Raw genomic sequence first — 72,089 nt, forward strand, 5'->3', positions numbered from 1 at the left:
AATGCTTGGAGTTAGCTTAGGTTGTATTCTTGTTTGACATTAATATATTTCTCACTTGGTTAGCAAAAAAATAAATTATTGGCAGATAATATATTTTCAAATTACATGGTACCTGTAGATTCCATCTAATATCCAAATTGGCTCAATGGTATAATAATAATCCATCAACTCTATAATATGTATAAAAAATCTCAAAACCGACCAATGTACAACTTCTTGTTCTCCAAAGCAATAAATAAAACTACTGTGAATTAAAATTCTCAAAAACTTGATTACACGTTGACAATACTTTACATCCTGCAACATGCGTCAGTTCTTCTTGCAGAGTTTAAAGAGACTGCATGCATGACTACTCTTATACTAGATTGCATTTGGACAGACTGACTAATTAACAAAGGCAGAATCGAAACCAGATTGACTGTATTCTCAATACCAGCTTTGGCAGCTTCAAAAGATTCCTTTCAACCCTGAAGTCTTAAACTCTCAATACCAACTTTATAGATTCCTTTCAACCCTGAAGTCAGCATAATTCAATCATCAAAATGAAGTGTAGAGAATGAGCAAATAAGATTTTTTCTGAGGTTAATAGGGAGGTTTCTCTTATATTCAATATGGATTGGTGCAGTTGGATCCAACTCTGATTCCCTGTTAAACAAACCTTGGAAACATTTGCAAACAGCAAAGCGAGATACTAAAGAAGACCAGCAACAACCAACATCAACCCAACATCTAGAAGTAACCGTTTCTCTATAATCAATCATAAATTGTTAAGCCATAAATTAAATTTGAAGTTGTAGATATCATATGCAGGTGCAAACGAAAATAAGACAATATTGCCTAATCAAAAGCATATCCTTGACCAGAATTACCAGTACCCAGACTAGATTAGCTGCAAGAACCATATTCGACTTTGACGCCAAGAACTAGTTGATTTCTACGAGCACTCTGAGCATCTTCTCCTGCTACTGGCACTAAATCTATACACGATCACTCCATCAGGAACCCATTTTTTTAGCACCCAACAAGTCACTATTGTTATTCTTCATCAATTAAATAATATCTAAACGCTGTCAGGAAAATTCTAATGAAACAGATGTATTTAAGACTTTGCAAATAAGAGCTCATGGCGACATCACTACTAAAATCGTTGACCTTGCACCCCTTCCAATCATGAAAAGATGAAATCATATTATGCTCCTCATAAAACAATTACAAGCACAAACCTGGTGGTTCAAATATCCATTAACCTAAGATCATGGCCTCAATCTCAAGGTAATTTTCTCGTGGGAAGAAAAAACTAGGGTTTGTAACCTAGGCTCATGATACCTTGATAAATTAGGGCTCACTCTCTGTCATTCTCATTAATTCTCTACGTATATATATTACATAGGAAGGCTAATTAGGTACGTAACTCCGTATATCTAGAATATTATAATATCACTACAAAAATTTGTATCTTTTATGGCAACCTAATAACGACAGGTGAAAATCCCGTCGCAAAAGGGCTTTTGCCACTACAAGAATTTGTATCTTTAACGACAACCTAATTACGACGGGTCAAAAATCCCGTCGCAAAAGCCTTTTGCGACGGGGCTAACAACCAAACAATGACGGGAATAACCGTCGTAAATGTCTTTTACGACGGGTTTACGACGAATTTACGACGGGATTTCTATTAACGACTGCCCCTTTTATGACGGGTTTGCGACAGGAAATCCCGTCGTTAATCAACGATTATTGGCCTTTTGCGACGGGATTTCCCGTCGTTAATAGTACAATTTCTTGTAGTGTGCGACGGGGATAACAACCCAACAAAGACGGGAACAACCGTCGCAAATGTCTTTTACGACGGGTTAATGACGGGATTTCCCGTCGTTAATAGTACAATTTCTTGTAGTGTGCGACGGGGATAACAACCCAACAAAGACGGGAACAACCGTCGCAAATGTCTTTTACGACGGGTTAATGACGGGATTTTCGTTTAACGACGGCCCCCTTTTATGACGGGTTCACGACGGAAAATCCCGTCGTTAATCAACAATTATTGGCCTTTAGCGACGGGATTTCCGATCGTTAATAGTACAATTTCTTGTAGTATATTAACATACTCCCTAATATACTCCGTATATTTCGTATATACTATCGTAACAAATGATTAAATGGTTATCTTTATACGGTAATAATTTTGAGAGAAACTTTTTATTAAAAAGATTTTTTTTAATATAAAATTGTTATAAGGTCATAATTCTTACAACCGATAGTATCTGATAAATTTTCGTAAATTAGACAACTTGTTATAAAAAATCTTCACCTAACACATACCCACAATTGTACTATTATACTTCGTATACAATTTTGAGAGCAAACTATTCTAATTTAATTATATTTATCCTTTTCTAAAAGGGTACAATTATAGGCAAAACCTCAAATATTGTGCCTGTGATGCATATGACAAACAAGCAATTCAACCTATTATGAACCCATGCATTCTTAATTTGGCATGCAAAATCATCACATAGTGGGGTAACCCTTATATTTCTCCTTACCATCCCTTTAGACTTTGAGTTTTACCAGAAACACCAATATTTCTCTCTTCAACCAAAACAACCAGCAAATGAACAACTTGGCTAAACTACATTATTAGCCCTTATTTTTCATATATATTAGGTACACAAAAACACACAGCAATTTTTTTTTAAAACAATCACACCAAATCAAACATCTATCGAATCAAATGGATCGCGTTTTCTTGATGTTATTGCCTCTTATGCTTGGTGTAATCCTACAGCAAAATGTAGCCATGGGGTACATCCATATCAGAGGTGGCGTTCCGATCAAAATGCAGGTTAACAACAAGTTCGAACCAAATAATCCCCTAATCGAAAAGGCGTGTGCAAACGCAAAACACAAAGAGTCATGTATCCTAACCCTAAAGTCATTCCCAGAGAGTAAAACTGCTGACATGAAGAAATTGGCATTTTTGTTTCTAAACACGACTAAGTCTCTAGGGCTTGAAATTGCTACATGGGTTGGTGATAAGCTAGAGGACCAAGAGTCAATGGGTCCTGGTATCGACCAAGCCTTAACCGACTGCAACGACCAATACACCGATGCAATGGCTCAACTCGAAGACTCGTTGGTTGCCTTCTTCTCTAATTCTTATAAAGATGTTAACACTTGGATGACGACCGCGATTAAGAATGCTGAATCTTGTGAAGAAAGCCTTAAAAAGGGAAATGCAGTTGATGTTATGGGTAACAGAAATAAGATGTTTGTGCAACATTGTTCTAATGCTTTGGCTGTTGTCAATGTCTTGGCTCAGACCAAACCCTAAAAAATAACTTAAATCAGTATTCTATATTTATTTAATTAGGTTATTTTTCTTCTTCATTTTCAGCTGTGTGCAATGATGTGTATGTGTTGATAATGTCTAATGACTAATGAGGTAAATATTGTTTACACCCAAAAAAAGAACTAATTAATGAGGTAATATTGTTCTATTTTTATTTACATTACATACTCTTTCCGTTCCAAAATAATTATCGCTTTAACCTTTGTACACTTTTGTGGTGGGAGGAACATGAGATATTTAATTTGTTTTTTAACCAAAATTATTAATTAAAGAGATGGATTTTAAGTAAATTATAAGCAAATATCTCATGCTACGCATTATCACTTTTTCCTATGCATATATATTTTTATAATTCACACACAGTTTCGTAATATATAATGGCCAATATTTTTGTTCAACTTAATGTGGAAATCTATCTATACCTAGTACTCCCTCCGTTTCAAAATGTTTGTTACGTATTCCTTTAATAGTGTTTCAAAATGTTTGTTACATAAAGAATCTTTCTATTTATAAACTTGTTACTATTATGATTTTTTGAGCCAACTTTTATTTCTAATTGGTCCAACTTTTCACACTACAAGAAATTGTACTATTAACGATGGGAAATCCCGTCGCGAAAGGCCAATAATCATTGATTAACGACGGGATTTCCTATCGCGAACCCGTTATAAAAGGGGGCCGTCGTAAATAGAAATCCCGTCGTAAATCCGTCGTAAACCCGTCGTAAAAGACATTTGCGACGGTTATTCCCGTCATTATTTGGTTGTTAGCCCCGTCGCAAAAGGCTTTTGCGACGGGATTTTCGACCCGTCGTAATTAGGTTGTCGTTAAAGATACAAATTCTTGTAGTGTCAACTCAATAAATCTCATGCAACCAAAAGTCACATTATGACAAGTTAGCAATCTATGTGATTTTTAATTATTGGTTCATTTTGATAATAAACCAATCTTATTGGTTGTTGTGAGGGGGTCGAAAAAGCATGAGGCTAATGCGTGACCTCGTCCCTCGTGGGTGTGACGCTTCTTTTCTGTCAAATCAAGTGTAATTGGATTTCCTGTGAGTTTACACCCAATTGACTAGTAATATAGGAGTCGCCATTCAGTTTTTAACGACAATGAGAAAAACTGACAAAACCCGTTTATCGTGACATAAAGGGAGTGCAATTATGCTTCACCACGACGGCCGTAGGTTCCCTTGTGATCCCTGGTGGAGGGGATCGCTCAACGTACATCCGCAGGGTAGAGATTGAGGGTTCGGGGGACTGTAACTACCGAGAGGAGTACTCGCTCTTCGATAACTCCAGAGGCAGGATATCCTTACTAGCTCAGCATAAATAATTGAAGGGACATGCGTTAACTATTAAACTAATCTGAGTTGATTTTATCAATATGCAACATATAGTACTAGATCGAACGCGATTATCTGATTTAGATTGTTTTAAGGGACCTAGCATGATAATCCAATTTCCCAAAAATATCATATTTATTAAGCGTGATCGAACAATCAGATTTTAGTTAGTTTAACAGTTCATAAAAGGGCGAGGAAAGCAATTAAACCATGGAAAAGGGACACATTACGACGCACCCTTGAGAGGTGCGTCACGGTTCTCAGAAAACTAACCACTTTGACTTTGCTATTTCTCCTTTTATTTAACGAATCTCAAATTATGGGACGGGATACGTTCTGTTCGATTTATGGATCGATTGCGACAGAACGCGTGATCAGTTTTGCAGCGTGAGGCTTAGGCTTAGGGGTTTAGAGTCAATACTCAGAATATAATTGTGTGTTGTCCTTTTCACGTCGAACTTAAGGCCCTATTTATAGAAAAGAGTTCGTGGAAAGATAGAATTGCAGAACTCTAATCCACGAGGAATTAGGAAAAAACACGTACCAGGTATTTTCAGCGCCCAGGCCTGGGCGCCGAAGATTTCGGCGCCCAAAGCCAGGCGTTGAAAATAGGGTCTGGGCTGTTTTTCTTAGTCAGATTCGGATTCCTAGAATCCGGAGTTCATTAAGAGACTTAATCCGAGTTATTTGGTGCGTATCAATTTACGAAGATGTGACACCTGGCACGTATTGCGCCCCCTAAGCAGAAATCATGCAAAGTCTACTCCGGGGCATGAGTATTAATCTAGGTATCTACGATGTATGTATTTAAGTATGTATAAATGTACGTATAAAACCTATACCTGGAAAAGGGCTTAATTAGTATGTATCCCAAGTGAATTACTAAGCACAATAGGCCCAAATAGCCCACTATTGCTACAAGGGATCAGAGAATTGTAAGGAGAAAGGACACGTGTCCTTCTCCCATTCCCCAGCCAATCATGTAAGGGGAATATTAGGTCATTCCCACAAAAACCTAGTACTATAAATATTCCCACTTCCCTAGAAAAAGGGGTCACAATCAATACATTCTAGAGCAATTGCTGCTCTGCCTTCTCTCTACTTTCTCTCTCTATAAAAATACAATCTTGTTTAATCTTTAAAAGTTACCAAGAAACCTCCAAGGTATCTCACCGGAAAAACCCCACAACATTTGGCGCCGTCTGTGGGGAGGTACGGTAACATGGAAGATCAACGACAGGACAACGATGCTGGGCGGCCTACGCGCGTAGAGCGGCCACCCCTCGAAAGAGAAATGCCGACTGAACATCATACGCCGGCCACAAGAATCACTGAAGATGTCGCGCGTACATTTGCGGCCGGGCACACCCCTCGTCACACTGCCGAGGTAGAGGTGCTCAGCGAGGAGGACGACCAGGCCAATCGCACCCCTCCTGGAGGACACCTGGATCCTCGGGTGGATACGGTAATAGAGGAGAACCCTGATATGCCTGTCTCTGTGGGTGCTCTTCGGGCTATTTTGGCTGAGTTCCAAGCTGATGTGGGGAAGACAGTTAATGCTGAGGTATAGAAGAGTATGCTGATTTACACCACTGCTGTGGCTGCAAATCATGAGAGGCCGGCAAGCAATAGGCCAACACTTTCTTTGCGCCCCCCAAATGTCTGGACCAGGCTGACAGGCGAGGACCTAAGGAGACAGCCGCCAACAAGTCAGCCCAATCAGGCAATGTCTTACCTACCACGCCGAATGCCACGGCGGCTGATCGGAGAAACGTCCCGAGGACGTGAGCAGCCACGCGCAGAGCAGTTGCCCGACTCTGAGTCTGAACTTTCTGACACTGGGTCAACCCCCGTCATGCCGGATAGACCTCTCCCTCATCCAACTTATACGCATCTGAGCCAGGCACGTCCAGGGGCCACCCGTCCAACCCGTCAAACTCGCGGACGCGAGTCCTCCCAGCGGCTACCCTACTCCAGGCGTCAAGACCCTGTATATCACATTCAGGAGGGGGTGTCCAACATGGCCCTAGGGCACACCACCCCTTTTGCAGACTCCATCATGAGAGCCCCGAGGGAACCCAAAGTCAAGCCGCCCAACATTGATGCTTACGATGGTACCACAGATCCGGACATGCACCTCTTGGTTTACCGGCATCACATGTATGTCCAAGGAACAACTGACTCAACCTGGTGTAAGTATTTTCCGGGCACACTCAAAGGAGTAGCCTCTAAGTGGTTCGAGAGACTTCCAGCCGGAACTATTCGCTCTTTTTCGGAGCTCGAGCTATTATTCTCTACTCGGTTCATGGCTCACATGGAAGAGAAGAAGACGAGCATGCATCTGAGTAGGATTCAGCAAGGGAAGGACGAGTCCCTGAGGAGTTATGTGAAGAGATTCAATCTAGAGGCAGGGCAAATTCCGGATTTGCCAGATGGTGTTGCATTCGATAACTTCATTCGAGGGCTTAAAAAGGGCTCTTTCAAGTTTGATCTGGTAAAGAAAAGCGTCCGAACAATGGCAGAAGTGCTGGATGAGGCGGAGGCCTTCATTCATGCAACAGAGATTTGCAGCGTCCCGAAAGACCCCAGAGGAAGTGATACCGCCGAGCTAGCGGCAAAAAAGGAGAAATTTGAAAAGAAGAACCGGCCTAACGGGACGTGGGCTATTGCAAAAGAATCAGACAGGGCTCCCGGAGCGGCAGGTCAGAAACGGCCCAGAACTTATGATCGGGAGCGATTCGAGTATAACACAGACATGTACGCAATCCTGATGGACGTCGGGTCCAAATATGACATTGATCGTCCATTTCCCATGAAGTCACCACCAGAAAGTAGGGACCCCAAACTGTACTGTCACTTTCACAGTGACATTGGGCATGACACCAATGAATGTAAGAGCTTGAAAAGGGCATTGGACGGCCTAGCCACCAAGGGGTTCTTAAAAAGTTATATCATCAGGAACACGGGAGGTTCTGGCAAACCCTTCTACAAGAAAAACAAATCCCCTCCCTCGGAGGAAGATGGGAATCGTACCGACCCAGAGTGCGTGGCAGTCATCTCAGGAGGATTGGCCGCCGGCGGGCCGACCATGAGGGGCCAGAAGGATTATGCCAAGCGATTGGGGCAAGTGATGTTGTCCGGCAAGGCCACTGTTGACCCGTTTCCAAAAGTTGAAATCGGCGAGGCCGACCGTGGGAAAATCTCCACCCCGCAAGATGATCCTTTGGTAATTGAGTTAAAAGTTGCTAACCTAAGGGTTAGGCGTATTTTGGTTGATACAGGAAGTTCGTCGGACATAATTAGTCTAGAGTGCTTGAATCGGCTGCAACATGATCCCTCAAAAATTGAGAAAATCCACTATCCCATTATAGGCTTCGGAGGTAGTGTCATCCACCCAGTCGGCATAATTACCCTTCCTCTGAGGATGGGAAATAAAAAGGAATCTCGGCAAATGGATGTCCGTTTTCTCATAGTGAAAGATCTGACGGCATATAACATCATCTTGGGGCGTCCCACGTTGAACAGGGCAAAGGCTGTCATTGTGACTCATCTGATGCTTCTTAAGTTCATTTGTGACGATGGGAGCGTCAGCACTATACATGGTGACCAGCAACAAGCTAGAGATTGCTACCTAACCACCTTGAGTCCAGAAGCATGGGGGACGGGTGAAGAGAAAGGGACGTCGAGCAACAAACGAAAATGTGGCGACACGCAACCCAAGGTCGTCAAAGAAACATTAACTATCTCAGCAGGGCACATGGAAGAGAGACGCCCAGAGCCTGTTGGGGCCCATTTCAATGTGGTTTTAAACACAGACAAACCTGACAGAGTAGTGCCCATCGGGATTTCTCCTGACGACCCGCTGGCGGCAGAGTTGGTCCACCTTTTGAGAGAATTTGAAGATATCTTTGCTTTCACGGTGGACGAAATGCCGGGTATTGACCCTGCTGTGGCCGTCCATAAGCTGAATGTGGACCCAAACTTTAAACCGGTTCGTCAGAAGAAAAGGAACCATGGGGAAGATAGAAATCAGGCGGCAGCCGCGGAAATACAGAAGTTGATGGAGGCTGGGTTCGTCAGGCCTAGTCAGTACCCCGACTGGGTTGCTAACGTGGTTCTCGTCAAAAAACCTAATGGTACCTGGAGAATGTGTGTTGATTACACCAACCTCAATAAGGCATGTCCAAAGGACAGTTTCCCATTGCCCAAGATTGACCGGCTCGTCGACTCTACAGCGGGGCATGCCATGATGAGCTTTATGGATGCCTACTCAGGGTTTCACCAGATTCCGTTGTGGCCTGACGACCAGGAAAAAACGTCATTTGTTACTGAACAAGGCCTTTACTGCTACAAGGTGATGCCGTTTGGGTTAAAAAATGCACCGGCCACCTTTCAGCGTCTTATTAACACTGTGTTCATTAAGTAGCTCGGCAGGAATATTGAAGCTTACATTGACGATATGATCGTAAAAAGTAAGCTGAGGGCGGCGCACATAACTGATCTCAGGGAGACATTTGAGACTATTCGAGCTTACAACATGAGGTTGAATCCTAAGAAGTGTGTGTTCGGGGTGACGGCAGGCAAATTCTTAGGTTTCTTGATTGATGAAAGAGGAATTGAAGCCAACCCAGACAAAATCCAGGCAGTAATTGATATGAGCTCACCAAAGACAGTGAAGGAGGTCCAGCGGCTCACAGGTTGCTTGGCCGCCCTGGGCAGATTCCTTTCCAGGGCTGGAGACAAGTGCCACTACTTTTTTAGGTCTGTCAGAAAGAAGGCCAAGTTTGAATGGTCGGACGAGGCCGAGGCGGCATTGGTCAGATTAAAGGAGCACTTACACACCTTGCCTCGTCTTGTTAGTCCCTTGCTAGGAGAGACTTTGTACATGTATCTCGCCGTGTCCGAGCACTCGTTGAGTGCCGTTCTACTGACAGAGAGGGAGGGAATACAGATGCCGGTATACTTTGTCAGTCATGTTCTTCAAAATGCTGAAGTTAGATATCCTACAGTGGAAAAGTTTGGCTTAGCTCTGTTCATGGCCAGCAAAAAGCTCCGTCCTTATTTCTTAGCTCACAAAATAGTGATCTACACCGATCAGCCGCTCAAACTGCCCTTCACAAAGCTGGAGGCGTCAGGACGAATGCTGAATTGGGCAATAGAGCTGAACGCCTTTGATATCACCTATGAGCCGAGGAAAGCTGTCAAGGGACAGGCATGTGCCGACTTCATTGTTGAAATGACGAGGCCAGACTTTGCCAAGAATACAAGCAAAGTGTGGACAGTGTATGTAGACGGCTCATCCACACAGAATGGATGTGGAGCAGGGATAATCTGTCACTCCCCAGAAGGAGATACTTTTGAATATGCTATGCGATTTAACTTCCAGGCGTCAAATAATGAAGCCGAATATGAAGCCTTGCTTTGTGGCATTAAAATGTGTAAGGCGGCAGGCGCCGAGGAGATTGTAGCACTATCTGACTCCCAACTGATTGTGAGCCAAGTTAATGGGACCTACGAAGCTAGGGATCCGACTATGGTCAAATACATGCAGGCCGTCCATCAGGAAGTAGAGCCACTGAAAAGTTTTGAAGTAAAGCAAGTCCCTCGCTCGGAAAATAACCAAGCTGATGCCCTGTCAAAGTTGGCAAGTTCCGCGTCTTGTGATACCCCTCGGCACGTGTTTTGGGAGGTAAAAGAGCACAAAAGTGTTGAGCAAATGGAGGTGGAAACTCTTGACAGAACGTCCACATGGATGGATGACATAGTAAACTTCAAAATGAATGGAGTCTTGCCCGAAGACTCAAGGGAAGCGGAAAAACTTCAAAAGAAATGTTCTTGGTTTGAAATGTGGAACGGCACCCTCTACAAAAAGGCCTACTCCCGTCCTTTGTTAAGATGTGTAACACCTGAGAAGGGGCAGGAAATTCTAGAAGACCTTCATCAGGGGTTGTGCAGCTCGCATATCGGTGGAAGGGCTTTGGCTGAAAAGGCACTTCGAACCGGCTATTACTGGCCGACCCTTAAGGAGGACGCAATCTCACTGGTCAAGAAGTGTGACAAATGTCAGCGCTTTTCTCACCTAATACATCAACCGGCACGAGTTCTGACGCCCATTACAAGCCCAATTCCATTTGCTAAATGGGGGATGGATCTCCTAGGCCCATTCACGACCGCACCAGGAGGAAGGCGTTATGTCATCGTTGCTGTAGATTACTTCACCAAATGGGTGGAGGCAGAAGCGCTCAAAAACATAAAAACTGCTGATGTGAGAGCATTCATTTGGAAGAACATCATGACTCGCTTTGGGATTCCACAGGCTATCGTCTTCGATAATGGGCCCCAGTTTGAGACGCCTAAGCTGAAAGAGTGGCTGGCAGATCACGGTATACACACCTGTTTTGCATCAGTCGGACGACCCCAAGCCAATGGTCAGGTTGAGGCGTTCAACAAAATTATCTCTGAAGGAATGAAAAAGAAGCTTGACGAAGCCAAAGGTCTATGGGCTGATGAGCTGCCAAATGTCTTATGGTCCATCCGCACCACGGCTAAGAATTCAACCGGTGAAACACCCTTCTTGCTAGCCTATGGCGCCGAGGCTGTCCTACCCATAGAAATGTGTGAGCCAACGTTGAGAGTCATGCTGTATGACGAAAATGCTAATTGGGAGACAATGAAAGCAGCCTTGGACTTTCTGCCCGAGGTTAGAGGAAATGCAGCGCTCAGACAACAGCTGTACAAGATAAGGATGGCAAGAGAATACAACAAGAGAGTCTCTAATAGAGTGCTCAAAGTGGGAGATTTTGTCCTCAGAAAAATGGAGTCCACAGGACGAGCAAATGAACAAGGTAAGCTGACGCCCACTTGGGAGGGACCTTACGAGATCTATGATGAAGTTAGAGAGGGAACCTACCGCATTCAAGACATGCAAGGCCGCCCTATTTCGCGCACTTGGAATGCCGACAATCTCAAGAAATATTTCTTCTAGATATGTGCTAAGCCTTGTCTTACTTACCACGATCCATTGCCCAAGGGGCGGCCTCTAATGGTCATAGTAGGGTAGTAATTACTTTTGTAACCGGCTAAATTCGCCTTGCAAAGTTATAAATAATACTACTCTATTTGTCTCGTAATATTTATTGCTCGCACAATGAATATAAAAATATACACTCCAATGCATAACCAAAGCCTAATTGTATGTCGGCCTGAGAAGTGGCCCAGATTAGCAAAAACTCAGCAAGACTAATTGTTTGAAGCCTAAGAAGTGGCCCAGATTAGCACCAAGTTGTAGGCTGATCACCTATCCAACTCCCCTCCCAATATAAGCAAGCCGCTGGCCGACCAGTACAGCATAATAAGTGCCAGCGGCACAAATAAACTTAAATCGTAAGTTATTTGTTCAAAAGCCCAGCGGCATGAACAACTTTGAAACATAGGTTGTTCGCTCAAAAGCCCAGCGGCATGAACAACTTTGAAACATAGGTTGTTTGCTCAAAAGTGCGGCGGCACGAAAATATGGCCGTCCAGCCCATTTGACGAGCATGTCTAGCGGCAATCATACCTATTGATTGACTTACGTCAATCAATATCGTTATAGACACGCTCGCCAAAGAAAGCGACTACCACAGTGGGGCCTAGCACATGCTCAGTTGCCAGCGGCACCAACCACTTGGAAACATAGGTTGTTCGCTCAAAAGCCCAGCGGCATGAACAACTTTGAAACATAGGTTGTTTGCTCAAAAGTGCGGCGGCACGAAAATATGGCCGTCCAGCCCATTTGACGAGCATGTCTAGCGGCAATCATACCTATTGATTGACTTACGTCAATCAATATCGTTATAGACACGCTCGCCAAAGAAAGCGACTATCACAGTAGTGCCTAGCGGATGCTCAGTTGCCTGCGGCACCAATATCAAAGAGACGAAGGTTGTTTGCTAAAAAGCGCGGCGGCACGTATATTTGGCCGGCCAGTCTATTTGACGAGCATGTCTAGCGGCAATCATACCTATTGATTGACTTGCGCCAATCAATATCGTTATAGACATGCTCGCCAAAGAAGGCGACGACCACAGTGGGGCCTAGCACATGCTCAGTTGCCAGCGGCACCAACCACTTGGAAACAAAGGTTGTCCGCTCAAAAGTTCAGCGGCGCGATTAACTTCGAAACAAAGGTTGTTTGCTCAAAGTTAGGCGGCACGAACGTTTGGCCGTACAGTCCATTTGACGAGCATGTCTAGCGGCAATCATATCTATTGATTGACTTGCGTCAATCAATATCGTTATAGACACGCTCGCCAAAGAAAGTGACGACCAAAGTAGGGCCTAGCGCATACTCAGTTGTCTGCGGCATCAACGTGCTTAGTGTACACTCGGTTGCACCTTGGCAATCATACCTATTGATTAATCCTATTGATTAAGGAATAATCAAATTATGAAGAGCAAGTAAATGCGAGATAAGGGAAGCATCAAAAAAACCTATTTACTTATAAAACAACGCCCGTAGAAAGGCGTGTAAAAGTAGCTCAGAATTCTTGACCAGAAAAAAGAAAGAAAATTGTTGTGTGCTCAGCAGGCACAATGATACAGACGCCATCAGCGCCAAAACTTTACAACATAATTGTTTTTGCCCTTAGGCACGGGAACGCTTGAATAAAATTTTAAAAAAGCAGGAAAGGAAGCGAATCAGGGAGCGGCCGCATCGTCCTCGTCATCAGATGATACAAACTCAGGGGGCGGCTGACCAAGACGTTCAGCAGCCAACACAGCGGCACTGTGCTCCATTCGCCGCTGGAACCACCCAAGATCATACTCTGACATGTGGCTCTCCCAGGCGTGCTTAACAGCGTCCTTGGTCGCTTGTTCCCCCTGATCATAGGATTCCAGAAGACGCTCACGCAAGGTGCGAACTTGCGATCTGGCCGTCTCCAGCTCCCCACGAAGATGCTCGGCTTCCTCAGCCGCCTCTTTGACCTGAGGGTACTGAAGGAAATAATGCCCTTGGTCCAAGTATGCATTCTATGTTAAGTCTAATAAATGCGGTTCAGTATTAATTAACAAGTTAATAATTCAGTGAGATCAAGTGAGCTGAATGCCTAGCTAGAGGCCGCTTCAGTTCAAGTGGAATTAATGATATTAATCCACAGCTTACTCTTGACTGAACCCGTAGGGTCACACAAATAGTACGTAAACGGATCAAGTATTTAATGGCATTAAATACTCCATCACCGACGGATCTTGGTTTCAGTGGGAGCTAAGATCGTCACAGGCAAGAAATGAATACTCCGGAAACGATGATATTGCCGGAAACGGAAATATGGATCGTATCGGAAATATGAATATTATCCAAGTCGTAGATGTTGCCGGAAACGGAAACATGGTACGTATCGGAAAATATTATTGGAAATGGAAATATTACCAGAATCGGAAATATTACCGGAAACGGAAATATTGTCAGAATCGGAAATATTGCCGGAATCGGAAAATAATTCCGGAAACGGAAATATTAAATATTTGTTCGAAACGGAAATTAATTCCGGAATCGGAAATATTAAATATTGTTCGTATCGGAAATAGATTCCGGAAATGGAAATTTAATCGGAAGCGTATCGTACGAATTAGCATCGGACGAGGCTTGCCGGACGAAGGCCCAGCACGAAGCCGGGGCCAATCGCCCAGCAAGCATGCGCGCCACAAGCCCAGCCAAGGCAGCGCCCAGGCCTACCGCAAGGCAGGCCCAGCGCGCGCCAAGGGCCACGGCTGCGTGGGCCGTGCTGCGCGGGCTGCTGCTCGCACGCGCATAGGCAGCCCTTGTGGCTGCCGTGTGTGTGTGAGTTTGTGCTCATGCGTGATTCCTGAATCTACAAGAGTCAGTGTATGATTGAATTTCTATTCCTAATTGGATAAATTAATTAAATAGAATTCATGTAGGATTCTAATTCCAATTAATTCGCATCCTACTAGGATTACGATTCCTTTTCCATAACTCTATAAATAAAGGCCTAGGGGTCATAATTTATACATAAGTTTCAAAGTATTCAAAAGTGAGTTTTTTGAGAGAAAATTAAAACACACATCTTGCTCAAAAGTGCCGAAATTTTCTAGTACCTTAAGGGCGATTCTAGTTGGTCAATCTTAAGGCGGATCCGGACGTGCTGTGGACTATCTACGGAGGGACGACACTTGGAGTCCTAAAAGACTTGTTCTTGTTCGGTTCGGGCGCAGCTAGGGAGGGCACGCAACAAAGAGTATGCATCTAAATTATGCTATATGATTATGTGTAAATAATATGTTGTCCTGGGTTAATGGTTGTTTCCGCATGATCTATGTAATGTCATATGTATCATAACCTAACAGTGGTATCACGAGCTCCTTATTATTTTCATAATCTAAATTGCATGAACATGGTTAAATATTACAAATTTGTAAGAATTAAAAGGGGTGATTAATTTTCGTAATTGTTAATTAATTGCAAATTGCGTTTATTTAATTATATGTACGCAGTTTTTCGGCAGTTTCTTCATTACTCATCCGAATTGAGTGATTTTTGTGTCAATTCCGCATGTAAAAGGCATTCTAAAATTTAGACAAAAAGAGTATTTTTCTGCCGAACCCAGAATTCTCAAATTCGAAGCCTAACTATGACTTTTCGAAGGTTTTAGTTTTTCGAATGCAAAATTTCGTAAATTTAAGATGTTAAATTAAATATTTGCGATTCTTGTTGATAAATCTTGAATTTTGATTGACCTACTGCATATGTTTAACAAGTTTGAATGCCTAGTCTTGTTAATTATGCAATCTAATTTGTAATTATGATTAATTTGTTGAAAATTAGAATAATTTAGAATTAATTTGATTTTCATAATTAATTGTAATTTAATTAGAAACCTATGATTAAAAACCACCATAAAAATTGTAAATTTACGATAAATTTTAAATTTTTATGACCTAGACTTGAATCCATATCAATCGGAAATCAATTGGATAATAAATTTTCGATTTTTTCGCCCTAAAATTATGAAATTAATAATATTTATTAATTTGTCATTAATTTTAAATATAAATTTTAAATTTTTATGCGATTCGTTCAAATAACTTGCACGCACGAAGCAATGGACGCTTCGTGTTACCCTTAAGGGGTGTTGTATAATGCGGGCATGCGACGACGAGCAAGGGAGCTCGTCGCCCGTGCGGCACGAATGCAATGAGCAAGGGCGTAGTGCACGAGCACAAGGCAGCAGCCCTGCCTTGTGTCGTGTGCCACGAGCAATGAACGAATGGGCATTGGCGAAGGGCGAGCCAAGGCAGTCGCGTGTGGGCAGCAAGCGAGCTGCGCCACAACGCGCGCTGCCTCGCACAAGTGCGCGCAGCCTCGCGCGCAGCGAGCGCAAGCTCGCGTGCCACGAGCGCTGCGCCCAGCACTGCTCGCGCGCGCAGCGCGCAGCGCGCGATGTCGCTCGCCCAGCGAGCGATGTCGCGCCCCAGCGAGCGATGGCTCGCGCGCGCAGCGCGCGATGTCGCTCGCCCAGCGAGCGATGTCGCGCCCCAGCGAGCGATGGCTCGCGCGCTCAGCGAGCGAGCCAGCGCGCCCAGCGAGCGATCTCGCGCGCGCGCACTGCGAGCGATAGCTCGCGTGCGATGGGGCGCTGTGCGGAGGCTTGCGATAGGACAGCAGCAGCTATGCGACGAGCGCATGGGCTGCGCGCACATGGCCAGCAATGGCTGTGTGCGTAAGGCCCATGGTCGTGCAACGCGTAGGGTGTTTGCGTTACGATTAGATCGTTTTGAATGTTTAATTTGAAAATTTCAGTTCACGTAATTTTAATTAATTTTAAAATTAATAATTTGAATTAATTTCTTGGATTTTAATTTTGAATATTATAATTATAATAAATGGAATTTATTCTAATTATTTTACTAAAATTAAAATCATGAATTAATTTAAATACGACTGAAATTAAATTAAATTTTGGATTCAATTATAAATTGATATGAGCTTTAAATTTTAATTAAATTTGTATGTTTCCGGTTGGACTAGAAATACATTTTTATGTTTAAAATTGGTAAAGCATATGAATTTATTGGTTTAAGTGGGAGCGCTTTTTAGTCATAAACTCTTGATTAGGTCTACAAATCCTTAAGGTTAAAACAACTCGATTAGAATTAATAAGGACTGAATAATTGGTAGATTATTGGTGCCCTTGATTAATTGCTGCAAATGTTTACGTGATGCATAATGTGTTTTACTAACCAGCTATGTGGGCCATTCATGATAATGAATGGATGAATGGTATATATTGTATATGTACTGTTTTGCAGGTTATGAAGTGACTAGTATGGCCCAAATAGGATAGAAAATATGGTCTGCGTACCATTAATTTGAATGTAATTGGTCTAAAGCACCAAAGTTATTTTTCAATTCAAATATGGTCTGCGTACCATCAAATAGTTGTAATTAGTTATAGCTTATCCTATTTGAAGAAAATGGTGCCTCCCACAGAGATTTTCAAGACGGACTTTGAAGTCAAAGCTTCAAGATGAAGTCGGGCCATACTAGATCACAAATATCTTATGCATGTTTTAAGTTATTTATTGTTTTAAATATGTCTTAAAATGCATGAGATCATAAGCTTGATTATGTTGCATGATTAAGGATTTTAGTTCACTTAAAATCTAACCAACATAGTAAGAGCCTTAAGTTCCAAACTTAAAAATTGAGTTATAAGGTGCCATGCCAAAATATACACTTGCTTGGATATCCTTTACATCAATCTAGTAATAGTTTTCGCTCAGCGAGGTGTTACTTATTGGTCCTAAAGGGGCAAGGTACACAAATAATTGTGAGTACATGTTAGTTTTGGTGAAACTCAACGATATAAGTAAGGAGTCCTTTTATGTCGTGGCAAATTCGATAGGTTTACCTAATAAGTTCTTAGACGTACCTATCAACCAAGAATAGTTTCTAGACTATTAGCAAAAGGCTTTTGCTTACCTAAGATGTTCTAGGATTAAGTCGACAAACTGTGCTTAGTTCTTCAATGATTTTAGGATCTTGGAATCATTTTATTCACACCTGCCGGAACACATAACTTGAATAAAATGCTTAATAAACATTGAATTATGCATGTATGCTAGAATTTAAGTTTATTAAGAGAAACTGTGAATGGTTATTTATTTGTTTATTCTTTTCAATTGTAGTTTTTAATATGGCAAACAACAATTCATTCAACATTCGATCAATTCTCGAAAAGGAGAAGTTGAACGGGAAAAACTTCCTTGACTGGCAAAGGAACTTGCAAATAGTTCTTATGCAGGAAGAAAAGGAGTATGTCCTAGATGAGGCGATGCCCGAAGCTCCTGGCGACGGGGTCACTCAGGCTGCCCTCAATCGTTGGATTGATGCCAACAAGGATGTGAAATGTCTAATGCTCGCCACCATGAGTGCGGATCTGCAGAAAACGTTCATCAACTCAGATGCTTTCACAATCATCAGTGAGTTGAAGAACATGTTCCAAGATCTGGCTCGAGTCGAAAGATTCGAGACTCATAGGCAAATTCTTGAGACCAAGCTTAAGAAAGGCGAGCCCGTAAGTCCACATGTTCTCAAAATGATTGGACTCATTGAGAATATGAGTCGGCTGGATCAGCAATTTTCTCAGGAAATGGCTATAGACACCATCCTCCATTCTCTTCATAGCGGGTATGATCAGTTCAAACTGAACTACAGTATGAATAGTCTGGACAAAACGCTCACTGAGCTTCACGGTATGCTGAAGACCGCTGAAAAGACGCTCAAAAGTGATAAGCAGGATGTGCTTATGGTGCGTGGGGGCAAGTTCAAGAAATCTGGAAAGAAGAGGAATGCTAAGAAAGGTGGCAACAAGGCCAGCCCAACTAAGCAAACTGGCGCCAAATCTGCAAAGAGGAAGGTCAGTCAACCCACTTCTGAATCCGAATGCTTCTACTGCAAGAAGAAGGGGCATTGGAAGAGAGATTGCTTGAAGCTAAAGGAAGATCAGAAGAACGGAACAGTCGTTCCATCTTCAGGTATTTTCGTTATAGACTGTATACTTGCTAATTCAACTTCTTGGGTATTAGATACAGGTTGTGGCTCACACTTATGTTCCAATCCACAGGGACTAAGAAGAAGTAGAAAGTTAAGCAAGGGTGAAGTCGACCTACGAGTGGGAAATGGAGCACGGATTGCTGCATTAGCCGTAGGAACTTACTATTTGTCGTTGCCCTCCGGGCTAGTTTTGGAACTGGAAGAATGTTTCCATGTTCCAAGTCTTACTAAAAACATCATTTCAGTTTCTTGCTTAGATGCTAAGGGATTTTCCTTTATAATAAAAGACAATAGTTGTTCGTTTTATTTTAAAGAGATGTTTTATGGATCTGCTAGATTAGTCAATGGACTTTATTTATTAGATCACGACAAACAAGTATATAACATAAATACCAAAAAGGCCAAAAAGGATGATTCAGATCTCACCTATCTGTGGCATTGTCGATTAGGCCATATAAACTTGAAACGCTTAGAAAGACTTCAAAGAGAAGGAATTCTAGAACCATTTGACTTAGAGGATTATGGTAAATGCGAATCATGTTTACTTGGCAAAATGACAAAGCAACCTTTCTCTAAAGTTGGAGAAAGAGCAAATGAACTATTGGGTTTAATCCATACAGATGTATGTGGACCAATGAGTACAAATGCTAGAGGTGGTTTCAGCTACTTTATCACTTTCACTGATGACTTCAGTAGGTATGGTTATGTCTACCTAATGAAGCATAAGTCTGAATCCTTTGACAAATTCAAGGAATTTCAGAGTGAAGTAGAGAATCAATTAGGCAAGAAGATTAAGGCACTGCGGTCTGATAGAGGCGGTGAATATCTGAGCTATGAATTTGATGACCATCTGAAAGAATGTGGAATTCTATCAGAATTGACTCCTCCTGGAACACCACAATGGAACGGTGTGTCAGAACGGAGGAACAGAACCTTGCTAGACATGGTCAGGTCAATGATGGGTCAGGCCGAACTTCCATTAGAATTTTGGGGACATGCACTAAATACAGCTGCACTCACTATAAATAGAGCTCCGTCTAAAGCTGTCGAAAAGACTCCATAGGAATTATGGTTTGGAAAGCCTCCAAATGTGTCTTTTCTTAAGATTTGGGGATGTGAAGTATACGTCAAACGATTAATTTCAGACAAACTTCATCCAAAATCTGACAAATGTATCCTTGTGGGCTATCCAAAGGAAACAAAGGGGTATTACTTCTACAATACATCTGAGAACAAAGTGTTTGTTGCTCGAGATGGTGTCTTTTTGGAGAAGGATCACATTTCCAAAATGACAAGTGGGAGAAAAGTAGACCTCGAAGAATCTGGTCAATCTAGGAATGTTACCCCGCGTAGATCGCAAAGATATAGATCTCAACCGGAAAGGTACTTAGGTATTTTGACGAACGAGAGCTATGACGTTCTATTACTTGAAAGTGATGAACCTGCGACTTACAAGCAAGCTATGACGAGCCCTAGCTCCAAGCAGTGGCAAGAAGCCATGCAATCTGAATTAGACTCCATGTCTGAAAACCAAGTATGGGATTTGGTCGATTTGCCAGATGGCTACCAAGCCATTGGAAGCAAATGGGTTTTCAAACTGAAAAAGGACAAGGATGGGAAACTTGAAGTTTTCAAAGCTAGATTGGTTGCAAAAGGTTACAGGCAAGTCCACGGTGTGGATTACGATGAAACCTTTTCACCAGTTGCAATGCTAAAGTCTATTCGAATAATGTTAGCAATCGCTGCATATTACGATTACGAAATATGGCAGATGGATGTCAAAACTGCTTTCTTAAACGGCGTTTTAACAGAAACTGTGTTTATGACACAGCCTGAAGGTTTTGAGGATCCAAAGAATGCTAAAAAGGTATGCAAGCTAAAGAAGTCAATCTACGGATTGAAGCAGGCATCCAGGAGCTGGAATATACGTTTTGATGAAGCAGTCAGTGACTTTGGTTTCATCAAGAACGCGGACGAATCTTGTGTATACAAGAAGGTCAGTGGGAGCAAAATTGCTTTCCTAGTATTATATGTCGACGACATATTGCTTATCGGAAATGACATTCCTATGTTGAACTCTGTCAAGATTTGGCTTGGGAAATGTTTTTCGATGAAGGATCTAGGAGAAGCACAGTACATATTGGGCATCAAGATTTACAGAGATAGATCTAAAAAGATGATTGGACTTAGTCAAAGCACTTATATCAATAAGGTGCTTGATAGGTTCAAGATGGCGGACTCCAAGCGAGGCTACCTACCCATGTCTCATGGAATGACTCTAAGCAAGACTCAGTGCCCAAAAACACTTGATGAGCGTAGACGAATGAATGGGATTCCATATGCATCATTGATTGGTTCAATAATGTATGCTATGATATGTACACGCCCGGATGTTGCGTACGCACTCAGTGCTACGAGCAGATACCAGTCAGACCCTGGAGAGGCGCATTGGACTGCTGCCAAGAACATTCTGAAGTACCTGAAAAGGCACAAAGATGACTTCCTGGTCTATGGTGGAGATGATGAATTAATTGTTAAAGGCTATACGGACGCAAGTTTCCAAACCGACAAAGATGATTTCAGATCACAGTCTGGGTTTGTCTTCTGCCTCAACGGAGGAGCAGTTAGCTGGAAAAGTGCTAAGCAAAGCACCATTGCGGATTCTACAACTGAAGCGGAGTACATTGCTGCACATGAAGCAGCAAAGGAAGCTATATGGCTAAGGAAGTTCATAGGAGAACTTGGTGTAGTCCCCTCCATTAAAGGACCAATAGCCCTGTATTGTGATAATAACGGAGCTATTGCACAGGCAAAAGAGCCTAGACACCACCAGAGAGTCAAGCATGTACTTCGTAGATTTCACCTTCTACGAGAGTTCGTTGAAAGAAAAGAAGTCGAGATAAGCAAAATTGGAACTGATGACAACATATCAGATCCATTAACTAAACCTCTGCCGCAAGCGAAGCACAACTCGCACACTGCAGCTATGGGAATCAAGCATATTGGAGAATGGCTTTGATGTCTCTGTTTAATGTTTTAAAGTTTTAGAGTTTAAATCTTTGTAAAACATTATTGGTTAATCATTCACAATAAATGAAAGAAATTCATTTTTCCATTTAATTTGTGGTTTATTAAATGATGAGTCCCTTCAACTTGACGATATATTCAAGATAGACTGTCAGGACCAGTCCTGTGACTAAGAAATGTCTATCAAGTGAACTTAAATGTCAAAGGTTGAAAAAGGTCCCTAATTGGAGTTTTCTATAAAATTGGACGCATAGAAAACGTTAGACGATTAGAGTGCAAGATGACTAGTAGTTCTGTTTCTTGAACTATGTGGACATGGCAATGTCATAATCATTTGCATAGATACTTACTTTGGGAAGACTAGTATCGGACAAGACCTATGAAACTTTACTGTAAGAGATGAAAGTCTGTCATAAGTAAATTTCATTTAATTATTAGACACTAAATCCTCAATACCTGAGTGATTTGAGATTACTTGTTTGAGAACTGGTTGCTTTGACGTTGACCAACCGTCGCACCGTAAAAGGAGGCTATAAAGGCAACGCTCAGGTAATCACCTATCAAACGAAGTCTAATCTCAAGATCGCAAGATTGGGATTGTCCTCCCATAAATCGGGATGAGATGCTTAAAAGTTGTACAAGGCCACTCGGAGAGCTAGAAACTGTGAAATGCATGGCCGTGCTCGGATGAATCATAGGCTATGATTATCTGTTTATTTGATCAGTTGAACTCTGAAACCGAGGAACACCTCTGGACATAATAAGGATGACAACTCTTACCTTATGTTCAAGAGCAAGCATCGAGCGACAAAGGAATTAGGAAATGCACACTTGTCCCTAAGGACAAGTGGGAGACTGAAGGAAATAATGCCCTTGGTCCAAGTATGCATTCTATGTTAAGTCTAATAAATGCGGTTCAGTATTAATTAACAAGTTAATAATTCAGTGAGATCAAGTGAGCTGAATGCCTAGCTAGAGGCCGCTTCAGTTCAAGTGGAATTAATGATATTAATCCACAGCTTACTCTTGACTGAACCCGTAGGGTCACACAAATAGTACGTAAACGGATCAAGTATTTAATGGCATTAAATACTCCATCTATGAATATTCGGAACCGACGGATCTTGGTTTCAGTGGGAGCTAAGATCGTCACAGGCAAGAAATGAATACTCCGGAAACGATGATATTGCCGGAAACGGAAATATGGATCGTATCGGAAATATGAATATTATCCAAGTCGTAGATGTTGCCGGAAACGGAAACATGGTACGTATCGGAAAATATTATTGGAAATGGAAATATTACCAGAATCGGAAATATTACCGGAAACGGAAATATTGTCAGAATCGGAAATATTGCCGGAATCGGAAAATAATTCCGGAAACGGAAATATTAAATATTTGTTCGAAACGGAAATTAATTCCGGAATCGGAAATATTAAATATTGTTCGTATCGGAAATAGATTCCGGAAATGGAAATTTAATCGGAAGCGTATCGTACGAATTAGCATCGGACGAGGCTTGCCGGACGAAGGCCCAGCACGAAGCCGGGGCCAATCGCCCAGCAAGCATGCGCGCCACAAGCCCAGCCAAGGCAGCGCCCAGGCCTACCGCAAGGCAGGCCCAGCGCGCGCCAAGGGCCACGGCTGCGTGGGCCGTGCTGCGCGGGCTGCTGCTCGCACGCGCATAGGCAGCCCTTGTGGCTGCCGTGTGTGTGTGAGTTTGTGCTCATGCGTGATTCCTGAATCTACAAGAGTCAGTGTATGATTGAATTTCTATTCCTAATTGGATAAATTAATTAAATAGAATTCATGTAGGATTCTAATTCCAATTAATTCGCATCCTACTAGGATTACGATTCCTTTTCCATAACTCTATAAATAAAGGCCTAGGGGTCATAATTTATACATAAGTTTCAAAGTATTCAAAAGTGAGTTTTTTGAGAGAAAATTAAAACACACATCTTGCTCAAAAGTGCCGAAATTTTCTAGTACCTTAAGGGCGATTCTAGTTGGTCAATCTTAAGGCGGATCCGGACGTGCTGTGGACTATCTACGGAGGGACGACACTTGGAGTCCTAAAAGACTTGTTCTTGTTCGGTTCGGGCGCAGCTAGGGAGGGCACGCAACAAAGAGTATGCATCTAAATTATGCTATATGATTATGTGTAAATAATATGTTGTCCTGGGTTAATGGTTGTTTCCGCATGATCTATGTAATGTCATATGTATCATAACCTAACAGGTACTCCCGCAACTGGTCCTGAAGCGCCCGTATTTCCGCCGCCGCTGTCTTGGCCTCCTCGACCATTGCCACCATGTCCTTGTCCTGCGCCAAGATCTTCTTAAGCAGCTCGGCCTTGTCAGATCTCAACGCAGCTACCTCCTTCGCTTGAAGGTCTATGGTCGTCTGCATCTGCAGGCGGACCTCTTCAATGGACTTGAACGCATAGTCGCCATGGTGGGTGGACTCAGCCACCTGAGCTTTGAGCTCCTCAGCAGTGCGGGTCTTCCAACTCTTGCAGAATTCCATGCGGCAGAACAACTGCAAAAGAAGCTACATATTAGTAAATGACTCTAAAAGGGAAGACAAGTACAAGCAAGTTGGAAATAGACTTACGTCGAGAAGAGTGGCCTGGATCGCACCAAACTGGGCGTCAGTCTTGCGGCCAGGAAGAGAAGCAACATACTCTGCGGGGACGGCCTTAAAAACCTTGCGGCATATAGCCACCCTATCCTTTGACGAATAGTGGGGAGTAGCAGGTACGTTCTCGTCCTCGGCAGCAGCTGCATCCTTCCCTTTGTCTTTGGCTATAGGAAAAACAACGGCCTTAGGATGACGCGGAGAGTAAGAAGAACTGCCAGAGGAGGCTCGATACGTCTGAACGACGTTCGAATAATACTTACCGCCCGAAGACCTAGCTCGGCGGGCCACCTCCACCGGTATCTGAGAGCGGACGTCGGCCGGGATTCCCGAAAGAGGGTCCTCCAGCTCGTCCGGATGCCCACCGGACCTCGATTTGGACACCAAGTCCACCACCAGAGACGGCTTGTCCACGCCCATCTCTTCGTCATCAGGGCATCCCCCCTCAGCAACCTTCGACTCGTCTTTCTTCACGAGACGGCGAGGTAGGGGTTTTGGCTTCTTGAAGGTACTCGGAGTCTCCGAGCCAGCCGGCACAGCTCTCTTCTTCAGCTGGGACAGAGTCGTCCCCTTCTTCTTCCCTGACGCCCTAGCCGCGTCCTTAGCTTGCTAAAAAAGAAAGGACAGTCAAATATTAGGCCTCGTCATCTATCGCAAGTCACTCACCATATAGTGGCTCGTCATTAAAAAGGACGCCCATCTTAAAAATGACGGCGTACCTGATCAATCACAAGTCACTCACCATGTAGTGGCTCGTCATTAAAAAGGACGCCCATCTCAAAAATGACGAGGCGTACCTCATCAATCACAAGTCACTCACAGAACAGTGGCTCGTCATTAAAAAGGACGCCCGTCTCAAAAATGACGAGGCGTACCTCATCAATCACAAGTCACTCACCATGTAGTGGCTCGTCATTAAAAAGGACGCCCATCTCAAAAATGACGAGGCGTACCTCATCAATCACAAGTCACTCACAGAACAGTGGCTCGTCATTAAAAAGGACGCCCGTCTCAAAAATGACGAGGCGTACCTCATCAATGACAAGTCACTCACAGAACAGTGGCTCGTCATTAAAAAGGACGCCCGTCTCAAAAATGACGAGGCGTACCTTTTCAATCACAAGTCACTCACAGAACAGTGGTTCGTCATTAAAAAGGACGCCCGTCTCAAAAATGACGAGGCGTACCTCATCAATGACAAGTCACTCACAGAACAGTGGCTCGTCATTAAAAAGGACGCTCGTCTCAAAAATGACGAGGCGTACCTTTTCAATCACAAGTCACTCACAGAACAGTGGCTCGTCATTAAAAAGGACGCCCGTCTCAAAAATGACGAGGCGTACCTTTTCAATCACAAGTCACTCACAGAACAGTGGCTCGTCATTGTAAAAGGACGCCCGTCTTAAAAATGACGGGGCGTACCTTATCAATCACAAGTCAATAAATAGTGGCTCGTCATTAAAAAAGGACGCCCGTCTTAAAAATGACGAGGCGTACCTTATCAAGTGCAACACTCATATAAAAATGGCTCGTCATAAAAAAGGACGCCCGTCTCGAAAATGACGAGGCGTACCCTATCAACCACGAGTCACTTGTAAAAAAGGGGTGGGGGTGGCCCGTCTTAAAAGGTGACGAGGCGCACCTTGGCAACCACAGGAAAAACACTCACAAAGGGGCCCGTCATTAAAAAGTGACGAGGCCAACATTAGCAAACATGGGTCACATGTCAGGATATCGGCTCGTCACTAAATAGACGTCCACTATAGACAATGGACGGAGGAAGCTTAACTTGCAAAAAACAACCTAAGAGAATACTCACCTTCTCCTCCAACTCGGCCTTGGCTTTTTGCATCTTGGCCTCATAGATGTCCGCCATCCAATCGGTCATATCGCCTTTCCCGGTATCCGCCGCCGACAACTTGCTCATTCCTTCCTCTGAGAACAAAAGAAATCCAAAGTTAGAAAAATGAATAAGGCCAAGGCAGAGCGGCACATAAATTGGCATACAACCTCGAGTCATGGAATATCCTAAGCCTACGGCCGCTAGAAAAGCCTCGTTCCGAAACTGGCTAATGTGCGGCAACCACTCGGCCGGCACATGGAAACTCTTATCCACTGTTAAATGGTAAGTGCTGGCCCTGAACAGGACCATTATCTGATCCCACTCTTCGGCAGTAAGGGGTGGAAGGGGCTCGTCACGATCCATGAAGTTGGCGTTGCAGTTCCAACGACTCATTCGCTCATACATCTCCTGGTCGTCCGTGTAAAACACGACCCACCTCTTCCTCCACATATGCCACTTGCTGAGCTTGCCGACCACTGTCTGGTAGGTACCACGGCTGCTCAGATTAAACCACCCTTTGGCGGCACTGGGGGAACGAGAGAGGGAGACCAGATGCAGAAAGGCGTTGAAGGACGGCTCCACGTCGTTCAGCGCACATTTGGCAATGTAGCCAAAGATATCCGCCCATGAGTTGGGGGTCAGCTGGGCCACCCCAATATTAAAACCATCTAACACCTCCACAACGAAGGGGTGTGGAGGGAATCTCATGCCGAGTTTGATTGACGCGGCATACACAGGGAATTCTCCCTCGGCAAGCAGGCTGACGGTCGAGTCCAGACCGGCCGGCACGCGCATTTGGTACCCTTCCCCCACGCAGAGGTCATCCCTCATCTTGGCTCCGTGCCTGTCTAGCCACCGCATCCAGCCCACGTCTGGGTGAATTTCTGACGGAAGCATTTGGGCCTCCTCCCGTCCTCTGGGCCTAATAAGCTGGGGAGCAGCTTCTTGCTCCTCGGCGGCTGATGACAATGGAGCGACGCTTGGCTCCCCCACTACCTGGCTCGCTGTACCCTCCGACGAGCTTGCCGCCTGCTCCCCCGCCTCGACGTACTCGTCGATCTCTTGAAAGAGTTCGGCAAATTCTTCGTCGACTGCCGAGGCGGTGGAAGAATATCTCTCCCTAGGAGGTGTCGATGCTCCTTCCCGCAAGCGCAGGCGCGTAGGATCTGCCGTTTGCTTGGTTCTAGCCATGCCTTCTGCATAGTGAACGAAGCACGGCTTAGGGGTGACCAACAATGAAGAAAAAGACGCGATTGGACGTCCGCCCCGACAAAAGATGAACGGCGGAAAAATCTTAAATAAAACCTTTAAACCCTTACCTAGTACTAAGAGGTCGGCCGCTAACAAAGAGAAAAATGACGAGAGGATAACAAAAACAAGAAAGGCGAAAACTAACCTTGAAAGATCTGCGAAGTACTTGGTGAAGAACAGGATGAGTTTCGCGAAGAACGGGATGAATTTCGCGAAGAACAGGATGAGTTTGACGAGGAAAAGGATGAGTCTCGTGGTGGCCGGAAATCGCCTGATGGTGGTAGGAACACGCCGGAAATCGCCTATGAGAGCTCTGTGAAATCGAAATGTAAAAAAATGAAATTTACCCCCCCCCCTCTATATATAAGGAGGGGCAAAATAGAGAAAGGTGACACGTGTCACCCCCTCAACACCTGACCCAAAGATGAAGATGCAAATCAAAGATCAAGAAGCGATACCCGGAAAGTGTTTCCAGAAATGCCCTTCTTGAGGGGCAAATGTTGTGGGCAAAATTACCATGCCTTCGTGCACCAATGAAGATGTGACACCTGGCACGTATTGCGCCCCCTAAGCAGAAATCATGCAAAGTCTACTCCGGGGCATGAGTATTAATCTAGGTATCTACGATGTATGTATTTAAGTATGTATAAATGTACGTATAAAACCTATACCTGGAAAAGGGCTTAATTAGTATGTATCCCAAGTGAATTACTAAGCACAATAGGCCCAAATAGCCCACTATTGCTACAAGGGATCAGAGAATTGTAAGGAGAAAGGACACGTGTCCTTCTCCCATTCCCCAGCCAATCATGTAAGGGGAATATTAGGTCATTCCCACAAAAACCTAGTACTATAAATATTCCCACTTCCCTAGAAAAAGGGGTCACAATCAATACATTCTAGAGCAATTGCTGCTCTGCCTTCTCTCTACTTTCTCTCTCTATAAAAATACAATCTTGTTTAATCTTTAAAAGTTACCAAGAAACCTCCAAGGTATCTCACCAGAAAAACCCCACAACACCCTTTACGGCAGTTACTATTTTTAGCAGGTTTCTATAAATAGCAGGTTTCTATAAATAGCAGGTTTCGGGTGAAATGAAAAGGGGTAATGAGATTCGTTATTTTATAGGAGATGCGTTGTCAAGTGGAGATTTACGTTTTCATCATCGAACCTTCCCTTTCGGGAATGGGGACAAAAGTAGGTGTCTACAGTTGTTTCAATGATTAGTGGATTGAGGTATTTTTTTTTAATAAAAGATGAAAGCAGATTTGCACTATTCAAAGAAAGTAATAAATGTCAGAATTTGGAAAGATGGAATCAGATTTATAATGGAATCTAGAACATTTAAAATTAGAAAAAAAAAGAATTTTAATTATACGTTAATAAACGTGCCAAAATCAAAACGTAACAAACATTTTGAAACGGAGGGAGTATTTAAAAAGGAAAATCATAAATTATTAGATGACACGTGTCACTCCACATTTTTCCTTTTGTTGTTCGTTATACGAAATTTTTTACAACTTCAACATCTCTTCCATTTCATCTTCCTCATTCAATATCAATTCATCATTAATTTATATATTAATTTAACCTCTTCTACTCCATCTCCCTATTTTAACACTCAACTAGTGTGTGGCCCGGGCGTTGCTCCGGGTTTTACTTTTAGTCGGGTTTACGTTTTCGAAAAATGTGCCCAATTTTAAAAGATTGTATTTTACATTTATATGTGAAAATATGACAAACATTGTAGCTAGTTGAGATGGTAGGAAGTGAAACTTTTAATCCATGAGGTTTGATGTTCGATCCTTGCTACATGCTTTTTTTGTTGTCAATAACATACCATAATGCTTATTAGTGGTGACATGGCGTAATACGGAGGGAGTCTACGTGACACATATACGTTTTCACAAACGCCTTTTAATATATTAGTATAGATATTAATTCACCATCTAATATATATAATTTTTAACTTTCCCATTTCACCTCTATATAAATCATATATCTTACATTCTCACCCCTCGGTAAAATTAGCATTTCAAAAGACTGTTTAACAAACCACTATATAGTTGTATGTTCAATGAACGGACACAAAAGCTAGTTATATTGATAATTCAAAAGCCACAATTAAAAAAGGAATGAAGAAAGTGTGTTAAATCGGCAATTAAAAAGGAACGGAGAAAGTGTGTTAAGTCGACAATTAAAAAAGAATGGAGGGGTATTGCCCTCAGGACTCATTCACAACCAAAAAAAACATGAAGGGAGTTACTGTTGAATTAATTTGGATTTGGCAAAAGAAGCCTAATTTAAAACAAAAGAAAATATCTCAAGTCTTATATGTGACCTGCCACACAATCAACTTGATGGTTTAGCGTGTTTACACTTATAAATAAGTCAATCGCGTTTAAAGCCCATCTCGTTAGTTAACGGAGTATAAAAGTAACACCAACGTAGAAAATAAAGCTAGTAACACCAGTCTCTACTATACAAGGAACCTCTAAAATTAAAATGCAATAAAACAAGAAAAGTAATGTCGAATACAATGTGTAAGTAGGACCAGCATAGAAAGTCAAATAATTTAATACCAGTCTATATAAAGAACCTCTAACATAAAATTGAAGAAACTACAATAAAAAAAGTAACACCAACATAGAAAATCAAGTAACACAAGTTTATATCAGGAATCTCTAACATGAAATTGAAGAACCTGAGATAAAACCATAAAAGTAACAATGGATACAATGTATAAGTAATACCAACATAGAAAGTTAAGTAACACCAATTTATACAAGTAACCTCTTACATGAAATTGAAGAAACTACAGTAAAAAAAAAAAAAATAATAACGAATACAATTTACAAGTAACATATATAAACCTAAAAAGTCAAGTAATACTAGTCAAAACCTTCTCCATATAGTAGTTGCGAGCGTCACACCATCAACTTGATGGTATGGCTGGTCAAACACGAGACGCGTTGAAGAAAATATATACTATATATCCCTTCCAAATTATACTCATATGAAGTATCTTTTTTCTTGTATCGGGGCCTTTATCAATCTAGTATCCTTACGCATGAAGGCAATCAATTCGGTTAATATTCCTGACAAATTGTTTTGGGGGCCTGACCCTAGTGGCAGTTTTTCCACAAAATCAGCTGCTTGTCTTGTCCAAGGCCTATCTCTAGCTCCCGAAAATAAAGTGTGTTTTAGTTGGATTTGAAAACTCAATGTTGTTCCAAAAGTAAAGAATTTATTATGGAAAATCTGTAATGATGCTCTCCCCTCCAAAGAAAGATTATTTCGTAGTCATGTAGCAGTACCTCTCCAATGTCAATTTTGTTCACATCACACAGAGGATAGCTCCCACCTCTTTCTCTATTTCCCTTATGGTGTTGATCTTTTTGTTAAACTCCATCTCAGTCAAGGTTGGGCTACCCCCCCCCCCCCCTCTTAGTCCCAATGCCTCATTGCTAGAAAACCTGCTACATTTCAAGACTTCTTTAGGTTGGGAGGGAACATCAAGGATTGCTACTACTTGGTGGCATATTTGGTTTTCTAGGAATGCTTTAGTTTTCCGTAATGAGAGCATTTCTATCACTGATAATTACAATCTTATTTGTAATCATTTTAGAACTCTCTCTTGTATGGAAGATCAAAATAGTGCCACGGAGCATCAAGGTCAGAAAAGACATAATATAATCAAAGAAGTGGCGTGGTCTTGTCCCCCTCCAGGTTTCTTGAAACTGAATTTCGATGGTGCTAAAAGAGGCTCTACTTCCACAAGTTTGGGTTATGTGATTCGAAATGAGAAAGGTGATCTCATACTTGCGGGAGCAAAGGCGTCGCATCCAGAAGGCTCAGCTCTATCCTATTTGCAGAAGCTTGTGCACTCAGAGAAGGCATCAAAAGTGCAATGGCGTTGGACTGCAAAAATTTGATCATCGAGGGAGATAATTTGGTGGTGAACAATTCCATGAATCGTGTGTGGCAGGTCCCGTGGGAAATTAATGGCCTCATTGAAGACTCTTTGGCGGACTTATCCAACACCGATAATTTTGTGATCAACCATTGCTATCGGGAGGCTAATCATGCGGCTGATTTTATGGCGGCAAAAGGAAGCTCTTGTATTTCTATGTCGCTGTGGTTTTCGTCTTTTGATCCTTCCCTTTCCCTTATCATCCTCAAGGATGCTTTAGGTTATCCCTTTCAAAGGGGCTAACCTGGTGTTTTCTTTCCTTATCCAAAAAAAAAAAAAAAAAATCAATTCGGTTAATATGGTCATGGACGCTATAATGGACTAACGAGTTACTCCGTAGTATGACTTATGACTTTTATGAACAACGATGATAGTTACATTACACTACCCTAACCATTGGTTACGTTCAGTAACGTAATGTTTGATTGATTTATTGATTGATTGGCCCAATTGTATACAGCCACTAGCTAACACTCGAGAACAGCTCAGAGATTTCACGAGTTCTTGTTTGACGGCCGAGTTTTTGGCTTCTGCTTCGGATTTTTCTTCTTACTCCAATTTGGTTTTATTAGTTCTCATTGCACTATGAAATTTGTCTTTAATTCGTCAATTGGTAGAAATTTCTAATATTTTTTGTTTGTTCTATTGGAATAAAACCAAATTAATAATGCCAATCAGATTGATAATATTAGTAATTTTATTTATTAAAGACTATAAGTTCTTGTACCAAGCTACCCAGCAACCTAACTGGTTTCATCTTGTCAAACTATGTGCTTACTAATTAAATTAATGCACGCAAAATTCTTAAATGTTACTCCGTAAAAGTTACACTTAAAATCTAATTAATAGTTGCCAAAAAAAAAGTGTTAAAACTTATTGGTATGACTATTCGTTGAAACTTATTTGTTATTCATATGTGAACTGTTTCACGCACACTAGAAAAAGATTGGAGAAAATATCACATACCATACGGTTCGATTGGTAGCCGGTAATAAATTGTGGGAATGAAAATAAATCTTAGTGTTATTTGGCAAGAAAATAACATCATCATGGTGTTCATGTTAATGAAATTTTGTCTTAAACATGGTGTGTTCTTCATAAATTTGCATTCCCACCTGATACCACTCCCCAAATAATAATGGAGGGTAATGAAAATTTATGAAGAAAAAGAGTTATTAATTCTGAGAGAACTAACATTACCCTGTGAATTGATATAATTGATTTTCTTTACAAATTTACATATAAATTCATTCATATTGAGATCATTTATACCCTGCTACCAAAAGGGCGGTTAGTGTTACATATTTTTCTTGTATTGTATGGATGATGTTCTTTGAATTGGTAAGTGGACCGAACTTATCCTCCTTATCAGGTTGCCCAAATCCATTTCTAATTTCTCTAAGTTTAGGACTATATATAGGAGTGGGCAAAAAATTCCGATCTAGTTGATCTAATCTATGATCTGGCTGACCTGATTTGAATAATGGATATCAGATTCGGCGTGTTGGGGAGTAAAAAGTAGGAAAACAGAGAAATAAACTGGTAAAAAAAAAAGTAATTACAACAAATTCTTGTAATTTGACGCATAGACTTTGTTCTGTTCACTTTATTTTCACTTATTCAAGTAAAAGTAAGCTAGGATTGGACATGTACACTCTATACTATATATTAAAAACGTTTAAAAGAAAGCTTGTGTGACATGTGTCGCTCGGATTATGAGTTTTTCACTCCATAGTTTGTATAAGATTTGAACTTCCGACCTTGAGTTTAAAAAATAAAGTTTTTACTACTAGCTAGGATATGATATGCATGTTTCATGTTATCATTGCAAAATAAATGTTACTAAATGTGAATGTTATTAATGTAGTAACCCGGGGCATCGCCCGGGCCCTAATAATAGTTTATACTCCCTCCGTATTTATTTAAGGGATACACTTGCCTTTTCCGGCCGTATTTATTTAAGAGATACACTTGCCATTTTTAGTAATTTACCAACCCCACCATATAAGTAATCTATCTGATATATCTTATGTCCCACCACCCTATTAAACAAATAATTTCAGAACTACACCCCACCCCCCACCCCTCTAAAATGGCATGGTCCCTACTTATTTTACTTATTAAAATATCTACCCCAACCCCACTTGTTTTGTTACTTTATTTCATTTAATTCTTTTTCTTAATAACCGTGCCCGGCCAAGTGTATCCTTTAAATAAACACAGAGGGAGTAACTAAAATAAGTTTTGACAAGTTCAAATAAGTTCAGATAAGCAAAATAAGTGAAAATCAGTTGAATAGAATGTACCCTTAAATGTAATATTACCATGTTAGAACTCACCATTTAGGTTGAGTTTATTGCTTGAAACTGATCATCAGTAAGCATTGAGAGAAAGAGAAATCAGAGAACTTTAGAGAGAGTTTTATTTATTTCAGACGAATGAATTCAATTGATTACAGAAGCTGAGTAATCTATAAATACAATGTGATTGGTGATGTGTTCCAACCAATGAGAGAGCTACAAACTTACACATCAGCAATTACAATTATCAGTGCAATATTATTACAATTGAGATGTACTAACAGACTGCTAACAGAATCCCTAGAATATAGGATAGGTAGTTAGAGCTGACATCATTGCTTCTAGAATATGCTGAGTTTTGTCAGCATGCTGATGAGCTTGATCAGCTTGATCATTCTGCTTCTGTGCAGCATGCTGTACACCAACACCCCCCTTCAAACTTGGTGTGGGGAAGGTATGAACCATACCAAGTTTGGAAGAAAGAATCCTGTGTTGACATCCAGGAAGAATCTTTGTAAAAATGTCAGCTAACTGATGCTGAGTTGGAAGATAATTGAGTTGGAGAAGTCCTTCAAGCACTTTATCCCTAGTGAAATGACAATCCACTTCAATGTGTTTTGTCCTTTCATGAAAGATGGGATTTTTAGCAATATGTAGTGCTGATTGATTGTCACAGTTTAGTTGTACTGGTTTCAGATTGGTGATGCCTAACTCTTCCAATAATCGAACAACCCAAGTAACCTCACTTGCAGCTTGAGACATAGCCCTATACTCTGCCTCAGAAGAGCTTTTAGAAACTGTAGACTGCTTTTTAGATTTCCAGCTAATTGGGGAATTGCCAAGAAGAAGAATGTAGCCTGTGACTGATCTTCTGGTTGAAGAGCAAGCTGCCCAATCAGAGTCAGAAAAAGCTTGTAATGTTAGTTGATTTGTAGCTTTGAGAAGGATTCCTTGGCCTGCTGTATGGTTGACATACCTAAGAGTATGAGTGAGAGCTTGAACATGATCAAGCTTAGGAGAGTGCATAAATTGACTGAGGGATTGCACAGCAAAAGCAAGATCTGGTCTGGTATGGGTAAGAAAGTTCAGTTTGCCAACATAGCACCTATACAGATCAACATTGGGATAATCCTCTCCTTCTGGTGTGAGCTTAAGATTCAGAGGAAAGGGAGTGACTGCTGGTTTGGAAATATCCAGCTCACAATCAGTTAGCATTTCCTTTGTGTATTTTCTTTGAGTAAGAACATAACCATCAGTAGTCTGACTGATTTCAATCCCAAGAAAGTAATTGAGTAAACCCAAATCTTTGATGCTGAAGGTGTTATGGAGATGTGCTTTTAATGAAGAGATTTCAGTTTCATCAGAACCTGTAACAATGATATCATCCACATACACAGCCACAATTGTAACATGAGGAGAGGTGTGTTTAATAAATAAGGAGTAGTCATTTTTAGATTGCTTGTAGCCTTGACACTTCAGTTCATCAAGCAATCTGGCAAACCATTGCCTAGAAGCTTGTTTGAGACCATAGAGTGATTTTGTGAGCTTACAAACATGACCTGTAGGAGCATGAACACCATCAGGAACCTTCATATAAACTTCTTCATCAAGATGTCCATGAAGAAAAGCATTGTTTATGTCCAACTGAAATAATTTCCAGCCTTTACTAGCAGCAAGAGAGATCAAACACCTTACTGTAGACATTTTTACCACTGGAGAGAAAGTTTCATGGTAATCTATGCCATATTTTTGTGTAAAACCTTTGGCAACCAGTCTGGCTTTGTACCTCTCAACTGAACCATCTGCATTCTTTTTAATTCTATACACCCATTTACACCCAATAGCTTTCTTTCCTTTAGGTAAAACAACAAAATCCCAAGTGTGGTTGTTGTTCAATGCAGTGATTTATTTTTCCATGGCATCCAACCATCTATCATCAGTAGCAGCTTCCTTATAGGTAGTTGGTTCAATATGATGTAAATGAGCAGCAATCAGAACTTTGTGTGTGTCAGGAAGGGTGTCATAAGCAACAAGGTTACACCAGTGCTTGACAGGTTTGGAGCACACAAAATCTTTAAGATGTGTAGGAGGTTTAGATATTCTGGTGGATTTTCTGCAGAGTTGTTCAGAAGATGCTGTAGGAACAATAGGAGAATGTAAAGGAGAAGTGGAATGTGTTGGTTCTTCAGAAACTTCTTCAGAAAGAATATCAGTAGAAGAATTGGAGGGGGATTCAATTTCAGGTGATGGATGTTGAAGTTCTTGTGGTTGGATTGGTGAAATTGAAAAAGAATCTGAAAAAGAAGTCACAATAGGTAAGAAAAATTTGGTTGAATAAGCTGTATTAGGATTAGAAGAATAATGGAAAGGAAAGTGATGTTCATGAAAGAGAACATCTCTGGATGTGGTGATTTTATTGTTTGAGAGATTTAGAACTTTGTAAGCCTTTTGTGTTGAGGGATAGCCAATAAAGACACATGGATTTGCTCTTGGATCAAACTTTGACCTCTGTACTTTGGAAGTGGTTATGTAGCAAAGGCAGCCAAACACTCTCAAATGAGAAAGATTAGGCTTGCTGTTAAACAACCTTTCATAGGGAGTAGAGAAGTTTATGCTTTTTAGAGGCATTCTGTTGATGAGATATGTTGCTGTAAGTACACAAGCACTCCAGTATTTGTCAGGAAGTTTGGATTGAAAAGACAAAGCTCTGGCAGTTTCAAGGAGATGTTTGTGTTTTCTCTCCACAACACCATTTTGCTGAGGTGTATGACTGCAACTAGTCTGTCCTAGAATACCTTTCTCAATAAATAATTCTTTCATTCTTCCCTCAGTAAGATCAGGAGCATTGTCAGATCTTACTTGTTTCACAGTTAGACCAAACTGGTTTTCAACATAAAGTAAAAACTGAGACATGATTCGAACTAAATCTGTTTTATTTCTCATAAGATGTGTCCAAGTCATCCTAGTGTAATCATCAACAATTGTAAGGAATTGATTACATCTGGAAGTATCTAAAACAGAATATGGACCCCATACATCAATATGAATGATTTCAAAAGGTGTAGTGGTTTTGATACAACTAGATGAAAATGGAAATCTAGTTTGTTTGGCTAGTGGACAGATTTGACAAAATGATTCAGCTAAACAACCATGTACATCAACACCTTTGAGACCTTTTATTTTTCCAAAAGACATGTGACCAAGTCTGAGATGCCACAACTTGGCTTCTTGTATTGCTGCTGGTTTGGCTGCTGAAAGAGCATACTTATGTGAACCAGGAATCTTGTCTGATACAAAGAGATCTTCACTTAGGCTATACAGACCTCTCTCCAACTTACCAAGCAGAATATGCTTGTTCTTGGAAGGGTCCTGAAGATAACATTCACCATTTGTAAAAGAGATTGAACATTTAGTGTCACAACAAAGTTTAGAAATGGATATCAGATTAAACTGAAACTTTGGGACATGTAAAACATTTCTGAGAACAATGTCTTGACTTAACTGTATTGTACCCTTATGTTTTACTTTTAATTCAGTTCCATCAGGTATAGTAATAGTGTGTTGATCATCATGTACACTCTCAAATGTAGTGAAAAGTGACAGATCGGAACACATGTGATCACTAGCACCACTGTCTAGTATCCACTTTCTTCTGAAATTAGACAGAAAACAAAATGTACCTTTAGGGTGGGAACTGGTTGCTAATCCAAGTGAGTGAGAGCCAATATTCTCAACTTGATTAGCAACTTGCCGGCTTTGTAGGCATTTCATCAATTGATTGTATTGCTCTTCTGTAAAAGTAGCATGAATCATCCCTGCATCTGCCTCCTCTTGAGTTTCTTTAGAATTAAACTCATCCAGTTGAGCTGCTGCTGCTATTCTCTTTCCTTTACCCTTAAAGTCCTTTGGATAACCATGGAGTTTCCAGCATTTATCAATAGTGTGATTCTTCATTTTGCAATGATCACAGAACAAATTGTTCCTGGTGTTGTTGAAGCTTCTATACTGGTTTCCAGATCCTGAATTTTGTGGATTGGAACTTGAATTGTACTGATTCTTGTAAATTTTATTGTCAAATCTTCTTGCATTGAATGCTGTGGACTCTGTTTGCACTTGAACTCTGTGATTATGTACTTCCTTTTGCTGTTCTTCCTGAAGTAAAAGACCATATGCTTTTGAAATCGTAGGTAGAGGACTCATCATCAATATAGTACTCTTAGTGTGTTCATACTTTTGACTCAATTTCATCAAGAACTGAATCAACCTTTGATTTTTTTGTGTTTTCAACAATTTCTGAGTGAGTGTGCAACTGCAGCCTGTGCAAACACAAACAGGTAAAGGTTCTAGTCCATCCAGCTGATCCCACAGAAGTTTGATCTTGGTAAAAAAACTAGCAACAGCTTCATCATCTCCTTGTGTTAAGTCTCCTAACTGTTGTTGTATAGTAAACAGTTGTGGTCCAGATTCTCTGCAATATCTTTCCTCTAAATCGAGCCATATTGCTCTTGCAGTTTTGAGGTACAGAACACTTCTTGCAACTGAAGCTTCAAGTGAGGCCAATATCCATGAAATGACCAAGTCATTGCACCTGATCCACATTCTGTAGTTTGTAGAATTAGTTGCTGGTTGATTCAGACTGCCATCTACAAAGCAAAGCTTATTCCTAGCAGACAATGCTATCATCATTGATCTTCTCCAATCACTGAAGCTTTTTCCTTCACCATCAAACTCAATATTCACCAATTTGGTGGTATTCAGATCACTATTACTGAGATAGTAAGCAGAATTAGGATTCTGTGATGAATCTTGCTGATCTGAAGGCATTTTATTATTGCGAAATCACAATTTCTCTGAAGATTTGATTAAAGAATTAACAAGAAGAAGAGAAAGAACGCAGGATCAATTGATCACTACTCTGATACCATGTTAGAACTCACCATTTAGGTTGAGTTTATTGCTTGAAACTGATCATCAGTAAGCATTGAGAGAAAGAGAAATCAGAGAACTTTAGAGAGAGTTTTATTTATTTCAGACGAATGAATTCAATTGATTACAGAAGCTGAGTAATCTATAAATACAATGTGATTGGTGATGTGTTCCAACCAATGAGAGAGCTACAAACTTACACATCAGCAATTACAATTATCAGTGCAATATTATTACAACTGAGATGTACTAACAGACTGCTAACAGAATCCCTAGAATATAGGATAGGTAGTTAGAGCTGACATCATTGCTTCTAGAATATGCTGAGTTTTGTCAGCATGTTGATGAGCTTGATCAGCTTGATCATTCTGCTTCTGTGCAGCATGCTGTACACCAACATACCAACTTGCATATTTAGGTACGGTTAAAAGTTACGTAAGTGTGAGACAGTTTAATAGGAGACTAGCTATGAAGTAATAGTCTGTAGTTGTAGTAGAAAGATAAATACAAAATAAAAAAAACACCCCTAAGTGAAAAAAAAAGAAAAACATACTATAAAAAGAATGGATCGACTCGAGGAAGTACATGCAATTTTTATTCCATGAGAAATCAATACAAATTCTAAAATAAGATAAAAATATGAATAATCAAATGTAAATGTAAAGGAAGTATCTAAATTCTGCATAATAATATCTAAAATAATATCAATAATGTTTAGAATAATTACAACAAACCACTAGTGTAAGGTACCCCTGTTTGAGGCAACCATTCATCACCAAACACAAAGGTAGAAACAGTAAAACTAGATGCATCCGTCGCATTCATAACATGATAACCTGCCCAACTCACTCTATCCGTAACATTAGAACCAGGACCTGTATTGTTAAATTCACCATAATATAAAGTATCCAACGCAAAACTCCCATTCCATTCTCTCCAACCACTAGGATCAACCACATTATCAATAAACGACTCCAAATAAACCGTTCTCGAGTATTCCTTCCACGGCCTCCCTAGGTACGTCTTCGTCGTGCTATTACTATTAGCAAGGTCGTCCGATGCACGGATCACACAATTTTCTATAGAAATGCCGGTGTTTTGGTTCGGATCAGTTCTTCCTTGAGCGGTAATAGCATTGAATTGATTGTCTAAGGGTAAACGAGGATATATGTTGCAGTTTTGGAACACTACATTAGCGTTACCAAATATAAAATCGACCGTCCCATAAATGTCGCATTCTCTGTAAAACTGTCTTAAGGAATGGGCATATAACGTGTCTTGGTACCCTTCGAAACTGCAATTATAAAAGGCTGATAAATCTGATCCGCTTCTTAGAGCAACTGCTTGATGATTGATTGCACCGGCTGTGTTTCTTATGGTCATATTCATGCCCACAAATCCTGTTCCCGTTACAGCTGCATAAAACAAATTACCGTACCATTATTATTACTCAGCTCAAAACTACTATGTTGTTCTTAAATGTTTTTCCTATTACAATTTACTCGACCCTAATACAATATTGACCATTGATGGATTGTGTTCAATTCCGCATAAGATAACACAATTATACGTTTATACAACGTGTTTTATAAATATATATATCAAGATGAATCGAATAAAGAGCCATATAACGTATATTAATTTTGAAATTTCAAAATGTTTGAGAATCTTTAAGAACGGAAGTAATATCTTACGGATATATTTTACTCAAAACCAAAGCACAAGATAGCCAAGAGAAAGACAAGGAATATTTTCCAGCTTTCTTATTGAGAGTGTGTGGAGAAAGTATTTTCGGATGTTAGCTAGATATGTGTTTGCAAATACATATTATAGCAAAAGACAAAATAGACAAAAGGACAAAAAGGAAATTAAATGGTACTTCCTCCGTTCCTTTTTAAATGACACAATTATTTAGGCACGTTTGCCAACGCACGATTTCAAACACTAATATCTTCAGTTATGGATAAGAAAAAATTATAAAAAGTTGATATTAAAATAATATTTATTAATACGAATCTAATAAGACCCCACAAGACTATATTTTTTCTTAAGTATAAATCACAAAATGAAGTCAAAAGAACTTGTATGAATAGTGTCCATAATCCAATTGTGTCATTTAAATAAGAACGGAGGAAGTACTTTTTAAAACAAAAATGGTACTTTTTTTATACAGAATTGTACTTTTTTTTTTACAGAATGGTACTTTTTTTTTTACAGAATGGTAATTCCTATTTTGTCTTTTAGCTATTTGTCTTTCAGCTGATATGTGTATTTCTATACATATCTAATATGCGAAAAAATAACATGCGGGCCTTCGATAGACGCACACCTCAAGGCTCATCTAATATAAAAAAATAAACTTAAATACTAACAGAATTCCAGACCAACACACGTGTTTACATCCTTCTTAAATGTTGTAAATGTATGTCATTTAAGTTGTGCTTACCTTATGAAACCGAGCTTCGTAAATTACAAAATATCATATTCATAGTGGCAGTATTTTAACTAGTTCATTAGGTACTCTTGCATCAAATGTTCACATCTAATTATGTATCCGTGATTAAGTTTTGTACTTAAAGATAACCAAAAATTTCTCATTAATATTCTAAGACTAATATGTTTTCTTTCTTAATCTTGTTTATTTTAATCTAAATTGGTTAAAGAAAAAAAAAATTGTCCATCATAGTCATACTATTTTAATTATGATGCATTCTCTAATTTTAATCCTTAATAATAAAATTCAAATAACCGCATATTAGTTTTGTTAATATGATCGAAGAGCATGACCAAAATTGCAAATAATAGAAGTTACTAAAAATAGCTCAAAACAGTAGCTTAATTAATTAGTACGGAGTACGTAGTATAGTAGTAACTTACCAAAAGTAGCCGACTGGAAAGTACTAAAAACTTTGTCAGCAACACTTCGATTACCGGTAATAATGGTCTGATTAATACCATCACCAATCATCATAATATACCTCTTCTTCTTATCAATGGAGACATTCTCTTCATAAACACCAGCACTTACATAAACCAAGTAATATCCATCACTTGCTTCAGTTTTATTAGGTGCAGCCGCAATTGCATCATTTATCGTACTAAAATTCCCGCTACCATCTTTGCTCACGGTCACAACATCATATATAAGCACTTGATCATCACCTTCATTGTCACTACCTAGCAGCCGTTCGTGGCGGCGGCTAAGACTGGCCTCGAACACGGCTCGAGCATTGTCGGACATTTTTAAACCAGGGAGGCGGCCGCCATTATTACCGAAGAAGCCGGGGTGTTTCTTTCCTCGGGGAGGCTTTGAACCCTTTTTCTTTTTTGGGATCCATGCTTTGGTAAAAAGAGAGAGAGCAATGGAGTATAGTTTAGTGTCGGTTGATAAAGGAGAGGTAATTCCACGGTCGAATGACCATGCTGACTCGGCAGACTTGAGTCCGTCGAGACAAGTCTGCTGGTTAGTGAGGATGCCACTAAGGAAGGTTTGAACATCCTCCACCGTCGTAAGTGCAAGAGTTTTATTTTCTTGCGTGTTCACGGCGGCGTTGAAGGAGTCGGCTAAGAAATCGACGTTGAGCTCCGCTAGGAACTGGCAGTCTTGTAAGGCTGCCACCGCGGAGGGTGTGAGTTTGAGTTTTCTACTGTCGTGGAGGTACTTGTTCACGACTTTAAGGAACCTTGCCGCTTGTGAGACGGACCGCTTGAACGAGAAGCGGCCGTATTCATACACATTGGCGGTTTTGTTAGCGGATTGTAGGACATCTTTGCAGTAGGAAGGGTATAGGGTGGACTGGCAAACGGCTGAGGCTGGCATCGAGGCCGATGCATTGTTCGACCCTTGTGGTTGCGAGGGTGTTAATGGTAATGAATTTGTATGAGTTGTGGCGAGTTGGAGGAGGAGGAGGATGGATGATAGTGTAATAAGGAATGAGGGTGGGTGGTAGAGGGCCATATTGTTAGAGAGGGAGTATTTGTGCAAGTGAGGAGTTTAATAGAGTAGCAAAAGGGGTGGAGTATTTTATAGTGAAAATGGAGAAGAGAAAGTCAAATAAAATTAAGTTGCTTTTGTAATATTGGTTGTTTACTTGTCTCTTAATCAATTTACGGGGATATCTGTTTCAACTTTTGAAATGAAAAAGGTAATTAGTTAATTTTTTACTTTCAATTAAAGCATGCGAGATGAGAGGATTAGTCAATGTTGCTAATGTTGCAGTGGTAACAACCTTGATAATTTTTGAACAAAAGTCAAATGAAGTGGGGGTAAGATTGATTGTGCAAAAGCGCGTCGCCGTGGCAATGGGTGATGCCGAATTAATGGAAGAGTGGTTGAATTGGTGTAAAAGACTATGGTTTTTGACGTCAAATAATAGAAAACAAAATATGCATGGAATTTGCACTAAAGTTAGTTATCTAGCCTCTCTTTTCTTTTTTAAGTACCCCGTAGGAGTGAAGGTGGGGGAGTGGGGGCATTGTAGGGAAAATGATGGGTTCCTAGTTAAATACTGTACACGTTAGGGGATTACAGCATTAAGAAATAAATGCAATGTCTGAAATGTTGGCTCATGAAAGAAAATTTTGTATCGAAATGACAATATTTCTACGACAAACTTTTCATGTATTGATTAAGTTATCGACAGCTTAAGTGTTGTACAATATATGCCACCGACAACATGCCGAATTCGTATTTGTGTTACGATAAGCTAACATAAATTATGGAATGATTTGAACAAATTACAAGATCGATGGATGCATCTTGTTCGCTAATCGCTAGCTCGTAGCCGTGGTGCCGTGGTGGTATAAACCCTCGCTCTAAAGTTAATTGAGGAACTTATGTCTCCTTTTAGGACAACTTATATAATTGATTTTAACTTATCTCAACTTACATCAACCTAATTAAACTTGTTCGACCTTATTTATGTTCGTTGTAAATTGTACTTTGATAAACATAACAAACTCTTTAGTTGATCTTATTTGAACTTACCAAATTATAATGAACTTCGTTGAACTTATTAGTAATGAAATTAGTGAAAATAAAGTGGACATACACAACATTATTTTAATGTTAATGTGTATAGAAATTATAAGTATTTAACTGAAAATGAGATGATGGATGAAAAGACAAGAAGTATTTTTAGTAAATGATCTGAGTGAGGAAGTGATCGTGTATTTTTAATGATTAACTCTTAATTAAGATGGTTGATGATCGACGCTTAACACCATCTGGGATCGAGATCGATGTAACCCGGACATTGGAATTATAACAAGACCATACATGTCTAGATAGCTTTATTACTCATCCCTGACCGAGACGTGAAAAATAAGGGTTATTGTCAAATATTGTGTAATCTCGTATCATTCTCATTAATAACACACATATATATAGTACAACTCAGTTACCTAAACCCTAGGTACACATTAGGTAACTTACCATAGTTAGGACTCTACAGAATATTCACAGAATAATATCTAATATCTTAACATATCTTAACATCCCCCCTCAAGGTGGAGCATGTAGATCTCGAATGCCCATCTTGTTCAAAAAAAACTCAAATTGCGCCTTCCCCAACGCTTTGGTGAAGATATCTGCTAACTGAACCTTCGTCGACACGTACGACGGACTGATGATCCCTTCCTTGATTGCATCTCGAATGAAATGACAATCTGACTCGATGTGTTTTGTCCTTTCATGGAACACCGGATTCTGTGCAATATGCAACGCAGACTGACTGTCGCAATACATCCTCATGCCTTGGTCGTGTGTCACCCCCAAGTCGCGTAGTAGTTGTTTCAACCACTTCAACTCACACGTCAGAGCTGCCATCGATCGATATTCTGCCTCAGCAGACGACCGAGAAACCGTATGCTGTTTCTTGGTCTTCCAAGAAACTGGCGACATACCAAGTGACACAAACCATCCAGTCATCGACCGACGCGTCATTGGACACCCTGCCCAATCCGAGTCGCACCACCCCTCCAACTGCAACGCACTGTCCGACCGAAGTAGTATACCTTGACCCGGACACTTCTTCCAATATCTCACTACTCGCAAAGCTGCTTCCCAATGTGCCTCCTTTGGTGCTTGCATAAATTGAGATAGGACATGTACAGAGTAGGCAACGTCTGGTCGCGTGACAGCCAAATAAACCAGACGTCCGATCAGACGCCTATACTGCTCACCGTCCGACAGGTCTGGCCCGTCTGCCAATGCCAACCTATGATTCTGTTCCATGGGAAAGTCCACAGGCTTTGCTCCCAACAATCCGGCCTCTGAGATGATGTCGAGGGCATATTTTCTCTGACATACATAGAACCCTTGACTACTTCGTGCCACCTCTAACCCAAGGAAGTACTTCAGAGCCCCGAGGTCTTTCATTTTAAAACACTCCTTCAAGTATGCCTTAAAACTCTCAAGCGCAAACTTGTTATTGCCTGCGATAATCATGTCGTCCACATAAATGAGCACACTCAGCTGCAACGTACCTTTAGACAGAGTAAAGAGCGAATAATCGGACAGCGACTGTCGAAATCCATAGTGCGTCAATGCCGTCGACAACTTCTGGAACCAACATCTAGGTGCTTGTTTCAACCCATACAACGACTTTCTCATTCGACACACTTTGTCAAAGTGATTCTTCTAGAATCCAGGAGGAATCTTCATATAGATCTCTTCCTCCAAGTCACCGTGCAAGAACGCATTGTGGACGTCCATCTGATGCACGTCCCACTGTTTGACAGCTGCGACAGCTAGGAAAGTTCGAACTGTCGCCATCTTCGCGACGGGAGCAAATGTCTCATTATAATCCAACCCTTCCTCCTGATGATTCCCTAAACATACCAATCGAGCCTTCAGTCTCAACAAATTGCCATCCTCATCACGCTTCTCAGTATACACCCATTTACTCCCCAGTGCTTTCTTCCCTTCCGGTAAATTTTCCAACGTCCATGTCCCCTGTTCCTCCAACGCGTCGATTTCAGCAGCCATTGCCTGACGCCACCCCTCATGCTGCATCGCTTGTTTAAAACTCTTAGGAACTTGCCCTTCTTGCAATGCTGCTATATAATGCCTGTGCGTTGACGAAAAACGCTCATAATTAACAAAATATGTGATAGGATAAGGAGTACCTGAGAGTGATGACGCCGTAGGTGTTTTGTCGGAAGTACTATATTTTTCCCGTATTGTATGTATCACACAGTCTTTCAGCTTTGTCGACGGAAACTTCGCACGCTTCCCCCTTCCTAACTCCGTATCCTCCACACACTGCCTTGTCTCACTCTCGTCACTACCCGTCGTCTCCTCTACACCTGTCTGTGAGGAGACGACGTTTGAATCCACTCGACTAGGTGTTTCATGTTGTTGTTCCTCCCTCACAGGCGACGACACTCCCCTGTCGTCGCCACTGGTCAATGACACCCCCTCATCAGCTCCCGGATGCGACAACACCCCCTCAGTATCACCTGTAGGCGGCGACACCCCAGCAGTATCACCTGCAGGCGACGACACGGTCTCAGGACCCGTAGTCCCACTCTCATCCAAACTCCAATGGTCAAGCCCCCCATGACCATCATGCACCAGTGGCAACACATCCGATTCATCTACAAAAGGAAACGTCCCTTCATGAAACTTGACATCCCGTGAGACGAAGAACTCATGTGTCTCTAGATCATAAAGTTGCCATCCCTTCCTGCCAAACGGATAACCCAAAAACACACATCGGCGACTCCGAGACTCAAACTTATCCCCTTTACACCGGAGATTATATGCATAACACAGACACCCAAACACGCGGATAGGCACATACGATGGTGGTTTACCAAACAACATCTCATAAGGTGTTTTATTGTCAAGGATCGGGGTAGGTGTACGGTTTATCAAGTAACAGGCGGCCAAAATACATTCCCCCCAAAATTTTATTGGAAGATTTCCTTGAAAACGTAACGCCCTCCCAACATTCAAAATATGTTGGTGTTTTCTCTCGACTCTCCCATTTTGTTGAGGCGTCCCAACACACGACGACTCAAACAGAATCCCATTTTGACGAAAATAATTTTGTAAGCAATTGAATTCAGTACCATTATCACTGCGTACTACTCGAAGGGATTGAAGGAAATAATGCCCTTGGTCCAAGTATGCATTCTATGTTAAGTCTAATAAATGCGGTTCAGTATTAATTAACAAGTTAATAATTCAGTGAGATCAAGTGAGCTGAATGCCTAGCTAGAGGCCGCTTCAGTTCAAGTGGAATTAATGATATTAATCCACAGCTTACTCTTGACTGAACCCGTAGGGTCACACAAATAGTACGTAAACGGATCAAGTATTTAATGGCATTAAATACTCCATCTATGAATATTCGGAACCGACGGATCTTGGTTTCAGTGGGAGCTAAGATCGTCACAGGCAAGAAATGAATACTCCGGAAACGATGATATTGCCGGAAACGGAAATATGGATCGTATCGGAAATATGAATATTATCCAAGTCGTAGATGTTGCCGGAAACGGAAACATGGTACGTATCGGAAAATATTATTGGAAATGGAAATATTACCAGAATCGGAAATATTACCGGAAACGGAAATATTGTCAGAATCAGGAAATATTGCCGGAATCGGAAAATAATTCCGGAAACGGAAATATTAAATATTTGTTCGAAACGGAAATTAATTCCGGAATCGGAAATGTTAAATATTGTTCGTATCGGAAATAGATTCCGGAAATGGAAATTTAATCGGAAGCGTATCGTACGAATTAGCATCGGACGAGGCTTGCCGGACGAAGGCCCAGCACGAAGCCGGGGCCATCGCCCAGCAAGCATGCGCGCCACAAGCCCAGCCAAGGCAGCGGCCAGGCCTACCGCAAGGCAGGCCCAGCGCGCGCCAAGGGCCACGGCTGCGTGGGCCGTGCTGCGCGGGCTGCTGCTCGCACGCGCATGGGCAGCCCTTGTGGCTGCCGTGTGTGTGTGAGTTTGTGCTCATGCGTGATTCCTGAATCTACAAGAGTCAGTGTATGATTAAATTTCTATTCCTAATTGGATAAATTAATTAAATAGAATTCATGTAGGATTCTAATTCCAATTAATTCGCATCCTACTAGGATTACGATTCCTTTTCCATAACTCTATAAATAAAGGCCTAGGGGTCATAATTTATATACAAGTTTCAAAGTATTCAAAAGTGAGTTTTTTGAGAGAAAATTAAAACACACATCTTGCTCAAAAGTGCCGAAATTTTCTAGTACCTTAAGGGCGATTCTAGTTGGTCAATCTTAAGGCGGATCCGGACGTGCTGTGGACTATCTACGGAGGGACGACACTTGGAGTCCTAAAGACTTGTTCTTGTTCGGTTCGGGCGCAGCTAGGGAGGGCACGCAACAAAGAGTATGCATCTAAATTATGCTATATGATTATGTGTAAATAATATGTTGTCCTGGGTTAATGGTTGTTTCCGCATGATCTATGTAATGTCATATGTATCATAACCTAACAGTGGTATCACGAGCCCCTTATTATTTTCATAATCTAAATTGCATGAACGTGGTTAAATATTACAAATTTGCAAGAATTAAAAGGGGTGATTAATTTTCGTAATTGTTAATTAATTGCAAATTGCGTTTATTTAATTATATGTACGCAGTTTTTCGGCAGTTTCTTCATTACTCATCCGAATTGAGTGATTTTTGTGTCAATTCCGCATGTAAAAGGCATTCTAAAATTTTGACAAAAATAGTCTTTTTCTGCCGAACCCAGAATTCTCAAATTCGAAGCCTAACTATGACTTTTCGAAGGTTTTAGTTTTTCGAATGCAAAATTTCGTAAATTTAAGATGTTAAATTAAATATTTGCGATTCCTGTTGATAAATCTTGAATTTTTGATTGACCTACTGCATATGTTTAACAAGTTTGAATGCCTAGTCTTGTTAATTATGCAATCTAATTTGTAATTATGATTAATTTGTTGAAAATTAGAATAATTTAGAATTAATTTGATTTTCATAATTAATTGTAATTTAATTAGAAACCTATGATTAAAAACCACCATAAAAATTGTAAATTTACGATAAATTTTAAATTTTTATGACCTAGACTTGAATCCATATCAATCGGAAATCAATTGGATAATAAATTTTCGATTTTTCGCCCTAAAATTATGAAATTAATAATATTTATTAATTTGTCATTAATTTTAAATATAAATTTTAAATTTTTATGCGATTCGTTCAAATAACTTGCACGCACGAAGCAATGGACGCTTCGTGTTACCCTTAAGGGGTGTTGTATAATGCGGGCATGCGACGACGAGCAAGGGAGCTCGTCGCCCGTGCGGCACGAATGCAATGAGCAAGGGCGTAGTGCACGAGCACAAGGCAGCAGCCCTGCCTTGTGTCGTGTGCCACGAGCAATGAACGAATGGGCATGGGCGAAGGGCGAGCCAAGGCAGTCGCGTGTGGGCAGCAAGCGAGCTGCGCCACAACGCGCGCTGCCTCGCACAAGTGCGCGCAGCCTCGCGCGCAGCGAGCGCAAGCTCGCGTGCCACGAGCGCTGCGCCCAGCACTGCTCGCGCGCGCAGCGCGCGATGTCGCTCGCCCAGCGAGCGATGTCGCGCACCAGCGAGCGATGGCTCGCGCGCGCAGCGCGCGATGTCGCTCGCCCAGCGAGCGATGTCGCGCCCCAGCGAGCGATGGCTCGCGCGCACAGCGAGCGAGCCAGCGCGCCCAGCGAGCGATCTCGCGCGCGCACTGCGAGCGATAGCTCGCGTGCGATGGGGCGCTGTGCGGAGGCTTGCGATGAGACAGCAGCAGCTATGCGACGAGCGCATGGGCTGCGCGCACATGGCCAGCAATGGCTGTGTGCGTACGGCCCATGGGCGTGCAACGCGTAGGGTGTTTGCGTTACGATTAGATCGTTTTGAATGTTTAATTTGAAAATTTCAGTTCACGTAATTTTAATTAATTTTAAAATTAATAATTTGAATTAATTTCTTGGATTTTAATTTTGAATATTATAATTATAATAAATGGAATTTATTCTAATTATTTTACTAAAATTAAAATCATGAATTAATTTAAATGCGACTGAAATTAAATTAAACTTTTTGGATTCAATTATAAATTTATATGAGCTTTAAATTTTAATTAAATTTGTATGTTTCCGGTTAGACTAGAAATACAATTTTATGTTTAAAATTAGTAAAGCATATGAATTTATTGGTTTGAGTGGGAGCGCTTTTTAGTCATAAACTCTTGATTAGGTCTACAAATCCTTAAGGTTAAAACAACTCGATTAGAATTAATAAGGACTAAATAATTGGTAGATTATTGGTGCCCTTGATTAATTGCTGCAAATGTTTACGTGATGCATAATGTGTTTTACTAACCAGCTATGTGGGCCATTCATGATAATGAATGGGTGAATGGTATATATTGTATATGTACTGTTTTGCAGGTTATGAAGTGACTAGTATGGCCCAAATAGGATAGAAAATATGGTCTGCGTACCATTAATTTGAATGTAATTGGTCTAAAGCACCAAAAGTTATTTTTCAATTCAAAATGGTCTGCGTACCATCAAATAGTTGTAATTAGTTATAGCTTATCCTATTTGAAGAAAATGGTGCCTCCCACGGAGATTTTCAAGACGGACTTTGAAGTCAAAGCTTCAAGATGAAGTCGGGCCATACTAGATCACAAATATCTTATGCATGTTTTAAGTTATTTATTGCTTTAAATATGTCTTAAAATGCATGAGATCAAAAGCTTGATTATGTTGCATGATTAAGGATTTTAGTTCACTTAAAATCTAACCAACATAGTAAGATCCTTAAGTTCCAAACTTAAAAAATTGAGTTAAAAGGTGCCATGCCAAAATATACACTTGCTTGGATATCCTTTACATCAATCTAGTAATAGTTTTCGCTCAGCGAGGTGTTACTTATTGGTCCTAAAGGGGCAAGGTACACAAATAATTGTGAGTACATGTTAGTTTTGGTGAAACTCAACGATATAAGTAAGGAGTCCTTTTATGTCGTGGCAAATTCGATAGGTTTACCTAATAAGTTCTTAGACGTACCTATCAACCAAGAATAGTTTCTAGACTATTAGCAAAAGGCTTTTGCTTACCTAAGATGTTCTAGGATTAAGTCGACAAACTGTGCTTAGTTCTTCAATGATTTTAGGATCTTGGAATCATTTTATTCACACCTGCCGGAACACATAACTTGAATAAAATGCTTAATAAACATTGAATTATGCATGTATGCTAGAATTTAAGTTTATTAAGAGAAACTGTGAATGGTTATTTATTTGTTTATTCTTTTCAATTGTAGTTTTTAATATGGCAAACAACAATTCATTCAACATTCGATCAATTCTCGAAAAGGAGAAGTTGAACGGGAAAAACTTCCTTGACTGGCAAAGGAACTTGCAAATAGTTCTTATGCAGGAAGAAAAGGAGTATGTCCTAGATGAGGCGATGCCCGAAGCTCCTGGCGACGGGGTCACTCAGGCTGCCCTCAATCGTTGGATTGATGCCAACAAGGATGTGAAATGTCTAATGCTCGCCACCATGAGTGCGGATCTGCAGAAAACGTTCATCAACTCAGATGCTTTCACAATCATCAGTGAGTTGAAGAACATGTTCCAAGATCTGGCTCGAGTCGAAAGATTCGAGACTCATAGGCAAATTCTTGAGACCAAGCTTAAGAAAGGCGAGCCCGTAAGTCCACATGTTCTCAAAATGATTGGACTCATTGAGAATATGAGTCGGCTGGATCAGCAATTTTCTCAGGAAATGGCTATAGACACCATCCTCCATTCTCTTCATAGCGGGTATGATCAGTTCAAACTGAACTACAGTATGAATAGTCTGGACAAAACGCTCACTGAGCTTCACGGTATGCTGAAGACCGCTGAAAAGACGCTCAAAAGTGATAAGCAGGATGTGCTTATGGTGCGTGGGGGCAAGTTCAAGAAATCTGGAAAGAAGAGGAATGCTAAGAAAGGTGGCAACAAGGCCAGCCCAACTAAGCAAACTGGCGCCAAATCTGCAAAGAGGAAGGTCAGTCAACCCACTTCTGAATCCGAATGCTTCTACTGCAAGAAGAAGGGGCATTGGAAGAGAGATTGCTTGAAGCTAAAGGAAGATCAGAAGAACGGAACAGTCGTTCCATCTTCAGGTATTTTCGTTATAGACTGTATACTTGCTAATTCAACTTCTTGGGTATTAGATACAGGTTGTGGCTCACACTTATGTTCCAATCCACAGGGACTAAGAAGAAGTAGAAAGTTAAGCAAGGGAGAAGTCGACCTACGAGTGGGAAATGGAGCACGGATTGCTGCATTAGCCGTAGGAACTTACTATTTGTCGTTGCCCTCCGGGCTAGTTTTGGAACTGGAAGAATGTTTCCATGTTCCAAGTCTTACTAAAAACATCATTTCAGTTTCTTGCTTAGATGCTAAGGGATTTTCCTTTATAATAAAAGACAATAGTTGTTCGTTTTATTTTAAAGAGATGTTTTATGGATCTGCTAGATTAGTCAATGGACTTTATTTATTAGATCACGACAAACAAGTATATAACATAAATACCAAAAAGGCCAAAAAGGATGATTCAGATCTCACCTATCTGTGGCATTGTCGATTAGGCCATATAAACTTGAAACGCTTAGAAAGACTTCAAAGGGAAGGAATTCTAGAACCATTTGACTTAGAGGATTATGGTAAATGCGAATCATGTTTACTTGGCAAAATGACAAAGCAACCTTTCTCTAAAGTTGGAGAAAGAGCAAATGAACTATTGGGTTTAATCCATACAGATGTATGTGGACCAATGAGTACAAATGCTAGAGGTGGTTTCAGCTACTTTATCACTTTCACTGATGACTTCAGTAGGTATGGTTATGTCTACCTAATGAAGCATAAGTCTGAATCCTTTGACAAATTCAAGGAATTTCAGAGTGAAGTAGAGAATCAATTAGGCAAGAAGATTAAGGCACTGCGGTCTGATAGAGGCGGTGAATATCTGAGCTATGAATTTGATGACCATCTGAAAGAATGTGGAATTCTATCAGAATTGACTCCTCCTGGAACACCACAATGGAACGGTGTGTCAGAACGGAGGAACAGAACCTTGCTAGACATGGTCAGGTCAATGATGGGTCAGGCCGAACTTCCATTAGAATTTTGGGGACATGCACTAAATACAGCTGCACTCACTATAAATAGAGCTCCGTCTAAAGCTGTCGAAAAGACTCCATACGAATTATGGTTTGGAAAGCCTCCAAATGTGTCTTTTCTTAAGATTTGGGGATGTGAAGTATACGTCAAACGATTAATTTCAGACAAACTTCATCCAAAATCTGACAAATGTATCCTTGTGGGCTATCCAAAGGAAACAAAGGGGTATTACTTCTACAATACATCTGAGAACAAAGTGTTTGTTGCTCGAGATGGTGTCTTTTTGGAGAAGGATCACATTTCCAAAATGACAAGTGGGAGAAAAATAGACCTCGAAGAAATTCGAGTCGAACAACAAACTCTAGAGAATGCTCAAGATGACATTCAGGATGAAACTCAGAGATCTTTAGAAGAATCTGGTGAGAATCATGGTCAATCTAGAAATGTTACCCCGCGTAGATCGCAAAGATATAGATCTCAACCGGAAAGGTACTTAGGTATTTTGACGAACGAGAGCTATGACGTTCTATTACTTGAAAGTGATGAACCTGCGACTTACAAGCAAGCTATGACGAGCCCTAGCTCCAAGCAGTGGCAAGAAGCCATGCAATCTGAATTAGACTCCATGTCTGAAAACCAAGTATGGGATTTGGTCGATTTGCCAGATGGCTACCAAGCCATTGGAAGCAAATGGGTTTTCAAACTGAAAAAGGACAAGGATGGGAAACTTGAAGTTTTCAAAGCTAGATTGGTTGCAAAAGGTTACAGGCAAGTCCACGGTGTGGATTACGATGAAACCTTTTCACCAGTTGCAATGCTAAAGTCTATTCGAATAATGTTAGCAATCGCTGCATATTACGATTACGAAATATGGCAGATGGATGTCAAAACTGCTTTCTTAAACGGCGTTTTAACAGAAACTGTGTTTATGACACAGCCTGAAGGTTTTGAGGATCCAAAGAATGCTAAAAAGGTATGCAAGCTAAAGAAGTCAATCTACGGATTGAAGCAGGCATCCAGGAGCTGGAATATACGTTTTGATGAAGCAGTCAGTGACTTTGGTTTCATCAAGAACGCAGACGAATCTTGTGTATACAAGAAGGTCAGTGGGAGCAAAATTGCTTTCCTAGTATTATATGTCGACGACATATTGCTTATCGGAAATGACATTCCTATGTTGAACTCTGTCAAGATTTGGCTTGGGAAATGTTTTTCGATGAAGGATCTAGGAGAAGCACAGTACATATTGGGCATCAAGATTTACAGAGATAGATCTAAAAAGATGATTGGACTTAGTCAAAGCACTTATATCAATAAGGTGCTTGATAGGTTCAAGATGGCGGACTCCAAGCGAGGCTACCTACCCATGTCTCATGGAATGACTCTAAGCAAGACTCAGTGCCCAAAAACACTTGATGAGCGTAGACGAATGAATGGGATTCCATATGCATCATTGATTGGTTCAATAATGTATGCTATGATATGTACACGCCCGGATGTTGCGTACGCACTCAGTGCTACGAGCAGATACCAGTCAGACCCAGGAGAGGCGCATTGGACTGCTGCCAAGAACATTCTGAAGTACCTGAAAAGGCACAAAGATGACTTCCTGGTCTATGGTGGAGATGATGAATTAATTGTTAAAGGCTATACGGACGCAAGTTTCCAAACCGACAAAGATGATTTCAGATCACAGTCTGGGTTTGTCTTCTGCCTCAACGGAGGAGCAGTAAGCTGGAAAAGTGCTAAGCAAAGCACCATTGCGGATTCTACAACTGAAGCGGAGTACATTGCTGCACATGAAGCAGCAAAGGAAGCTATATGGCTAAGGAAGTTCATAGGAGAACTTGGTGTAGTCCCCTCCATTAAAGGACCAATAGCCCTGTATTGTGATAATAACGGAGCTATTGCACAGGCAAAAGAGCCTAGACACCACCAGAGAGTCAAGCATGTACTTCGTAGATTTCACCTTCTACGAGAGTTCGTTGAAAGAAAAGAAGTCGAGATAAGCAAAATTGGAACTGATGACAACATATCAGATCCATTAACTAAACCTCTGCCGCAAGCGACAGCTAGGAAAGTTCGAACTGTCGCCATCTTCGCGACGGGAGCAAATGTCTCATTATAATCCAACCCTTCCTCCTGATGATTCCCTAAACATACCAATCGAGCCTTCAGTCTCAACAAATTGCCATCCTCATCACGCTTCTCAGTATACACCCATTTACTCCCCAGTGCTTTCTTCCCTTCCGGTAAATTTTCCAACGTCCATGTCCCCTGTTCCTCCAACGCGTCGATTTCAGCAGCCATTGCCTGACGCCACCCCTCATGCTGCATCGCTTGTTTAATACTCTTAGGAACTTGCCCTTCTTGCAATGCTGCTATATAATGCCTGTGCGTTGACGAAAAACGCTCATAATTAACAAAATATGTGATAGGATAAGGAGTACCTGAGAGTGATGACGCCGTAGGTGTTTTGTCGGAAGTACTATATTTTTCCCGTATTGTATGTATCACACAGTCTTTCAGCTTTGTCGACGGAAACTTCGCACGCTTCCCCCTTCCTAACTCCGTATCCTCCACACACTGCCTTGTCTCACTCTCGTCACTACCCGTCGTCTCCTCTACACCTGTCTGTGAGGAGACGACGTTTGAATCCACTCGACTAGGTGTTTCATGTTGTTGTTCCTCCCTCACAGGCGACGACACTCCCCTGTCGTCGCCACTGGTCAATGACACCCCCTCATCAGCTCCCGGATGCGACAACACCCCCTCAGTATCACCTGTAGGCGGCGACACCCCAGCAGTATCACCTGCAGGCGACGACACGGTCTCAGGACCCGTAGTCCCACTCTCATCCAAACTCCAATGGTCAAGCCCCCCATGACCATCATGCACCAGTGGCAACACATCCGATTCATCTACAAAAGGAAACGTCCCTTCATGAAACTTGACATCCCGTGAGACGAAGAACTCATGTGTCTCTAGATCATAAAGTTGCCATCCCTTCCTGCCAAACGGATAACCCAAAAACACACATCGGCGACTCCGAGACTCAAACTTATCCCCTTTACACCGGAGATTATATGCATAACACAGACACCCAAACACGCGGATAGGCACATACGATGGTGGTTTACCAAACAACATCTCATAAGGTGTTTTATTGTCAAGGATCAGGGTAGGTGTACGGTTTATCAAGTAACAGGCGGCCAAAATACATTCCCCCCAAAATTTTATTGGAAGATTTCCTTGAAAACGTAACGCCCTCCCAACATTCAAAATATGTTGGTGTTTTCTCTCGACTCTCCCATTTTGTTGAGGCGTCCCAACACACGACGACTCAAACAGAATCCCATTTTGACGAAAATAATTTTGTAAGCAATTGAATTCAGTACCATTATCACTGCGTACTACTCGAAGGGATTGAAGGAAATAATGCCCTTGGTCCAAGTATGCATTCTATGTTAAGTCTAATAAATGCGGTTCAGTATTAATTAACAAGTTAATAATTCAGTGAGATCAAGTGAGCTGAATGCCTAGCTAGAGGCCGCTTCAGTTCAAGTGGAATTAATGATATTAATCCACAGCTTACTCTTGACTGAACCCGTAGGGTCACACAAATAGTACGTAAACGGATCAAGTATTTAATGGCATTAAATACTCCATCTATGAATATTCGGAACCGACGGATCTTGGTTTCAGTGGGAGCTAAGATCGTCACAGGCAAGAAATGAATACTCCGGAAACGATGATATTGCCGGAAACGGAAATATGGATCGTATCGGAAATATGAATATTATCCAAGTCGTAGATGTTGCCGGAAACGGAAACATGGTACGTATCGGAAAATATTATTGGAAATGGAAATATTACCAGAATCGGAAATATTACCGGAAACGGAAATATTGTCAGAATCAGGAAATATTGCCGGAATCGGAAAATAATTCCGGAAACGGAAATATTAAATATTTGTTCGAAACGGAAATTAATTCCGGAATCGGAAATGTTAAATATTGTTCGTATCGGAAATAGATTCCGGAAATGGAAATTTAATCGGAAGCGTATCGTACGAATTAGCATCGGACGAGGCTTGCCGGACGAAGGCCCAGCACGAAGCCGGGGCCATCGCCCAGCAAGCATGCGCGCCACAAGCCCAGCCAAGGCAGCGGCCAGGCCTACCGCAAGGCAGGCCCAGCGCGCGCCAAGGGCCACGGCTGCGTGGGCCGTGCTGCGCGGGCTGCTGCTCGCACGCGCATGGGCAGCCCTTGTGGCTGCCGTGTGTGTGTGAGTTTGTGCTCATGCGTGATTCCTGAATCTACAAGAGTCAGTGTATGATTAAATTTCTATTCCTAATTGGATAAATTAATTAAATAGAATTCATGTAGGATTCTAATTCCAATTAATTCGCATCCTACTAGGATTACGATTCCTTTTCCATAACTCTATAAATAAAGGCCTAGGGGTCATAATTTATATACAAGTTTCAAAGTATTCAAAAGTGAGTTTTTTGAGAGAAAATTAAAACACACATCTTGCTCAAAAGTGCCGAAATTTTCTAGTACCTTAAGGGCGATTCTAGTTGGTCAATCTTAAGGCGGATCCGGACGTGCTGTGGACTATCTACGGAGGGACGACACTTGGAGTCCTAAAGACTTGTTCTTGTTCGGTTCGGGCGCAGCTAGGGAGGGCACGCAACAAAGAGTATGCATCTAAATTATGCTATATGATTATGTGTAAATAATATGTTGTCCTGGGTTAATGGTTGTTTCCGCATGATCTATGTAATGTCATATGTATCATAACCTAACAGGGATCTATTAAACTGACACTTAATCATGGCAACAAAATTAAGAAATGTCGATGCAACTTCCATTTTATTACTCAGTAAATAAATCCACACACCTCTAGAATAATCGTCAACAATGGTAAAAAAATACTTTGCCCCACAAGACGAGGGAGTCTTGTAGGGTCCCCATAAATCAAGATGAACCAATTCAAATGTGCGACTAGCACGACTAACACTAACTGGAAAACTCTCCCTACATTGTCTCGCCCGCGGACATACATCACAAATTGTTTTATTCTTCCTAATCTTATGACTCACATGAGGAAGTAACTGCAACACTTTTTCCGACGGATGCCCCATCCGTTGATGCCACAAGTCGACCACACACTCCACTGCTAGCACACGAACCTTTGGAGCCCCACGGAAAAAATATAGTCCTTCCTGTCGATCACCTACGCCAATCACCATCCTCGTCGAGCGGTCCTGAAGAACACACATTTTGTTAGTAAATTGAGCAGCACAATGTAATTCGTCACTTAATTGAGTTACAGAAATTAAATTGCAGTTCAATTTAGGCACAAATAGAACATTATCGAGCACGAAACCATCCTCCAAGACCACCGAACCATATTGGTTTGAATTTGCAGGTTGACCGTCCGGCAACACAACCTGTTGATTTCTTGATGTCTTGATATTTCTCAGGATTGAAATATCACCCGTCACATGACGTGATGCCCCACTGTCAACAATCCATCGTAAATCAAGATTACCTTGCAACTTGTTTGAAGGTCGTGACAAGATGTCAACTATTTGCTGGACTTGCTCCTTCGTCACCCCAACAAGCTCATGATTGGTTGTCGTCACTGCACCCTGCGATCCGTCTCCACTCGTCACAGTGGTTGTCGCCCCTCCTGTGGCATTGCTCACGGCATTGGCACGAGCGACACCACTGGTCGACGACACTGCCCCACGAGCTACTCTGCCTCCTCTAATCGACGTCCTGCCTCCTCGACCAGGCCCTCGTCCACCTCGTTTCTTCTCATCCCACCATTCAGGAAATCCAATCAGCTGATAACAAGTTTCTTCCTCATGACCCTCACGATTGCAATGACCACAAAATCTGCCACTGACATCTCCCGACCTCGACCGAGCCTTAGTCTCGACCTTGAACGCCATGACACTCTCCGGACCTCTCGCCGCCTTGGCGCGCATGGTCTCGGTATTCATAATCGTCTGGTACGCCTCGTCGAGTCCTGGCAACGGCGATCGTGCTAACAGTTGTGCACGAATGGCTTCATAGTGATCATCCAGGCCAATTAGGAAATAGTGCAGACGATCTTCATCGTGAATGTCCCCCACCTGCTTCGCTATATTACACGTACAACCCGCACATACACACCTGGGAACTCGTGCATACTGTACGTACTCCTTTCATACCTTCGACAAGCGGCCATAGTACTCCATGACGCCCTCAGACGTGCCCTGCTTGCAACCACTCAGAGCCATCTTAATATGGCAGACCCTGGTGCCCGACACGACGCAGTACCGCGTCCTCAAATGACTCCACAACTCGTGAGCAATATCAAAGTCCTCCAGATTCGAACGCAAACTCTCGTCAATGGTGTTTGTGATCCAAGACACCACCATCGAATTGACCGCAATCCAATGTTTCATCTTCGTCTCGTCCGTAATGGGCTCCTTCACAGACCCATCAAGAAAACCAAATTTGAATTTTGAAATCATCGAGCGACGAACCGCTTTGGCCCACTCATCGTAGTTCGACGCTCCTCGAAGTTTTACAGGGGTGATGACAATACCGGGGCCGTCACCTGACCCAAGATAGTAGTCCAGATCGACGGCGGCGGCGATTGTCTTTTGTGGTGGCTCCTCGTCATTACCTATTGTTATGCCCTAGGAATTTGTAACTCCTCAGAACGCAGTACTCAACAAGCGAAGGAATTCGCTGTTCTCAAACTCTATCAAACTCGTGCGGAAAAAATCTAGGGTTTTTAACCTAGGCTCTTGATACCATGTCAAATATTGTGTAATCTCGTATCATTCTCATTAATAACACACATATATATAGTACAACTCAGTTACCTAAACCCTAGGTACACATTAGGTAACTTACCATAGTTAGGACTCTACAGAATATTCACAGAATAATATCTAATATCTTAACATATCTTAACAGTTATTGATGTTCAATTTACAAACTTGTTATTAGTACGATAAAATAAGTTTAATATCATAACATATATTCAAATAAGTAAGTGGGTGCTATCATATCAGCACTAATGCACTATGCACCGGATCCATTAAAACTCTATTGTTAAGCATGCTTCTACGAGAGTAGTACTAGGATGAGTGACTTCCTAGAAGACCTCATGTTACACCTCTAAAACCAAGTAACTGAGTAAGGCATGACCAAATAGTAACGATATTTCCTTATCATCCTCTCTCACTTCCATGAGAATAAGTAGGATATTTCGTCTCACTTTTTAAAAAGCAAATATTCAAAAAAAATGGACAATATGTGAAAATTATCAATCTTAGGTTTGTATGCTATTATGGACTACTAGATTAGATCCCGTGCACGCACGGATTTTGTTTATGTTTTTTCACAAAATATTTAACTGAATATCTTCCAAACTACTGCATAGTTATAACATTTTTAACATTCTCGTTTAAATTTATTCATCTAATATGCATATTTAAAATGCTAATATGGTAATTTGACCAAAATATTGAGTGATATATTTTCCATTATTAATATAACGTTTTGACTAAAATATTACCAATTTAGAATAATTATTATTACGTCGTATCTATTATTGCCATAATTTAAAAACTAAATTTTATTTTTATACATAAATAGTTTATAAAAAAGGTAGAGAATAAAAATAAAATAGAATAGATACACTTTTTGGGAAAGTGGTTTTTAGCGGGAAAAAATCGCACCAGGAATTGACACGTGTCATTCCTGGTGTCTCTTTTAGGCCCTGTTTAGTTCACCTTATTTCATGACCTTATTGCTTATTTCAGATTTAATCAGATCAGATCAGACCAGACCAGACCAGATCAGATCAGGTCAGATCAGAAAAAATAAGTTCAGATCAGATCAGATCAGATCAGACTAGACCAGATCAGATCAGATCAGATCAGATCGACCAGACCAGATTATTATGATGATGATTATTATTATTATTTATATCATTGTTATTATATTTAATATTTATTACTATTATTGCTTTAATAAAAAAGAATTTTGTTGTCGGTGTAATTAGAATCTATTACTTAAGGCATAAAAAAACATTAACAAAACATTCAAATTCATCATGTCCTAATTAAAACCATCAAGTCCAGATCAGAAACGATATGATGAGGTCATGTCCATATCAAAACTGATTTTTATAGATCAAAACTATTACGGAGTATATATCTAGACCAGAACTGATAGAATCAGATAATATCCATATCATAATTGATCTGTACAGATCATGTCCAGATCATGTTCAAATCTGCAAAGATCTTGTCTACATCAGAACCAATTCTTACATAACCAATATGTTCAGATCAAAACCGATTTGTACAGATCATGTCCAGATCAGAATCGATATGTCCAGATTATAACTGGTCTAGATATCGACTATGTACAGATTATGTTCAGATCGGAATTGATAGGCAAAGATCATGTCCATATCAGAATTGATTAATAGTGATCATGACCAGATCAGAACTGGTATGTACATATCATGACCAGATCAGAAATGATATGTACAGATACAGATCATGTCCAGATCAGACATGATATGTACAGATCATGTCCAGATCAGAACTGAACTGTACAGCTCATGTCCAGATTAGAATTGGTCTGTACAGATCATGTCCAGACCAGAATTGGTGTGTACAAATCATGTCCAGATCAGAACTGATCTGTACAGATTATGTCCAGATGAGAACTGATCTGTACAGATTATGTCCAGATCAGAACTGATCTGTACAGATCATGTCCAGATCAGAAATGAACTGTACAGATCATGTCCAGATCAGAACTGGTCTGTACAGATCATGTCCAGATCAGAACTGGTCTGTACAGATCATGTCCATATCAGAACTGAACTGTACAGATCATGTCCAGATCAGAAATGAACTGTACAGATCATGTCCAGATCAGAACTAGTCTGTACAGATCATGTCCAGATCAGAACTGGTCTGTACAGATCATGTCCATATCAGAACTGAACTGTACAGATCATGTCCAGATCAGAACTGAGCTGTATAAATCATTTCCAGATCAGAACTGATCATGTCCAAACAGAACAGATATGTACCAATCATGTCCAGATTAGAATCGATCTGTACAAATCATGTCCAGATCAGAATCGATCTGTACAAATCATGTCCAGATCAGAATCGATCTGTACAAATCATGTCCAGATCAGAATCGATCTGTACAGATCATATCCAGATCAGAACTTATATGTATAGATCATAACCGATCTATCTAGATCATGTCTAGGTCTATCTAATATAAGCAATAGTTAAAACATGCGCAAAGTCAAATAAATAATATCAATATTATAAATTTGTGTAACATTTATTTTACACGTAAGTCGTTTAATATTAATAAATGTAGATATTTGTTTAAACTTAATTATGAAGAATCAGATCAGATCAGAAAAAATAAGTTCAGATCAGATAAGAACAGATCAGACCAGATCAGATCAGATCAGGAGAAATAAGGTGAACTAAACAGGGCCTTAGTATATAGTAATAGATGGTAAACACTAAAGTCAAAGTCTTCGGATGTCTTCGGATAAGAAAACAAAAGGATAATACCCCACACGTATAGAAACTTGTGGTGAGAAGAATAGAAGATGATAAAATTACAACATTCTTGAGATTTTTGGAGTAAGGAATAGTTTCAACCTAAAACACTTTTTAATTAGGGAATAAACAAACAGTTTCAAATCTTTGGTAAATTACCGTTATTTTCTGATTAATAACCACTTAATTAAGCAAAACTTGTTACGCTAATTAGGCTTCACTCCTTAATTACGAATTAGGCTGACATTGATTAAACATTTAAAAAGTCGATCAAGTCAAACTGTATTACAACTATTTATTGACGGTAAATGGATGTATGGGATAATACCAAATACATGCATACATAAATCGTGGAATAGGGGATTATGCTATTGTACTTGAACTTTTGGTCTTTGGACTTTGGCAACTCTCCTACACAGCCTGGCAAATTGAAATTTGTTTACCATCTTTCCATATTCGTCGCGAATTAGAAATGTTCAAACTAATTTGTGATAACAACTGTTGAAAATAAAGATGGAAAAGAGGTTGCCCGGTGTCACCGTGCGGTGGCGATCGACCGGGCGCGAGTACAAAGCATTCCAATTATTTATTTTCATTCGGGTTGAGTGTGAGTAATTCGTTTATGCTTCAGACGCTTTTATTTAAAGTATTTATTTCAAGTATTTAAAGATTTTTAAGGATCTTGAATTAATGGTTTATGGGCCTTTAATGGTTTCAAATTGTATGGAATTTAATTCCACATAAGACTTTGCAAATCATATTAATTAGTACGGAGTAGTAGTTAAGTTCCGTTGTAAAATTTTAATAATAGCCTTAACCATTTTCATGGCAGCGGTGATGCCTTGGTAATTCCTTTTATTTATTTAAAAAATGATTTTAAAAAGCAAGGAATTATTAGGATGTTACAATTCACCTACGTGGTTGTGAAGATTTGCCATCTTCTACGTTAATTTGGGCGGTTTCCTATAGCTTTCATGAGAACTAAGGAAAACGCATGGCTTAAACGCGTAAACTTTGTGGAGTCCACATGATCTTTGAAGTAAGGTATGTGTTGTGGGGGGACGCGACTTAAATCTTAGAGTTTCAAGGTTAGTCACTCTTTGATCAAGAACTTGAGAGTTTTAATATTTGTCCACTCTTGGGTTTGTAAGTTATAGTTTCACTTCACTAAGCAAATGATTTCAATTTACTTTATATAACACCAAATGTTATGTACTTCGTATTAAACTTCTTATGCCTGAAAATTCTAAGCAGGTAGTATAGTCCGTGCACCGTGCGGGTTCCGGAGTATTAAACTAAGCATGTTAAGCCCCAAAAACCAATTTGACACACATATACAGCCCAAGCCCATTCTTTCTAGGTTGAAGACGTGGGCTTAGATCTGATTAAAGTATCAAAGAAATAGTCAGAAAACCATAATTTTATGTTGGACCTGTGTCGAGCTATTGCAAGTTCGTCCGTACTTTGTTGGAGATTTCACGCGGGTATTGTTACATTTTTCATTTTTGTTCTTTTTAATTCCTTTTTTCTTTTTATTTTGTGATTTTTCTTAAACTTTTCGGATCGGATCAGTTTTTGACAGCTCTAGGCTACATAATAGACTAGCTCAAGACGGTCGTCTACATAATAGACTAGCTCAAGACGGTCGTCGGTCTTTAACTCTTTAATAAAACAACAAACGAGTGTGGCGTAACTCGGAATTTGATCAAGGCTGAAATCGAGAATTTATCGTAGGCTGTTGTTTGGTTGGCCAACATATGATAAATTATGAGTTAAACAACATTCCTTTGAAATTCGGAATTCTCATGGGATATGGGTTAGCCATCACTCCTTCATTTGGTAAGGTATTACATATACTAATATAATAAAAAGTGATTTTAATGACATATACTACATACTATCTTCGTTTCATAAAGATTTGTACAGTTATTATTTGCGCAAATATTAAGACAAAAGTTTAAAAAAAATATGGTTGAATATAATAAATATGGATAAAGTAGAGAAATGTGTAAAATGGTGGGTGGTTGTAACAAAAATATGAATAAAGTAAGAAAAATGAGTGGGAAATTGTAAATATTGTGGAATAAGAAGGGTAAAGTAGTAAATTTCATGTCCAAAAATAAAATAAAGCAAAGTATAAAGAACATTATGAAACGGACTAAAATGAAAAGTGTAAAGATCATTTTGAAACGGAGGTAGTGCATGTCATGTGTAACTCTTTATTCACCCGAATATGCCATGTCATCTCTTGAAAATGAATATTAAAAACATGTTTCTAATGATGTATAAATAACACGTGTGGGCCGTGTGAACCTCTATTTACTTGAACTTGCTCTATCATCCTAGTCATTCATACTCCGTAATATATAACTTTTATTCAATATTAATATATATATGGGGTGTTTAGTTAGGAGAGTTTTCAGAGAATTTTTTTTTTTGGAATGAATTAGAGGTTTTATTTTTAGAAAAAGCTAATTGGGAGTGTTTGATTAGGAGAGGATTGGAAGAGAGTTTTAGGCTGAAAAAACTAATTTTGAAGAAGCTCAATGTAAGAGCCTTTTGTAATTAGAGGTTGAGAAAGTGGATGAAAATGACGACTATTTTATCATACTATTGCCTATAATTACAACCACTATCAACCTTGTTACGCTACATATTTTTCTCCTAAAAACATTACTCACACTTTTTTTTTCATTTCACCCTATTTTACTAGATTTGTTTTTTGTTGTAATAAATTTTATATTAGTACGCAATTGAAGTATGTTACAATCATACTTAATTAGAATAACATTAGAAAAAAATTCTCTATTTGAAAAATATATATTATTAAAAAGTTTAAATTAAGAATAATTTTGTTAAAAAAAATAAATTTATTTTATTAGTCAATGTTTATTAGAAAAATATAAAGAGAAAAAAATTAACACAATAAACTATTTGTCTAATATTAATAAGAAACAAAGCATGTCAATGTCCTTAATGATCATTTTACATATTAAACAGCTAACAACTATCAGCTAATTTACCAAACACTTTTACACAAATAGCTAATGCAACCAGCTAGTCAAATCAGCTAACAACTAGCAACTCCTAACCAAACATGGCCATAGTATACGAAATATATAGATTAGAATATTGATATTCAATGTAATAACCTGGTGCAACTTTCGAACCAAACAATAGGGAATGTAACAAATAAGCCCCAACACTTAACGCTCATGTGCAAATTAGCCCATTTACTATTAGTTATAGCAAATTAAACCAATAACTTCGGCAATTTAACTCCTAAGTCATATTTGTAGGAAGTAATACTGCAAAATCCGAAAAATGGTTAAGAAAATGCGGGTCGAATATGTTAGGTTATGATAAATATGACAAAACATAAATCATGCGGAAAAACCTTAATGCCAGGAAACATATTATTTACACATAATCATTTAGCATAATTTAGGAGCATACACTTTGTAGCGTGCCCTCCCTAGCTGCGCCCGAACCGAACAAGAACAAGTCTTTAGGACTCCAAATGTCGTCCCTCCGTAGATAGTCCACAGTACGTCCGGATCCGCCTCAAGTTAGACCAACTAGAATCGCCCTTAAGGTTACTAGGAATTTCGGCTATTGTGTTTGCAAGTGTATGGCTGATTTTTCTTTCAAAAACTTACCCTTTGAATACTTCAATTGTATCTATAAATTATGACCCTAGGCACTTATTTATAGAGGCATGGAAAAGGAATTATAATCCTATTAGGATATTAATTAGTTTAATTAGAATCCTGCTAGGACTCTATTAAATAATCATTATCTAATAGTTTTAGGATTTAATCATATTTCGAATCCCGATTGCTTTAGGATTCCCGCACGCTGCTACTGTGCTCTCGCGCGTGCGCCCCAGGCCTTGGCTGGGCCTGGCCTTGCGCTGGGCCTGGTCGAGGCTTGGCGTGCGATGGTGCGTGTTGGCTCGATGGGCGATGGTCTGGCTTCGTGCTGGGCCTTCGTCTAGCGGGCCTCGCCCGATGCTAATTCGTACGATACGCTTCCGATTAAATTCCCGATTCCGGAATTCATTTCCGACACGAACAATATTTAATATTTCCGATTCCGGAATTAATTTCCTTTTCGAACAAATATTTAATATTTCCGTTTCCGGAATTATTTTCCGATTCCGATAATATTTCCGATTCTGACAATATTTCCGTTTCCGGCAATATTTCCGATTCCGACAATATTTCCATTTCCGATAATATTTTCCGATACGTACCATGTTTCCCTTTCCGGCAACATCTAAGACTTGGATAATATTTATATTTCCGATACGATCCATATTTCCGTTTCCGGCAATATCATCGTTTTCGGAGTATTCACTTGCTTGTGACGATCTCAGCTCCCACTGAAACCAAGATCCGTCGATTCCGAATATCCATAGATAGAGTATTTAATGCCATTAAATACTTGATCCGCTTACGTACTATTTGTGTGACCCTACGGGTTCAGTCAAGAGTAAGCTGTGGATTAATATCATTAATTCCAGTTGAACTGAAGCGGCCTCTAGCTAGGCATTCAGCTCACTTGATCTCAATGAATTATTAACTTGTTAATTAATACTGAACCGCATTTATTAGACTTAAAATTGAATGCATACTTGGACCAAGGGCATTATTTCCTTCAGTCTCCCACTTGTCCTTAGGGACAAGTGTGCATTTCCTAATTCCTTTGTCGCTCGATGCTTGCTCCTGAACATAAGGTAAGAGTTGTCATCCTTATTATGTCCAGAGGTGTTTCTCGGTTTTAGAGTTCAACTGATCAAATAAACAGATAATCATAGCCTATGATTCATCTGAGCACGACCATGCATTTCACAGTTTCTAGCTCTCCGAGCGGCCTTGTACAACTTTTAAGCATCTCATCCCGATTTATGGGAGGACAATCCCAATCTTGCGATCTTGAGATTAGACTTCGTTTGATAGGTGATTACCTGAGCGTTGCCTTTATAGCCTCCTTTTACGGTGCGACGGTTGGTCAACGTCAAAGCAACCAGTTCTCAAACAAGTAATCTCAAATCACTCAGGTATTGAGGATTTAGTGTCTAATAATTTTAATGAAATTTACTTATGACAGATTTTCATCTCTTACAGTTAAGTTTCATAGGTCTGTCCGATACTAGTCTTCCCAAAGTAAGTATCTATGCAAATGATTATGACATTGCTATGTCCACATAGTTCAAGAAACATAACTACTAGTCATCTTGCATTCTAGTCGTCTAACGTTTTCTATGCGTCCAATTTTATAGAAAACTCCGACCAGGGACCATTTTCAACTTTTGACATTCAAGTTCACTTGATAGACATTTCTTAGTCACAGGACTGGTCCTGACAGTCTATCTTGAATATATCGTCAAATTGAAGGGACTCATCATTTAATAAACCACAAATTAAATGGAAAAATGAATTCTATTCATTTATTGTGAATGATTAACCAATAATGTTTTACAAAGATTTAAACTCTAAAACTTTAAAACATTAAATAAGGACATCAAAGCCATTCTCCAATATGTTTGATTCCCATGGCTGCAGTGTGCGAGTTGTGCTTCGCCTGCGGCAGAGGTTTAGTCAATGGATCTGATATGTTGTCATCAGTTCCAATCTTGCTTATCTCGACTTCTTTTCTTTCAACAAACTCTCGTAGAAGGTGAAATCTACGAAGTACATGCTTGACTCTTTGGTGGTGTCTAGGCTCCTTTGCCTGTGCAATAGCTCCGTTATTATCACAATACAGGGCTATTGGTCCTTTAATGGAGGGGACTACACCTAGTTCACCTATGAACTTCCTTAGCAATATAGCTTCCTTTGCTGCTTCATGTGCAGCAATGTACTCCGCTTCAGTTGTAGAATCCGCAATGGTGCTTTGCTTAGCACTTTTCCAGCTTACTGCACCTCCGTTGAGGCAGAAGACAAACCCAGACTGTGATCTGAAATCATCTTCGTCGTTTTGGAAACTCGCGTCCGTATAGCCTTTAACAATTAATTCATCATCTCCACCACAGACCAGGAAGTCATCTTTGTGCCTTTTCAGGTACTTCAGAATGTTCTTGGCAGCAGTCCAATGCGCCTCTCCTGGGTCTGATTGGTATCTGCTCGTAGCACTGAGTGCGTACCCAACATCCGGGCGTGTACATATCATAGCATACATTATTGAACCAATCAATGATGCATACGGAATCCCATTCATTCGTCTACGCTCATCAAGTGTTTTTGGGCACTGAGTCTTGCTTAGAGTTATTCCATGAGACATGGGTAGGTAGCCTCACTTGGAGTCTGCCATCTTGAACCTATCAAGCACCTTATTGATATAAGTGCTTTGACTAAGTCCAATCATCTTTTTAGATCTATCTCTGTAAATCTTGATGTCCAATATGTACTGTGCTTCTCCTAGATCCTTCATCGAAAAACATTTCCCAAGCCAAATCTTGACAGAGTTCAACATAGGAATGTCATTTCCGATAAGTAATATGTCGTCGACATATAATACTAGGAAAGCAATTTTGCTCCCACTGACCTTCTTGTATACACAAGATTCGTCTGCGTTCTTGATGAAACCAAAGTCACTGACTGCTTCATCAAAACGTATATTCCAGCTCCTTGATGCATGCTTCAATCCGTAGATTGATTTCTTTAGCTTGCATACCTTTTTAGCATTCTTTGGATCCTCAAAACCTTCAGGTTGTGTCATGAACACAGTTTCTGTTAAAACGCCGTTTAAGAAAGCGGTTTTGACATCCATCTGCCATATTTCGTAATCGTAATATGCAGCGATTGCTAACATTATCCAAATAGACTTTAGCATTGCAACTGGTGAAAAGGTTTCATCGTAATCCACACCGTGGACTTGCCTGTAACCTTTTGCAACCAATCTAGCTTTGAAAACTTCAAGTTTCCCATCCTTGTCTTTTTTCAGTTTGAAACCCATTTGCTTCCAATGGCTTGGTAGCCATCTGGCAATTCGACCAAATCCCATACTTGGTTTTCTGACATGGAGTCTAATTCAGATTGCATGGCTTCTTGCCATTGCTTGGAGCTAGCGCTCGTCATAGCTTGTTTGTAAGTCGCAGGTTAATCACTTTCAAGTAATAGAACGTCATAGCTCTCGTTCGTCAAAATACCTAAGTACCTTTCCGGTTGAGATCTATATCTTTGCGATCTACGCGGGGTAACATTTCTAGATTGACCATGATTCTCACCAGATTCTTCTAAAGATCTCTGAGTTTCATCCTGAATGTCATCTTGAGCATTCTCTAGAGTTTGTTGTTCGACTCTAATTTCTTCGAGGTCTACTTTTCTCCCACTTGTCATTTTGGAAATGTGATCTTTCTCCAAAAAGACACCATCTCGAGCAACAAATACCTTGTTCTCAGATGTATTGTAGAAGTAATACCCCTTTGTTTCGGTTGCATAGCCCACAAGGATACATTTGTCAGATTTCGGATGAAGTTTGTCTGAAATTAATCGTTTGACGTATACTTCACATCCCCAAATCTTAAGAAAAGACACATTTGGAGGCTTTCCAAACCATAACTCATATGGATTCTTTTCGACAGCTTTAGACGGAGCTCTATTTATAGTGAGTGCAGCTGTATTTAGTGCATGTCCCCAATATTCTATTGGAAGTTCGGCCTGACCCATCATTGACCTGACCATGTCTAGCAAGGTTCTGTTCCTCCGTTCCGACACACCATTCCATTGTGGTGTTCCAGGAGGAGTCAATTCTGACAGAATTCCACATTCTTTCAGATGGTCATCAAATTCATAGCTCAGATATTCACCGCCTCTATCAGACCGCAGTGCCTTAATCTTCTTGCCCAATTGATTTTCTACTTCACTCTGAAATTCCTTCAATTTGTCAAAGGATTCAGACTTATGCTTCATTAGGTAGACATAACCATATCTACTGAAGTCATCAGTGAAAGTGATAAAGTAGCTGAAACCACCTCTAGCATTTGTACTAATTGGTCCACATACATCTGTATGGATTAAACCCAATAGTTCAGTTGCTCTTTCTCCAACTTTAGAGAAAGGTTGCTTTGTCATTTTGCCAAGTAAACATGATTCGCATTTACCATAATCCTCTAAGCCAAATGGTTCTAGAATTCCTTCCTTTTGAAGTCTTTCTAAGCGTTTCAAGTTAACATGGCCTAATCGACAATGCCACAGATAGGTGTAGACACCTACTTTTGTCCCCATTCCCGAAAGGGAAAGGTTCGATGATGAAAACATAAATCTCCACTTGACAACGCATCTCCTATAAAATAACGAATCTCAATTCCCCTTTTCATTTCACCCGAAACCTGCTATTTATAGAAACCTGCTATTTATGGAAACCTGCTAAAAATAGTAACTGCCGTAATGGGCAGCTGTTAAAAGTGGCAAGTCATAAAAGATAGAAACCTGTCAGAATTTTTGGTGTTGCACTCCAACATAAATCCTAAATGAGATAGAAACTGCGAGAGAATCCTATTCCTAATACGATTCGAAAATAAGAGTTACGTATTGATCGAAATCCTAACGAGCCTAGAGTTCGTAACGGGCCCAGACGCATTCTGTCATAAAATTAATACGCACTAAAAGACTCGATTAGGTCTCATACACTCCGGATTCTAAGAGTCCGAATCTGACAAAGAAACGGCCCAAACAGCAATTTCAACGCCCAGCCCTGGGCGCTGAAGTTGCCTGGATCCTATTTTCAACGCCCAGAGTTGGGCGCCGAAATCTTCGGCGCCCAGGCCTGGGCGCTGAAAATACCTGGTACGTGTTTTTTCCTAATTCCTCGTGGATTAGAGTTCTGCAATTCTATCTTTCCACGAACTCTTTTCTATAAATAGGGCCTTAAGTTCGACGTGAAAACAACACACAATTCATATTCTGAGTATTGACTCCAACCCCTAGCCTAAGCCTCACGCTGCGAAATTGTTCACGCGTTCTGTCGCAATCGATCCATAAATCGAACAGAACGTATCCTGTCCCATAATTTGAGATTCGTTAAATAAAAAGGAGAAATAGCAAAGTCAAAGTGGTTAGTTTTCTGAGAACCGTGACGCACCTCTCAAGGGTGCGTCGTAATGTGTCCCTTTTCCATGGTTTAATTGCTTTCCTCGCCCTTTTATGAACTGTTAAACTAACTAAAATCTGATTGTTCGATCTCGCTTAATAAATATGATATTTTTGGGAAATTGGATTATCATGCTAGGTCCCTTAATGCAATCTAAATCAGATAATCGTGATCGATCTAGTATTATATGTTGCATATTGTTAAAATCAACTCAGATTAGTTTAATAGTTAACGCATGTCCCTTCAATTATTTATGCTGAGCTAGTAAGGATATCCTGCCTCTGGAGTTATCGACGAGCGAGTACTCCTCTCGGTAGTTACAGTCCCCCGAACCCTCAATCTCTACCTTGCGGGTGTATGTTGAGAGATCCCCACACCAGGGATCACAAGGGAACCTACGGCCGTCGTGGTCAAACATAATTGCACTCCCTTTATGTCACGATAACCGGGTTTTGTCAGTTTTTCTCATTGTCGTTA

The 72,089-nt window shown here is 40.5% G+C and overlaps 4 protein-coding genes and 1 long non-coding RNA gene across 5 annotated transcripts; 3 read left to right on the forward strand and 2 right to left on the reverse strand.

Moving 5' to 3' along the window:
• The first annotated feature begins 2,597 nt into the window (after positions 1-2,597).
• LOC110776311 (uncharacterized) lies at positions 2,598-3,515 on the forward strand. Its single transcript, XM_021980859.2, has one exon. It carries the CDS (start codon positions 2,735-2,737, stop codon positions 3,332-3,334), a length of 600 nt encoding a protein of 199 aa, XP_021836551.2. The 5' UTR covers positions 2,598-2,734; the 3' UTR covers positions 3,335-3,515.
• On the reverse strand, positions 3,394-25,285 carry LOC130463582 (uncharacterized). Its single transcript, XM_056832751.1, has 3 exons — positions 24,405-25,285; positions 24,040-24,329; positions 3,394-3,397 (listed from the first exon to the last, which is right to left on the reverse strand). The coding sequence occupies exons 1-3, from the start codon at positions 24,846-24,848 to the stop codon at positions 3,394-3,396; spliced, it is 738 nt and encodes a 245-aa protein (XP_056688729.1). The 5' UTR covers positions 24,849-25,285.
• Positions 25,286-31,164: 5,879 nt separating this feature from the next.
• LOC130463583 (uncharacterized) lies at positions 31,165-31,739 on the forward strand. Its single transcript, XM_056832752.1, has 2 exons — positions 31,165-31,428; positions 31,512-31,739. Exons 1-2 carry the CDS (start codon positions 31,165-31,167, stop codon positions 31,737-31,739), a joined length of 492 nt encoding a protein of 163 aa, XP_056688730.1.
• A 6,332-nt stretch (positions 31,740-38,071) lies between these two features.
• Positions 38,072-38,713, forward strand: LOC130463895 (uncharacterized). Its single transcript, XR_008924109.1, has 2 exons — positions 38,072-38,177; positions 38,308-38,713. It is a non-coding gene; the product is annotated as an uncharacterized lncRNA (long non-coding RNA).
• Positions 38,714-39,295: 582 nt separating this feature from the next.
• Positions 39,296-42,732, reverse strand: LOC110778774 (probable pectinesterase/pectinesterase inhibitor 41). The gene is made up of 2 exons (XM_021983333.2): positions 41,600-42,732; positions 39,296-40,137 (listed from the first exon to the last, which is right to left on the reverse strand). The coding sequence occupies exons 1-2, from the start codon at positions 42,678-42,680 to the stop codon at positions 39,446-39,448; spliced, it is 1,773 nt and encodes a 590-aa protein (XP_021839025.1). The 5' UTR covers positions 42,681-42,732; the 3' UTR covers positions 39,296-39,445.
• Between the last annotated feature and the right edge of the window lie 29,357 nt (positions 42,733-72,089).

The sequence above is a fragment of the Spinacia oleracea genome, chromosome 6 (genome assembly GCF_020520425.1).
Source record: "Spinacia oleracea cultivar Varoflay chromosome 6, BTI_SOV_V1, whole genome shotgun sequence".
Lineage (NCBI taxonomy): Eukaryota > Viridiplantae > Streptophyta > Magnoliopsida > Caryophyllales > Amaranthaceae > Spinacia > Spinacia oleracea.

Coding starts and splice junctions, on each gene's coding strand:
- LOC110778774 (XM_021983333.2), bottom strand. CDS start 42,680: ATGGCCCTCTACCACCCACCCTCATTCCTTATTACACTATCATCCATC. Junction 40,138..41,599: donor TTTCCAGTCGGCTACTTTTG/GTAAGTTACTAC, acceptor TGTTTTATGCAG/CTGTAACGGGAACAGGATTT.
- LOC130463582 (XM_056832751.1), bottom strand. CDS start 24,848: ATGGGCGTGGACAAGCCGTCTCTGGTGGTGGACTTGGTGTCCAAATCG. Junction 24,330..24,404: donor TCCAGGCCACTCTTCTCGAC/GTAAGTCTATTT, acceptor CTTCTTTTGCAG/TTGTTCTGCCGCATGGAATT.
- LOC110776311 (XM_021980859.2), top strand. CDS start 2,735: ATGGATCGCGTTTTCTTGATGTTATTGCCTCTTATGCTTGGTGTAATC.
- LOC130463583 (XM_056832752.1), top strand. CDS start 31,165: ATGGAAGATCAAAATAGTGCCACGGAGCATCAAGGTCAGAAAAGACAT. Junction 31,429..31,511: donor ACTCAGAGAAGGCATCAAAA/GTGCAATGGCGT, acceptor CGTGTGTGGCAG/GTCCCGTGGGAAATTAATGG.